This window comes from Gordionus sp. m RMFG-2023, chromosome 3 (genome assembly GCF_954871325.1).
Source record: "Gordionus sp. m RMFG-2023 chromosome 3, tfGorSpeb1-WG-v2, whole genome shotgun sequence".
Lineage (NCBI taxonomy): Eukaryota > Metazoa > Nematomorpha > Gordioida > Chordodea > Parachordodidae > Gordionus > Gordionus sp. m RMFG-2023.
The window spans coordinates 10,333,401-10,405,489 of NC_088777.1; the positions used below are offsets into that span (position 1 = coordinate 10,333,401).

The following is a 72,089-nucleotide window of genomic DNA, read 5'->3' on the forward strand; positions in this document are numbered from 1 at the left end:
TAATGTTAATGTACTCACAAGGAAAGGAAATTTTAATATTATTTATTTATAAAAAATAGGTTTTATGTTGGAAAATTGATATTCAAATATTTGTAAAATTTTGATTAGGAGGGGGGAGGGAGGGGGGTAAAATTTTTATTAGCTTAAAATGATATATATGAAAACAGTCAAATTTTACGATAGGGGGGATCCCCCCTCATTGGTTACGCACCTGATGGAATATATTTTTGGTCGAATCATATTTTATTTTAAAATCGCTATAAATATATTATTTAAATTTAAGAAACTATCCCAACATCCTAATACAACATACACTCATTTTCAACATCGCAATTTGAGGCTTAAACATATAAAATATCACAGGCGTAGCCAGAATTTTTTTAATGGAATGGGGGTGGGCACTATTATGTGTGGTTTCCTTCTATAAAATTTTATTGGAGGACTTTAGGTACTTATTGTAGGCCTTTGATGACTTTTGTTAAACGACTCGATTTTTAAAAACAGCCCTATTAAGATTTTAGCCAAAATAATATTATGTAAGCCTGGAGATTCTGCTCATATGTGGCCGGAAAGGTTGGACCTCTATTTGTATCTTGAGGCTTACCTAATATTATTTTGACTAAAATCTCAATCGATCCGTTTTTAAAAATCGACTGACGATTAAAACGCTACCCTTGGCTATGTAATATTTTTATAAAAATGGTTTTTCACTTTTTATAAAAAAAAATTTCTAAAAATTTTATATTCATTTAGTCCTTATTTAAACTTTTTTTAAAAAAAACTTTTGCTTATTTTTCTTTCAAATTCTTTTCTGGGGAGAGGGAATGGGGGGAGGAGTTTATAGGAAGAATTTTTTTTCATTAGCTAGACGATATTTACGAGCCTCTACCCTAGATGCGCTTATGTAGAATGTAGTGAAAAATGTTTTGTATAAATATTTAAATCTTTTAGATTTAAAATAAAAATTCTCTCATAGAATTTATAATATTAATAAAAATTTCAAAAGAAATATTTTTCACTTTTAGATAAAGAGTTGTTGAGAAGAAATACAATATAATTTAATTGATAATAAATATGAAATAGTAATATTTAATAATAATAAAAGAATATTTTTTAAAAAAGCTTTTATTTATCAATAAAGTTCAATTTTTGCAAAAAAAAATAAATTAAAATTATCTTTAATTTTGCGAGGCTTTCAAACACGGATTTTCCCATAAAATTTGGTGTGCACACACGCTATTTTATATTAAAAAATTTTGACCTAGAACAATTGTTATCATAATTACACAAAGGAATAAAATAATATATGGCTGGCCTGGCCTTATATAAAAATATAATTATATATTTTATTATTTATTTAATGGCAAGCACTTTAATAATACGACGCCAAACCCTTATCATTCATTATTGTACCTATATTTATAATTTAAGTTAAAAAAAATTTTATATCCAATATTTTTTATTACTGAAAATTTCTATAATATTTGAATTTTAATCACATTTTGCATAATAATTATTTTGGATTAAATACTAGAATTAATATGACTGCATTTTTCAAGCTCATATTGGTAAGTTTAAGCATTTATATGTTTACTCTTATACTTATATTTTATTTTTTTTAAAAAATCTGAGTATATAATATATAATTATCAAGACTAGAAATTTATATATAATTGGCCAATATAAGAGTGTTCTACCCTATCTTAAAATATTTCTAAATTTAATCAAATAAAACGAATATCAGTAATATGCAGGCTAAAAACCCGGCACCGAAGGATTATAAAAATTTAAATTTAAAAATTAAACAGATTTACAAACCCGGGGTAGGGTGGGCGTAATTTTCTTTTTTTTACAAAACCGAACTGAAATAAATTAAAATTTTTATCAATTTGTTGTAAAATGATAGGAGGAGTTTAATGGAATTTTTAATATTTATTTACGGCTCGTATTTTTAATTTTAAAAAATTCTTATAATAAAATACGGGATAAGTTTGACTTAATGGATTTTTTAAATCATAATTCTGATTAAGACCCCATTTAAGATATAACTCTTTTTTGATTTTGTCCCAACGATCGTTTTAAAATGTAATAAATTTTTAAATGCATTTCAAACAAAGATTTTGCATTTGTTTTACTCTCTTAACGGTTCTCCTGCACCATCCATCAAATGTATAGGCCAAGCCAACGATATAGCCCATGATATCAATAACAATTCTTCCAATATCAGAAATAAAGATCATGCAAGATTCGTCATATGTCCAACATATGCTGGAAAAGATGTATTTAATGCTACCTCGATGGCAGATGCGTTGAAGCATAAGCAAGAGATTAAATCAAATGAATCTCATTCTGCTGCACTCGTTAATGTACCAACACTTCATAGAAATTCTCCTAAATTAGACAATAAAGGCAAATTAGTTAAAAAACAAAATAAAGGGCTTATAAAATCGTCAAAAGTTAGAAGCGCGCATAAAATTAAGCAGGTAAAAGCCCCCGTGCATGCAAAAAAGGAAAAGAAAATTTTAAAACGAGTAGTCAAAAAGCCGGAACACAAACAACCCAAAGCCCAAGTAAAAGCTTCTCCAATTCGTAAGTCGGAGCCCAAACCTAAGCCCCTTGTAAAACCGTTGATAAAAAAGGAGATTCATTCGAATAAAGTAGAAGGTAATTCCAAAAATAAAGGAGTTCATAAACGACATCACGTGAAAAAGGCTGGGAGCGTTTTAGAATAAAATACATCATTCTGCGGAGGAGATCCATAATTAATCTATTTTTTTAATGATAAATTAATCATTATTATTCTTTTATAAAAAAAAATAATAATATTTGCATACATAATTACATAAATATCTAGATGTATTCGATAATTGTTAATTTAATGTCTATTATCTAATTTTTTTTTAAATTTAATTTGAATTAGTTTTAAATAGCTAGATTTTTAAGCTAACCCAATATTTACGCCGAAAAATATTATGCAAGCCTCAAGATTTCGTTAATAGATATACAAATCTTTCTGCCATCTAGAAGAATCTTCACGCTTTGAGTAATATTTTTTTGGCTAAATTGTGAGTTAACAGCACTAAATTTGATCTTAATTATTCATAATAAAATAATAATATTATTAATATATTTAGTATTAAAATTATTTACTGGAATATATACAAATCTTAGCTACTTATAAATAAAAATGAGACAATTTGCCATTAATTTTAAGAAGCTTATTCTTTGGCCTTGGCCTGATCGATAAGATAAGTTAAAACAAAATTATATGAATGAATAATAAACTACGCAATCTAATAATTATAAAATAATTTATTTGGTCAGTAAAAAAAATAGATAAATAATAAATCATTTATTTATATTACTCCTTCAAAAATCAATAGAACTATTTAACACCTGGTTTATTTATCACTAGGCTGGAAAAGATAGAGATTGTTTTTGACCTTTAATAAATTTCTAATAGTTATTATACTTTTTTCACTTAGAAAGCTCTGCAAAAATATTTATTTTTGCAATGTTAATTTAATCTAAGAACGTTGATTGAGGTAGTAAAATTAAATTATGGAGTGGGAAAAACTATAAACTTATCCCCTCCAAGCAATGTTCTGAACCTGTCCTAAATTGTGGCGAGATTGGATATTGGGTTGATAAATATTTTAAAAATTGGGTTTCAGCCAAGAGATTATTCGGTAAACCGATCTCAGGTTCTATACTCTATACCAGTTCAGAAGTTATAAACTGTTTTTCTTGACATGTTTTATTATCCTTGTTAAACTATATTTTTATTCAACTATTTTTGGTTTTTGATGAATGTAAAATATTCCAACTTATCTTCATTTTTTGAATGAGTCCAACTATCGTTATAAATATATAAGATATATCTTATCCGAAATATTGTATCTAGGAGTGTTGTAAAACGCCCGGATTTAGTCGATTTTAAATAAAGATTCTAGATAAAATAATATTACACAACCTTCAATATTTTGTTAATAAATGTTCAAACCTTTCTGTCATCTACAAGCAAAATCTTCAGCCTTGCGTAATATTTCTTGACTAAATATTGGATTAACGTTTTAGAAATTGAGCAGTTTAACAACATATCTAGGAGAAGAGCAGAGAATAAAAAATATATTACTTCACGCTAAAGATTAAAAGTATTTTGCTCTGTTTTCAGTCAGAACAAAAGCCAATGACTAATAATAGCTTTTTATTTTTAGGTCCAAGACAAGAGAGTTTTTAATTGAAAAGGCTCTTTTTTTATAATTAAAATTTGGAAGAAAAATAATTTGCAAAATTTTTCTAATAATTTTTTTTGTTGTCTTTTATTAACAATTTTGAATGAAACAAATTATACCTAGCGATATGGGTAAAAATTTTCATAATCATCATTTTCAAACTTTTTATTATTTTTTTTTGATGTAGAAGGTTATAAGGATTCAGAATGGTGAGAGAGGCTATCGTTAACTAACATTTTCGGATAACTCCTTGCTATAAGCTTTATTCCTTTCAGAGGGAGGCATCATTCCACTTTCCACTACCGCTCCTTTCTTTTGCAACCTTTTTCTGTTCAAAACTAAGCAACGAAGTACATATTCTCATGCTAAATTTTATCATATACAAGTTAGGTTACGAATGGCTAACTGTATATCAGTTTAAATCTTAGTCTTCTCAAAGTTTAGTGGTAAACTGTATAATTCCCCGCGAATTCGTGATAGTGAATGCAGGGTAAAGATTTTAATATGTAAAACATTTTTTAAAAAAGAGGATAGATAAAAATTTATAGGTAATAGAAAAATATTACAAACCTTTCAGGAATAGCTTAAATCGATAGTGCCAATCTTTTTTACTTCACCAGTGAAAAACATTATGTTTTAAACAGCTGCTTTGGCCGGGATAAAAAGTTTTGGATGGTAGAAAAGTTTGTAAAACCGTTGGAGCACGAATTTTTTTAACTTTACGAGAGGTAATAAAAAAATTTGAACAACGTTTTGGACTGCTTAAAAAGTTTGGGCACTAGATGAGTATCACAAAACTTTTGGGAGTATATAATTTTTTAATTTTTATTACTCCGGGAGGTACATCTTGTAAGACAAGCTAAATCTTAGTATCTAGTTTCAACCTTCTCTGATTAATAAATTTTGTTTTTTTTCCTCTTAAAATATGAAAATTAGCACAATCAATTTCAAGCTAATCTCCAAGGTTTTGTAATACTCATCTACTAACTAACTTTTTATCCAGTTCAAAACGGAGTTGTTTAAATTTTATTTCATTTTCCCTCTTGGAGAATAGAAAATTTGCATTATCAATTTTAATTCACCCCTAGAGGTTTTTGCAATGTTGTCCTGCTATTCAAAACTTTTTGTCCAGGCAAAAATCAAGTTGTTCAAAAAAAAAATCCCCTTTTCCATAGTAAAGAAGATATATTGATTTCGATTTTAAACCATTCCCAAAAGGTTTATAATATTGCTCTTTCTACTCCCCAATATTATTATTTAGTCAAAAATCCACTCTTTAAAAGGGTTTTACATTTCGAAAGAGCTTTTACGCCAACTTGCGTTACAAATTTTATTGCAAAATAAAATATGCAAACCAAAGATCCGGAAAGCATTTTTGCGCACATATTCCCTTCTGGCTAAAAAAATAAGTATTCCATTTCTGGCTTTGGGCGTTCCTAGAATAATATCTAGCTTAACATATTTTATAAAACAATACATTGTATTCATTAATCTTTTATTTAACCATTAATTGGAATTAATTATTATATCGATACGTTTAAGACATCTTAAATAAATACCTATTTCGGTATGGCCACTTTTGTAGATTATCTTACAAGTATACTAAATCGGTACTGTGGCAAATTTTTATTAGATAAAACCAAATATATTTTTCATCTCTTAAAAATATATATCTATTTTTTTTTCGAAACAAAAAAAAAATAAAATAAATTAATTCTTTTCGCGATAATAAAAATAATGAATATATTATTAATAATATCCAAACAAAGATACATAAACAAAATAGATGGTAAAACATAAATATGTGACCTTAAATCACGTTGCGTACAAATAATAATAAAAAGAAAAATATAATTCGTCTAAATACACCAGCCACATTTAGATGGTTTTTTTAAAATTAATGTCAAAAGTAAATTTGTCTGTTAAGATTCTAATTTTTAAGAATAAAATATTGCCGACATATTATGCCTATATATGTCCAAACCTTTATGTCGTATCTTTGCAAAATCTTCAGGCTTGCGCAATATTTTCCTGGATAAAATATTGAGTCAGTCGTTTTTAAAAATCTGGTTTAACAACGGAAGGTTAAGATTATTTTATAGAAAAAAAGGCGGTCAAATTAAATTGTTTATTATAAGATAAAATATTTTCATAAAACAAAATTAAATAATTTATTCATCATTTTTTAAAATTATTTGATTCCAAAATTCGTGTGCCATATATCATATTAATAGTCCATAATTCGTTTTATTTTTTATTTCCCTCATCTTAATTTGCCATTGGTTTGGTAGTATTACAACGTTTTTTGGTTTATATTACAAAAAAAAAATATAAAGAAAATAATTTATATAGGCGGCACCGTTTTGATGGATTGGCCATAACAATCAATATAAATTTTCAATTATTAGGTAAAACTAATTATATAAATGAAATAATTAGTTAATCTAAATGACAAAATGGATTTATTAAAATTCAGCTTTTCATTCTCTTGAGTTTGGGTAGGGTAAGTCTAAGTATTAAAAACGATGGATGATTTATTCATTTCTATATTGCAATTTCAAAAGATTTGTAGCAACCTTCTGATCTGTTCCATGAAGGTTCTGGAAAATACGTTTCAGATTCCTTTCCATAAATGTACTAAAAGTTCCACTCCCGGTCCCTGATAAAAACCATTTTATATATTATTTTTTGGCTATAAACTAAAGATGCTAATCTATGCAAATGATTTTCGAATAAAGATGATTTATAAAATATTATTAATCGTTTTAAATAACATAAGTCTATTAACAACTAGCCCAATAATCCGTTTATTTAAATAAAAAATAGAGAAAAGATAATTCTACTGAAAATCTAACTCCAAAAGGTAATATAAAATTGATTTTTACAAACAAATAGACTTAAATGCATAAATGTAGCCAAGGACAATATATCACTATAAACAATTATTTGAAAGAAAAAATATGCAAAAAGTGAATAAATTTTAAATAATGTCTACAATTCAAAATTTTTAGGGAAGATAAACATTTCATAAAAAGTGAAAAACAAAAATTATTCTTCTAAAAAAATGTAAAATAGCCATAGGCATGCAATATGTGGACTTGAAAGACGTGGAAGATGGGGAAAAACTACTAACCAATAGGAATTCCTCTCTCCCTTAAAAAATAATCTGGCAACCAAAATGATTTAGAGGTAGTGAAAAAGATTATATAAATATAGAACTTGAATTTACTTCTAAAGGAAAGCAAATTAAAAAGTGGACAATTCAATAATTTACTATAACTTAGATTGGCAAATTAATGCACACTAAAATTTGTTTAATAGTGCATATTTTATCGTCCCCTATTTATTTGACTGAAAAATTGTTTATTTTGTTGAAACATAAGAGCGAATTACCAATATGAAAATATAAACATAGCTCGTCAAAATTCATAATTCTATTATATAGCATATATAGCTCTATATATATATTCTTTAAATGTTTTTTAATCTTATTATCTGTTCACATATCAAAAATATCTTTGTAGATGAATTATTTTATAATATGCATCCCCCTAGCAAAAAATTAAGGAATACGCCTATGCTCCATCGGCAGCAATCGAGTCCTGAAGGAATTAAATATACCTTATTTACTGATATGAAAAAATAAAATAGGTAAAAATTCCTTGAAAATATTTTTAACGATCTTGGTCTATCATGAAGAAAATCAGATATATGATCAATAAGCTAAAAACCAAATTACATTTTACAACCTTAAACATGTACAAATTGTTAAAGGAGTCCGAGTTTAATGGTATGCTTAATTTTGTTTTTGAATAGGGCTCTTTCCTCAATATCTCGAGTTAGCGTTCGCGTTCAGTAAGAATCTCATTAAAACTTGTGCCCAACTGGCTTCTTAAAACTGATGCACACCCATGAAGTTACCTTATTCCGTGATCAATATCAATTCTCCTATTATTCTTTCTATTTATAAATAAAGACTAAGCTTAAGAAGCTTCGAAAACATATAGGTATATTCATTCATTATAATCTTAACTCTCACGATATTTCCTATTAAAACCCAAAAATTTATCAAAGATATCAACAGACATTTTAACTTACAAAACCGATTAACCCAAACAGGAGGAATATATTAGCATTACTTCCCTCTGACTCTGGTGATAGACATAATGAGCTTGATTATCCATTCAGCTTCCATCTCATTATTCTTGACTAAGAGCCTAATATCCATTCTATTTTTAAATATCCTTAGAATGTTTTATTTTTAAATTTTAATGAATTAAGATTATTATTTAATATTAATGTATATAATATTTTTTTTGATCATATAACACAAAATAATGTTGGAGACTTACACTAACTTAATTTTATACCTATTAATTATTAAGATTTTAATTGCTTGCGAATGAATGCTAAAAATATATATGATATTTTCACTCAATATTTGATTAAAACACTAATAAGATATAAAAGAAATATACACACACACACTGAACATAAGTTTTAGGTCATGGTTAATTCTTCTAGCCTTTAAATTTTTCAAGTTTTGATATAATTTTATTTATTTTCATTCACTCGATTAAAATTTTAAACAGCAATAGCCCAGTATATAAAATAGTGTATAACAGATTTTAGTATACCTTTTTATCATCGTGGACTATCTTTAATAAATATGTAGGTATTCTATTTATAGCTATAAGGTAAGGTAATGTATATACAAATAATATTAAAAATATATATATTCCCAAATTAGGTATTTATGTAATATTAAAATATGATATCGGTATCAGGCGATAGTCCACTAAGCGATCTGCTCATATCATCGGAATCGAATCTAATACGTGGTAATGGTTCAGAAGTGTGAGATTTTCCTCCCAATATTTTCTTGGTATTAGAATTTATATCTTTTATAAAAGGTCTAACGTTCCTGTTTACTATAGCCTTACGGGAAACCCTAAAAGCCTCCTCTTTATCTAATTCCCTGTCATTAGAGCTTTCGTGTTTATGTTTATTTCGCGTAATTTTTTCATTTATGTGATTATCATTTTTTGAAATAAGCTTCTCTTTATCGAAACGTTGGGCATGTTCGTAATTCTCATTAGAATGTTGTCTAGATTGTTCATTCCATATCATCTCGCATGCTTCTACGTCATATCCTGCGTAAACATTTAAGGGTCTCATCCCGGTTTTGGCCGATGCGAATAAATATCTGCGGCATATCTCATCCGATTTATTATGTAAACACTGGCCCTGATCCGTTGCCCTTGTAAGTTGCTTCTTGAGGAGATTAAATCGATCATTGTGCATTGATTCTAAACGCTTTTTAAAATCTCTTGTTGGACCTTCTTTTAATTTATAAGTCATCGATTTAGATTTTTTGGCTATATTATTAACTGTAATATAATCGGGACTATTAATGTACAAAGTAGAGTGATGACTATCTTCTCTTACATCAATTACATCATTCACCGTATCGTTTGGATAAAAATGAGAATTATTTTTCAACTGAAACTTGGAAGGTAAAACTTTGGCGTGACATTTAATGGGAACCGAATAAACAACTGTCCCCGAGCTATCATCGTCAAAATGATTATTATTTATAGCATTAGGATATCTGTTCTCAACTTGATGTAATGAATTATGTGGACTATTTATAGGGCTTATCTGTATGTTTTTATTATAGATATCATCGAATGTAGCATTACAGCATTTGCAATCAATTTTTTCTATAACATTTTCATTAAAAGGAGCATCGACATCAACATGATTATTTGAGTCGCTTATTTCTATGTTAGTATTTAAATGATCGATTACATCATCTGTTTGATTGGTAACATTAGTTTTTGAATCGTTATCTCCGGTCTTCTTATCGTCATATTCAATTGTTTTTTTCAAGTTAGGAGTAATTAGTTCAGCCTTTATCTCATTAAATATATCTTTAAAAATTTTGGTTCCTCTTTTCAAATTATCACTCAATCTATTTTTATTATGCGTCTCTTCCTTTGGGCTGATTATTTGATGATCATTTTCAAAATCAATTAAGTCTTTAGTTTCGACGTCAGATTTTATTATTATATTTTTCCCGCACTCTAGTTCTTCTTTCAATATTTCCAGGCTTTTTGAAGTACAATCATTGCTTTTATCCGTATATATGCAATTCCCATTTTTGTTAAAGTAGGAATGAATTTCCATTAATAAAGCTTGATGAACGCTTGTATCAACCATTTTATCAAAGCCGTCTAACTTAGCCTCCGTTTCAATAAAAAGAGAGTTGGTCAATAATGACTTTTCAGAGTTTTTAGAGACTGCTATAGATAAAGATTGAGGTTGCTGTATATCTTCGATCACATTTTTTATATTTGTAGAGTAAGTTGAATAAGAAATTTCTGTCGAAACTTTATTTTCACTCAAATCTACCAGTGAATTCTTATGTACACTTAATGGCATAATTGGTTCGTGCAAACCAGTAGGTGTATCAATAGGCGTTAAATGAGGTTTTTTACATTCTACGAGAGATTTCAAATTATCGTTGATTGCAACTTTAGGAGAAGGAGATACTAATACTTTCAATAAATTTTCTTTGATGTTAAATTTGTTTTTAAATGAGCTTATTCCTAGAGGTGAATTTTTTATCTTTTCAAGAATTTCATTATTGTTAATTTGCATCTGATCATTAATATGAGACATGATTGGTATATTATTCTTATCACTATAACTTCTACAAAAGTCATCGTTTATAGAATTACTACAAGAAGGCTTGAGAGAATCTTCTTGACTTATAATCTTTTGATTGATAAATTTGTTCTTAGCAGCGCATTCCAATTGTTTATCTATCTCTAATGATAATTCATCCTCAGTTTCTGTTAAGTCTGATAAAATCTGCTTTTTTTTATGCAAATACGCAATAATTTCATTAAAACTAGTTTAAATTTTTTTATTTTTATCTATTTATTTATTAAATATTAATCGGATAGGTTAATAAAAAATAAACTTTCCTAGTATATATTAGAGATCTGTAAAGTTAGGCCCGGCCCGAGTCCGGCCCCCGAACGGGCCGGGCTTGAGCCTAATTCTATTTAAAATAATTTGGTTCGGGCCGGGCCTAATATTTGAAAAAAAATTCAGGCCGGGTCGGACCTTGGAAATTTTTTTAAATATATCTATTATCAATTTTTTATTGAATTTTTTATGTAAAATAAAAATATTTGATTTTATTTATTGAAACTAAACGACATATAACATATGTCTTTTATTTTGAGTAATTATAAAAATTAATTTCTCTATTTAAATAAATTCGGGCCAATTTTTTTAAAAAAAAAATCAGGTAATACTTTTTTAAAAAAATTTCGGGCCGGGCCGGGCTTGAAAAATTAGGCCCGATGCAGATCACTAGTATATATATAGTTATTTCTTATTTAAAAAAAAGTTTATAACGATAAAATTAACTTGATAATTTTGAATCCGTTCCACAACTTTAGGATATTGACAATCAATATTGTTGTTATTATTGAAATTCAGCATGCCATAGGCAAAATGGTCTCTGTTATTATCGTAAACCGAAAAACGATAGTTAGGAGGTACTGGAGCATTATATGTTGGAGGTGGAGGTATTTCGCATAATACAGGTGGTACATTCTGGTAATGTTCGATTTGACTTGAATAGGCATAGTAGTCATTAAAATTCTCATTTGCTAATGTAGTGTTTAAACTATCGGTAGGAGCAAACGTTACGTTTTTGTGAGTTTCGTTAGAGGTTATCTTACTCTTCAAATTTCTTACGTCCTGACACCTCTCATTTTCGCTTTTATTGAATGATTGGTTCGGATTATTGGAGTTTCTTACGATGCTGATGTTGCTCTCATTATTTAATTTTAAACAAGGTTGAGATATGATATGTGGAGCTTGAGAAAGATTTAGATCTTTATGGTAATAGCTATTAATTCCTAAGGAAGATTGTGGTGGATTACTTAAAGGAATCGGATTAACATTTTGCTCCACATTATTAATATAATGTGGAGGCATATACATGGCTGGGGATATGACTTTAAATCTCTTTTTATATCTGTCCGGCATCTTGGAATAGGATGTAGCAGGATTAAGGAGGATATTTTTTTGATTCTGTTTTTCAAAAAGAAAAAAATTGTGAAATTTTTGTATTTCATATTTTGAATAACATAACATTATCGCCCAAATGAAGAATTATAATCCTTTATAGATAATACTATTTATTGCTCATGCTTAGATATAATTGATTTATATTGTAAAGATTAATAGTATATTCATAAAATAGAAATTTTTGCAGTAACACGTTTAAAATTTGAAACGGAACGAAGCCTTCTGGGCCAATGGGTATAAGGATATGGAACAGAACGTTCCAGAAACGAAACTTGAGAAGGAAAGCAACAGTTAAGGGAATGTTCCGAAAAATAATCTCACAAATTTAGCCCATATTTAATTAAGTATAATGGCTCATTCATAAATATTCGTCCTTCATATGCTTAATTCCAGTTTGCATCCCATAACAATATTATTACACATTATTTACTATTATTGTGATTTTATGTATTAAGATTATAAAACAAATTATTTCAAACATATTTGAAAAAATTTAACTTGTTTTTTATAAAAGTTTTAAAGTAATGGATAATATTGTTACCAAGTTAGTGTTGAGATGCGTTTTTAAACACTCAAATTAAATTAACACCCCCCCCCCCCCCGCACAGATTAAATAATTTTATAGAAAATGTCTTAATTACTGCCAGTGGAGATAAAACTGAGATATTTTTTAGAAACGTATTTCTAGAAGTTTTGAAACATAGAACTTAACATATTTTTAGCCGGAGCGGGAAGGTAAAAATGTCTTTGTTCCATGTTCCTAGTTTTAAGTAATTGTAATGTTATCACCTTTCTACTTTATTTATTAAATTAAATTTTATAAAATATTAAACTACATTAAAAAAACAAAGAATAAATTACAACAATTTGAAGGATATTTTTTATTTATAAAAGGGTCCTTACTTTATAAGCCTGAAATGTCTGGCAAAAATTTCTTCCCAAACTTAAAATATTATGGTTGTTGCATGGAGGCTGGTCGGAATAACATGAAGAAGCATCCACTAAATTTGAATGTGAGAAATTTCTAAAGTCCCTTACAAATTGTCCTTTGATGAGTCTACAAGAACCCTTATCAAAAGTATGATTTTCAGCATGCCTTGCTAAATCATTCGATAAAGCAGATAAGTGTAATAAATCATTTTCTGAAGAAGAACCGGTCATAATTTGGGCCAAATGAGGCTTAAACTTTTTAGTTAGCCTGGAATTTATAGTGCCACCACCTTTAATTCTATTGTTCATGGCTGAAGATGAATTCGATTGAAGTGATCCATATGTGGCATCTTTTATTTGAGTAATAGATATTATAAATAATAAGTTTATATTTTAAACAAATGTATCATTAATATAACGCCGAAGCAATTATTTTATAAAATAAAATTAAATATTAGATAATAGATGCATTTAAACAAATTAAGGAAATTTTTTTTAAAAAATTAATATTTTGTACTTAAATTTTTGGATCCTTCTTCAATGTCAAAAATCGTATTCAGTCTCTCTGGAATGGATAGGTAGCTTTCACCCCGAAAATATTTATTTTTCTCGAAGCGTTTTTGTACTATAAATTAATAAATATTTAAGTTGAGAAAAATATATGATTAATAAATGCCAAGTTCTTAAACTGGGAGAATATTTTAAACCCTTTATATGATAGCTTAGTGTAAAATTATTTTAGATACAGTATAAATGATCTCTATAATCAAAAATATTCAATACTTTATTTTTTACAATAGATAAAATTTTAAATATATTATTTATAGAGGCAATATAAAAAAGAGATCCGTAGGACCATACCAAATTCCTATCTTAACTGTGGAATTAATTTAAACTCCAGGCCCAAAAAATTAAAAATACTAGACCCGAGCCTAGCTGAATTTACTCGTTTCGTTTTCTAAAAATGCCTTCGATTCTTAAATTTTTGACTTCCCTTTGAATCTATCTATGTACAAAGCACAACCAAAATTATCAAAAATTAACAATTTGAACCGAAAAATATAAAATGGGGGGGGGGGGAAATATTCAAGCCTTGGGCGGGTTGTGAGAATGAATATGTCTGGGGTCTCTGATAAAAAGTATACGTATATTGTTTTTAAATCATGTTGCATACCATTATTCAATCAATGCAAAAAAAAATATAGACTGAAGATTAGCATATATCTCTTAAGTATACTATAAAAACTAACTTCTTCGTCCACTCAAAGAACTAAATCCATTGGGTATAGTCTTCTTTCCAATAAAATCCATGTTGTTGGTGAAGAATGAAGAAGCTTTACCTCGGGTGGGCAAGCTTTTGATATTATATTCTCCCCTTCCACCGTTGGACAAATTCAGGGCACTCGAAAACCGATTATTGATGAGTTTTAATTCCATTTTTGAATGGCACATGACTATGGGACCCTTCAGAGGTATGAAACCTACTCTTTTGGTTAAAACGGTCATAGTTAGTTTTACTCCTGTTTTGGATATGAGAGTAGACACTTGGGCGTGACTCAAAAACTCTATTCGTACATCGTTCACCTTATACGAGTAAAAAAATTACATTTTCATTATCATAAAGTAGAATAATATTTATAATAATGTTATTAAATTGCCAGGTCGATAAAACGGTCTTACTCATTTAGAGGGTCAATCCTTCAATTAAGTTGGAACGTTTTATTGGATCCGGTTACTTAGGAACCCTAGAGCCATCATTAAACATCCTTCCATTACTTATTTGGAGATAAAAAAGATGTGTACACGTGAAGAAAGACTATACGTTATGTATACTCTCATATTTTTTTAATACAAGTAATGATCTAGTTAGATAAGATTTTTTTATAATAATGAATTACATGTACATTATATTATTAATTCATTACATCAAGTACATGATCCCCTGGCTTTAATCCGGCTTGGGATGCTGGGCTGTACTCGTCAACCGATAAAATAACATGCTGCCAATTTTCAAATCGAGTGTTTGAACCTAATATATAAAAGAATTTTAAGTAATTCTTAATGTTTATGATGCCATTATTCATTTTTTATAAGGGATTTCATGCCAAAGATTGTTTGAACTTTAGAGATTTATACTGAAATCCATACCGTGAGAATTCTGATAGGAGATTTTTAAATTAGAAAAAATCCTAAGAAATGTATGAATAAAATCATATTTTTCATATGATTTAAAATTGAAGGATATCAAATTATTAGAAAAGGATTCTGGAGAAGCATTCCAAGAAAAACTTAACTACACATAATATATCATATATTTAGGCCAATTATTATTTTTATTTATTTTGGCTGATTAAGTTTTTTATCACTGAAAAAAATACTAAATGCACTATATCTGTAGGGAGGAACAATCCCTTATTTATGGTGTTTTTTGACTGAATTCAGATAAATCTTATCAAATTAAGTAATATCCCAAAATGTTTTATAAAATAATTATTACTTAAAATTTGTAAAAAATATTATAATTTTATTTAAAAAAAATATATATGGTAAAATATAAATGCACTCTAAAATGAGAATTTTAGTTATACATCTTTACATATATATATTTAATAGCACTAGTTAAGTAAAAAATATATATAATTTAAGAACTTTTTGGTCCGAAAGTGTTGATGCAGACATTATTTTGGGGAGGCAATTTAGGGCCACTTAGTACAAACCCATATCCAGTTTCACCTTTATGCAATATTACGAAACGATTTACCAATTCGTCCATCGTAGCGACGTCTTGAGAAGATAATGATTTATCTTGATAAATTTTTTTTAATAATATAATTTCATGCCATAGTCATTATTTTAAAATTTTCTCTTATAAAGAAACTAGCGAATCATTAAAAATGAGCAGGTCCTTCAAAAGATAATCTAGATACATTATTAATATAAACTTGTATCTTGTATAAAGAAATAAGTCTCTTAATAATATCATAAAAAATATGAGATACTTGTATCTTTTTCTGAATAAGAGTATCTTAGATGTAAGATAAAAATTATCTATTGCTTAGGCGCATTAAGCTGTTGACGAAGAGGTCAAGATAATTGCGCTATTCACAAAAAAATGGATATCATCTTTTTCCCACCGAAATTCAAAGGAATTATGTGTGACTCAAATAGAAAGTGGAAAATATATAAACCAACAAACAGGACGTCCAAAAATTTCAATTCATCTAGAATTTTTTTTTAAATTATCGAAAACACAAACTCATGATATTTCAATTAGAGATCTGCAAAAGTAGGCCCGGTCTGTACCCGGCCCGAACGGGCTTCAAGCTGGGCCGGGTCCAATTTTTTTTAAGAATTCGGGCCGGGTCAGGCCTTAGAAATTTTTTAAAATATATCTATATTTATCAATTTTATGTTGAATTATTTATGTAAAATAAAAATATGTGATTTTATTTATAGAAAGAAGATACCATATAACATATATCGTTTATTTTGAGTAATTATAAAAAATAATTTCTATATTTAAATAAATTCGGGCCGGGCAGGCAAAATTTTATAAAAAAAATTTCGGGCCCGGGCCTTGCAAAACTTTATAAAAAATTTCGGGCCGGGCCGGTCTTGAAAAATTAGGCCCGATGCAGATCACTAATTTCAACAACTATAATAAAATATTCTTACGATAATTTATATAAAAATCAAGAGATATTTTTTTAAACTAATATAAACATTCATGGTAAAGAAATTCAAAACCATCTCACCTTTTTAATTATCTAATTTAATTGTTTGTCTTTTTTCAAAAAAAATATATGTGCTATATATTTTTTCAAATGTTTTATAATCCCCCCCCCCCCCTGTTTTTTATATGTACAACATAGTTTTTAATTGGTTTTTAATATAAAAAAATTTACTTAACAAACCCAAATCATATATATTTTTATACCCAATATAGAAACAACAAATTTAAAGTAAGAAACTAAGAAGAAAAATGTTAAAAGTGAATATTGATCTTAAAAAATATCTGTATCTTAATGATTCTTTTGAAAATAGAGAATCTTAGATTTTTATTATAAATATCAAAATATACAAAATAAAAAGATGTAAAAAGTTTTTGTATCTAAGATACTAGTATTCGTTGCATTGTACACGCCTAACTCTACCAATCATTTATTAGTGTACTCATCACATATCTTTTTCTCTCTCTTATATTTCATTCATTCTTATTATATTCTAACTTCATTTGGTTACAAAACCTCCTAATCTATTTTGATCTATCATCTTAACATATATTTATCGCAATTATTGGTTTCAACTAAATATTCCTTTTATTTTATTTTCTCAAAAATAACTTTTCTATTTTACCATATCTTGCTTCTATCACTCAATTCTTCTTCCTGCGTGTTTTTTTCTCTTTCATACCATATTTAGTATACTTATTCTCAAAATTAATTCAATATTCATAATTAATAATTTAATATTAGTTTTTATTATTTTGAAGTGAAAAAAATCAATTTACCTTTTAGTTTTATAATAAATAATATGAAACATATTCAAACTTATATGAAAATTAGCAAACTTGATAATGTATTCGCATGGCATCGGGCCAATATATCTGGCGGAGGCGGAGGGTGATAAGGATTAACGTTGGTATTATTGTTCAAATGTGCATCATTATTGCTAAAATTTCTATCAAATTCACCTATGTACTGATCATTTTCATTTAAGCAAGGGTTATCTAAATCATCTTTATGGTTAAGAGAAGTACTATTCATTAAACCAACGAGTGTATTTTCCATAATGTCAATCTCCAAATTTTTTAAAGGATTGTCGACCCTAAGGGATGTATTAGGTTTAATGCTATCTTGAAGAATTTCAATCTTGTAATCATGATCCTGGACAGGACTAGGACTTTGGCATGGCAAAAACATTGAAGGGGAATTATGATCCGAAGAGGGTCCATTTATTTCTTCGCTATTTAAGCTGGAACCTTTGCCTATTATGTTTTTTAATTAATATACTCTACAATATAACGCGGGTTTAGATTGTCAACTTAAATCATCCTTGACTAATAATTTTGATATGTTTGTTTAAGGAATGCTATCTATCTACTAAATTTTGCCTATTTTCTTATAAATATTTTATATTTTCAGAATTGATAATTTTTTGAATTGTATATCAATGACTATGTATAACCTGAGGTGATAGACGAAGAATTTTTATCTTCGTTATTTAATAGGCCATGATTTAGAGGTGTGTTATTGACATAAGTATTACTTTCGCTATCATTGTAATTGCTGATGGAACCCCCACCATTGTATTTATGATCTACTTCTTTCTCAATATTTAAGTCTTGTTGGAAAAATATTGTTTCCTCTGATGTCGGATTATTGTGGGGCGTATTTGATAGTCCTAACATCGTTTCTTCGCTATTATTTTGAGACGAAGGGCCATCTCTAATACTTGAAAGAGGGTAAGTAAAATGATTCGATCCCATTATATTTTTCTCATTTGTGTTCTGATAAGTGTTAATGTAGGTCTGATTTTCGTGATGTCCTTTTACATAACCACCATTCATGCTTTCTTGGTAATGTGTGCTATTGTTTATATTTAGCCAATTATTATTATAATTGTCTGTCTGATCGTTTTTAGGATGAATATTAGGCGTAGGGTAGATATAACACTCAGAATTATTCGTATTTGGGTATTTGACTGTACCATAAATTTTATTCATTGGCATAGTTCGGTAAACGTCTAATATAAATGTTTTATCAAAGTATGTTTAGTAAAGTGAATATAAAATTTATATATAAAAAATTTATTACCAAAATAAATAGAATTATGCTTATTAGCTTTCTTAAGACCACTAATTGAAGTGCATAAAAAATGGAAGAACTTATATTGTTAAGAAGTGATTACCAAATTGTAAATATATTTTTGAAGAAAAATATTTGTAAACTTACCATTATTATTTATCGAAGGGGAAGAAATATGAGAGGAAAGATTAGTTTTTTCCTTAATCATTGTTAGATAAGATGCAAGACTGTGATTACTAGCTATAACCGCTACATCAGCAGGGTTTTGATTGGCTAAGTTAAGAGAGTTTAATTTGGCACCATACCTTAGAAGCAAATTCGCGCATTCAACCTATTGCAGATATATAGATATAAAATAAGATGCTATTTTTTTAAACTTTATATCAGTTGTTAATGTTAATGAAATAATATAATGGTTAAAATTACAAACTATAATTAAAAAATTATATTATCTAAAATTGAATCAATTACTTGATTATGAATACCGCAAATGTGCAAAGGTGTGTTGCCAGATGCATTTCTGGCATTGGCATCAACGTTCCTACTCAATAATATTTCCAATATTTTATAATGTCCTAATCGGCAAACCTATTTTTTTTAAATAAGTACTTGATAACGTAAAATATATAGATTAATAATAATTATAAACTAGATATTACACTTATTTTTAACATTTTAACCAGTTATGTTTCTAATCTAAAAATTTAACTATACATCAAACTAAATAATCTTTCTAAGTTTTATAATAAGAATTATAACTAAAGAAGTTTAGGATCAAAGATCAAAACGTTTTCCCCAAAAAATGAAATTCCTTATTTTTTAAAAATTTATTTTATGACCTGATGGATTTCTTGCCATTCTTGATTGTCGCAAATTCCTAGCGGTGAATTTCCATCGTATATTAAGAGTCTAGTACATAAAGGATCTCCTCCTTGAATCATATTGGAGTTGAATTGAGAATTAACCACGAAATAATAAAAAGGAGTCAGATTATTGCTATCCCGAACGCAAGTGGAAGCTCCTAACTCCAATAGTTTCTGATTGTATAGTAGCAGATAGATAAATATTATGGGTATTATAGAATTTTAAAATCAGCATATAGTATATATATTATATTGATATTTATTTATTACAATAAAAACAACGCAATTATATATAAAAAATATTTTAAATTTAATTTAAAAGATTTTTGATGAAAAGGAATTTAAGTTTTTTCATAACCTATTAGAGTGATTAATGAATTACTTATTAATTTTTATCTTATAAATCTAAAAAATATTTTAAAAGAAAATTTGAAGAATACCTGTTAAAATATTAAGTAAGGCGTAACCCTTTCCTATTGAAGTAAGTAGCGGTTGAACTATTTTAAAAAATGGTTATTCTCTCTCGCTACTCACTTACCTACCCTACCCTGATTAGATAAATATAATCTCAAGCATGTTCATATTTAAAAATCTCGGAAATTAATAAAACTTCATCGATTTAATTGCAGATTGTGTAGAAAAATACAATAGTTGAACAAATTACATCACATTAGGATTTGTTACTGTTATATTTGAATCATTACGAACTATTTTGTAATTTATTCATATTTTTTTGTAGATATATAATTGGTTCCATCTTTTTGGGATGTTTATAATTATTTTTATATTATTTGATGATGTTTTATGTTGTTAATAAAATTTTTATGTGTGGGGAATTTAAATTTTTAAGATCTTATAAGTACATTCTAAATCTATCTCAATTAGTATAAATGTTAGGATATGGTATATTAATTTTTAATAGATATTTTTTTTTACATTAGAATAAAATTAAATGATTTATAACCTTTATTGATATAGCCTTGCCCAAGCCTGCAGCTACATGTAATGCTGTTAGACCGCCATCCAATTTGTTCCTGAAATCGATATGAGAACCACCCTTGACTAATGTTTCCAATAAATCGGATGGATCTAAAATCTTGGTGGCAATTGACAACGGTGTTTCTTATTTATTAAAAATTTTTTTTTACAGAAATATTGTTTTTAAAAAAATTAATCTATTAAAAAAAGATAAATTAAGTTTAAAAAGTGAGAAAAAAAAAATTAATTTTTACAATTCGAATTGCTCTGTCTTCCGTGAAAGCTAATTAAGTTAAAATCCCAAATGTTTAATAATTTCTCTATTTTTAAAAAATTAATAATAAATATAATTGTATTTTATTATTTTTTTGTTTAACTTTACTATTTAACCGATTCTAAAAATATAAAACAAATTTATAAATCCTTAATTAGTTAAAGATTTAGATAATGTAAGTAAGTTAGATTATATATATTTTATAATATATTTAAAAACTGCATAAAATATGGCTCATTTCATTTCCCTTAAAAAAAATTACAATTTAAAATAGTTAAGGAAATACGAAGAAGCGAAATATAAAATTCGTTGAATGGAACTAAAAAAAATATATGAAAATTCTGTTCTGCTTTTCATTTCATAATATATAAAATTGAATAAAATCTACTATCAGTCGGTATCACTATAAATATAGTATTGATATCATTTTAATGTGTTGCAAGTTTAAAAGGTTATAATGTATGTATAATAAAAGCTGACAAAAGTTTTCTTTTAAATTTATTTATATATTATTTATTTTTTTTAAAAAAATAATTCAAATCTAGGACATTTGATGCAAATTTTTATAATTTGGTTTTTAAATTGAATTTTCATTAACAATATTTTTTTTTATACTTTATAATCTGAATAAGGTTGGGCAAAAAGTTACAAATCGAAGAGCTTCTGTAACAACTTATTAAATGGCTCGATATGAGGATTTTAAAACGCTCAACTCAATATTTTATTTGATATCGCTCAAGCCTGAAGATTTTGGTCATAGATGGCACAAAAGTTTGTACATCTATTCGTGAAATCTAGAAGTTTCGGTATATTTTTTTGGCTAAAATATTGAGTTAGGTTTTTTTTAATGGGCTCAAATCAGTCGTTTAATAACACTTATTTAACACAATGCATGTTTTCTTTACCTTTTTAAACATTTTTTTTGAAATAAAATGAATTAAAAATTTTAAAAAATGTAATGTTTTAGTATTTGTTAACGGAAAACAAGAAATTTAATAGAAAGGAATAGGACTTTTTCATTTGTAAACCTCTTAGTTATGATTTGTTGTATTTCCTTTTCTATTTTCTTAAATCGTGGTAGCAATTGGAAAAGTTATTGCCTCAATAAATGAAGACTACCGTAATATTGTCGAAGAGGATAAATTTAATGCTATAGATTGTAATATTATAGATTCCTTAAAGTTTTATTTAAAAAACATTATTACTTTCACTTTTATTATAATATTACACATTACATTAGCTTATAAAATTCAACCAGTAAAAATAATTTTTTAAAATATAATTCCCACAGTTGGAGTCTACAAAGAGATATCTAATAACATCGAAATTGAAGTAATTCTATGTCTATTTGAAATCAATATATATCATAAATATACAATAATCAAATAAGATATTCATTAAAATACAAATTTTACATCCTCCGCCCGTAGAGCCCTTATTTGCGTAAATTAATTGAAAGATGAAACAGGAGACAAAAATGTTATTTTATTTGAAAAATTTAGTCTGTTGGCTGGCCAGTGCAGAATTTCGATATATAATAAATCATTTGTTATCAATCACAAATAATGTAACAATTTATTTATGAGATGATTAATTAAAAATACACAGATACTAACAGGGTTGATTTATAAAGTGATTTTGGTAGAAATCGATAACAGGAGAGATATAAAAGCCTTAATTGACATTGAAAAAAAAATAATTAGGAATATAGCTATTAAAAATGTGATGGCCATAAAATTCATACCATAAAATTATAACGAGCCTGATTTTTCGAAAGATTTTTATAAGCAAATTTTTTTTTAAATTATAAGGAGTGGGCCTGGGAAAAAAATTTTCGGGTCAGAGTGGGCTGGGCAAATTGTGCAAAAATTTTTACAGAACCGGAGCAAACAGGATTTCGCATCCTCTAATATGCGCCATATATTATAAGTATCCACATTTTCCTATTTTTCTTTTATTATAAAATTATAATAAGGCCCCCTTATGCTTTATGTTGAATACAAACTACATAAATTGTTTATGGGAGACCCAGGTACATCGAAATTAATTTTGTAAAAAATTCAATAAAACTTATAAACTTTAACTAAAATAATAGACTAACTCATCTGCCTAATCTTCGTAATATAATAAAGTTTTTTTTTCTTCATTTTTAAGTTCTTTTTAATGTTTTTCTTTATAAAATATAGATATTTTTTTATATATATTATTGATATATGAGTGGTGTTTTTTAAATTTTCGTAACCTAGAAAAAAGGGAGAGTGGGGGCATGTATTAAAATGCCAGGGGTCTAGTTTGGGAAAATTTAAAATGAATAATTTTAATTTAACATAAAAATAAATGATTTCAACTAAAAATTAATTATTTCAGTAACAAATAATATAAGATCCTTCTCGGGAACCCATCTAAAAAAATAGCAGACCCTTATGTTTTGTTTTGTTTATAAAATAAAATCCTTATAGATTGTATATAGATAAACTTAAGAATATCTGGATTCATATATTTAAAATAAATAAATACAAGACAGCTCTTACAAAGAAATAAGCATAAAATTTATTTTCATAGCATTAATAAAAATATTAGCTTGAAATAATTTTAAGTCCTAAATTGTTGACAGGCCCGGGCTTTCGGAGGAGTCTGCCTCGCAGATCTGTATAAATTTTCTGCCAAAATCAGATAGGTTATTTTATTTCTAATTTTTACGGGAAAGTTATAACTTTGGAATATTTATTATATAAAGAATATAAATTTTTTAAATAGTTTCATATTTTAATATAAAATGTGTTTCCATAAAATATTTACGATAGGTAGACACTTCAAGAAAATGTCAAGCTAATGAGGAATAAATAAATTTAAAAAAAAAATAAAATATATTTGTTTAACCTTAAGGGGGCGAACTGGGGAAATTTACTTTTTTTTTCTCAAACATCGTACAATAATATTTTCTTATTAAATATTAGCCTATCGTATTATATTTAAATCAAGAATTGTTCTTGTCGTGGCAATAAAAAAAAGTTTTTTTTATAGGAAAAAGTATAATAATATTTTATATTTTACTGTATCCCTTCCCTGCCTTCCTCCTACCCTATAAATAATATATTATATAACTATATCGATTGTTGTTGAGAATGATTATATTTTTGTGTTTGTTTGTTTTTTAAAATAAATTCAATTTACATATAGAATCAAAACTTAAAAAAATATATTTATTAATGACAATTTAATTAAAACGAAATAAACAATAGACTGGTATACCTACAAAAGTACAAATCACAATCAGATATATTCATATTCGTAAGAATAATAAAAATATTATTCATAAGTCAAACGGGATTTGTTTTTATATTTTTTTCATTGAATTTTTGATGCCGTCATCGAAAAAAATTGTTGTTTTCTAGGAGCGTCTGTGGCCTAACGGTGAATGAGCTATTTCACCAATCACATAGAACTGGGTTCAAAGCAAGGCAAGACCTAATTTTTTCTGAAGCTAATTAGGTGGTTCTGTGCTAAGCGGTATGATATACAGAATATCGGAAGTAACCGTGTAATTCCGCCTTATTATTTTAAAAATAAATATTATTGCATCTCAAAATATTTTGAGCAAACATTTGGTCGTTGTTTATAATATTATTAAAAAATTGGTTATTGTTTATGATTTGACAAAATTTATCACAGGAAAATTTAAATTTGCCAAAATATAAAAAAAGAAGAAGTCAGAGACATATTAAATATTTATTTTCACCGATATCAAAGCCCAATAAATTTTTGTCCAAATCCAGCACGAATGAAGATGTTCAAATCGAGGTCGAAATTTGGCTAAACTAAAACAAATGCGATTTTTTAAATTGTAATTTTTACAAATAAAACAATTACATTTTTATGGACTTGTAGTAAAAAAAAAATTCGAACAATAAAATGGTTTAGACTGGCATGAATCTCCATTTACGCCTAATTTTTATATTATACCCTTTTAATAAATTGGCTGTCTTATATATAAATTTGGCTTGGTTTAAGGCATTATGACTAAAATTTTTTAAAGTATTTAAATTATATCTAAAAAAAATTTTTCAAACCCACTGGTATATTCAAAAAAAAATTAAAATTTGGCCCGGTCGCCCCTGAAATTTTTTAAAAAAAAAATACCTAAGGCTGGGCCATATATTTTAAAAACAAATATTTTATACGTCATTATTAGCAATAAAAATTGAAAAAATATATAATATATTTTTAAAAAATCCGGGTCTGGCCTGAAAATATAAAGCCCGGCTGGACCGAAAATTTTTTTTAAAAAAAATCCAGGCCGGCTGTGCAAATTGCCTCTGCAAGTCTGATATTATCAGAATATAAATGCAAAATGCAAATTTTATAAGAGCATCGTTTAAATTGAATATTACCTTTATATTGTAAGAGGTATATGGGATAGGGTATAAGGTTTCATTCATTGTTTAAAACAAAAAAAAAGGAAAAATTTAATAATTCAAAAATAATAATAATTAGTGATTTTATTATATATAAGTCGCAAAAAGAATATTTGCGTGTTTGGGTGTAATTATATATCACAAAAAAAGGTACAAAAAAATGCTTTATTATGGTAAATTATATGTTATAATTTTTTATATTTTGCGTTTTTTTATTTATAAATACTTTTTATTACCTGTTATAGTTTACTAAGTATTATAATATATTTAACGTTTATATTTTAAATAATATCATATATAATTTATAAAGTTGTGTGTTTTTTAAAATATTCTATCAATAAAACTTTCACCGTAATTAAGGAAAAAGATAGAATTATACTTATTTGCGTAAATTTTGACACCTTAAATTTTTTTTAGTATATAATATAATGTAAATCTTAAATTGACAAAAAATAATATGTATAATATTATTTTATTCTCAAAGAATAAAAAAAACAATTAAGATTAATGTATCATTATGAGAGTTCGTCGTCTTGAAAATGTGTATTAAATTATCAATATCAAATTTTTAATAAAAATATGAAAAAATTTAGAAAACAATTTATCTAATTATATCCCTTAACCGCATATTTATTTCTATTTCTATTTGACTTTATTATAAATATAAAAAAGAATTTGCTTGAAATGGGTAGGAGATGGTTATTAGCTTAAATATGACTAAATAACAGCTGTTAATATCGTAATCTTAGAATAATCCACTAAACCCTTTTAATTCGTCGGGCATATTGCTATTATTAACAATAGATGCTAGAGAAAGGCATGGCCTGTGAGATCCGATAGAACTCGTAAAAATTTCCTATATATTCCATAAGGTCTAACTTGGATTTTAACATTTTTATTCCTACCGGTGTAGTGTTGCGCTAGTAATAAGAAGTAATCTAGTGACTGTATTTTTAAAAGTTTTGATCATTTAGGCATATTTTTTTTTTCAAAAAAGCATATGAATGTAACAATGCTAAATGGATAATTACGATATTTTAATAATCATTTTTTAGGTACAAATCAATGTTGGAAAATATTAATAAAAATTATCAGCTGACAAGTGTTACCTATCCAGGTGACGTGCAAATTAATTATAAGTTGACATAAGTATAATGCTTAATTAAAGCTCCAGCTAATGATAATGCACGTCGTTGGATAGAATATATACATTTATTAAACAATGACCAGATTTGATTAATCTATGTTTTAATTATAAATTAGCAAAAAAAAAATCCAGATCGTTAAGGTAAATGATATATTTTTGGGTCGGGCTAACTTGAAAAAATAAATTGGATAATAAATTTTGCCAAAATTAATCTAATAAACTTCATCGAAATCAACTAATTTCTAAAATTCTTATAATTTTACAGGCCCAGCCCTGATTTTTTAAAAATTTTATTATGTTAAATAATTTTGTGTATACTATAAATTTTTACAAAGGGAAATTGAAATTGCAGTAAATCAATCCATCATTATATAATAAAAAAATTTATTTTTCAAAAATCGTTCCGGCCGTACCTTGGTTCATCTTAATTCTAAACAGTAGGTGTTTAACCGTCTATATAGCTCCCTCATAATGGCTTAAAAAAAAAATACTATTTAGATTCAAGTAGGTAAAGTGCCTTTGCGATTCTTTCCAATCCATCATCATATTTATTTATTGTGCACACTTAAAACAAATCAAAATTATCCTAGTTCAATGGGCTAAACAGAAAATAGTTTCAAAAATAAGATAACTCTAACGCCGCCTCCAAGGTTTATACTTTTTCCTCAGGGATTTTTATACTATTTTACGACCCACTCCGGACAATTTTGGGCCTGCAGATCTATGATAAGTGAGGTATGTGACTTTTTTAAAATTATATTTATATTTTCCCATATTAGGCATTTTATTTCGAGTCTCCGGCAGAATTATTAGGGAAATACAATTTTCTTGGTTGCGGATTTCCGATATTTGTGCGTTTAAATATAGATAAACGCAAATCACGATATTTAACCGACTATATACTTATCTTATTTAAAAAATTTTCGAGTATAAATATTTAATGAGTTATATACAAGAAAATATACAGTATAATATTATTTATAATCTTATTCGAGGAAATATCATATATCATTATCGTTCTAAAAATTATATAGATAAACTATATTTATTAAAAACATATTTAAATTATTTTTAAGCCCGTTCTAACCTAAACGAGTAAAATGTATAATATTATTCATAGCAAATTTATTACAATAATCTAATGAATTCAAAATTGAAATTTATAATAAAAAAAATTTAAAATATCTTAGACGAGAAACCTGTAACAGGAAAGCTAACTTAAATAAATTTCTCAAATTAATTTAGTTCCCAAGTTTGTAAGGAAGTCTTAGACCAAATACTAGTTTTGTTTAAAAGAATTTTTAAGATCTATTGGTCCTAAATTATAATTATTGAATCTCATTTCACTGCTTTATATTGATTTAACAATTCACAAAAATAAGATTGATTATCCTTCCATTCCTTATCACCTAATTACAAAAAAAAATTAACATAAAATTGTATCTTATCTCTCATAAAAAGAAAACGGTGTACGTTTTAAAAATGTATAATGATTTTAACCCTTATTGATAAATGATAACTTTATAAGTTTTTTTTACCATGTTTTATTTTAATAATATATTCAATTCGATGCGTTATATATTTGAAAGAAAAAAAAAAAATTATATATAGGACAAATTGATATGAGATAAGAGTCAGAGAAATATAATTTTGCATAAATTTTATAATAATAAATGTAAAAATATAGATTAGATATATTATATCTTTTAAAAATATACAAATTAATCCAAATTATTCAATATACACTTTTATAACAAAATTAGAGATATAGTTTATAAATGTTATTACATTATTTAAAAATTTTTTTTCCTAAATTTACCTCCAGTAATGGAATCGTGAAAATTAGGATCTAATCCTTTATCGCACATTCGCTTGACTTTAGCTAAGGTTCCTTTTTTGACGTAACTCATAAATCTCTTTTGTTTTGGCATCGAATTGATTTCCTTCAGTAATTTTACGTTGGTTTTAGGATCCCTGTACACTCTCCTTTTATACCTTAACTAAAAAAAAAATATATATATATATATAATTAATCATATTTATATATTGAAATTTTTGATTATTTTAGATTTTAAAGATATTTGATTTATTTCGGGATATAAAAATAATGTTATATAAGCCGCATTTTTTATTCTAAACTTTTATGTTTTTAAATGCGATTTCTTAAACACATTTTTGTGAAATTTTAAGAAAACCAAAATAATAAGATATAATTGTGAAACCGCCAAAAGGTGAACCATCCCTCTATGGTTATCACCTCCTTATCTTGGTCCCTATTTAGATTAGTCCCTTTCTGACAAAATCCTACTAAAAATTCTCTGAATAAAATATTGACTACCTATTTATGTTGATCCAAAAACAACCTTATAATAGTCACCTTATGAAGGTTTCACATATATTTCAATTAAATACCTTTTTGTAAATCGTTAAAGTTCGATGCAATAAAATCACGAATAAAATAATTTAAAGTTTAAATATATTTTAAAATCAAAAATAAAATAAAATATATTTTACAACTCTTTATATATGTGTAATTTTAAAAGTTAATATTCATTTTTAAAAATCGAATAAATGTATTTAAAAAAAAAATAGTAATTAACTTCTAAATATGGAGTGGAATCAGAGAAATTACATTTGGAGACAAGAATTTGCTCATTAAGAAAACCTCCGATATAGCCATTTCCGGGGGGTAAATATAACCCGTAATTTAGTTCGTCTTCTAAAGGCTTTAAAATATAAAATAAATATATAACTTTTTTTTAAACTTCACATTTTAAACAATTTTGAAATATATATAACTGTTAGGTCTTTTTATAAGAAATCAATGTCTATGTATTTTCTTTTCTTTTTGAATTGACATGGTTTTAAGAAACATTAATTTAACGGTAATTATTAAATACAGCATACACAGACTTTTTAATTTTGGGATGCCCAATTATCATATGTAAAAAAAAGACTAATATAATTAATATTTATTTCAAAAATTTGTGTCTCATGTGTAAGATTCAAAGTTTTAACTCAGGATTAAATGATTTTTGGAAAAAGAACTTCCACTCCATTACCATATAATCCATTTTCATAAATAAAAAGGCTACGTATAACATAATTTAAAAGATAATCAATTAGCTAAAAGTCTTGTATACTGAACTGCAATTTTAGATGTTGGTTATATACTTTGTAAATAATTATAATAGCTTCAGGTGCTATATTTGTTGATAAATTTTTTAATTTTAAGGTTTGCATATTGTTTTTGTCCTTAGGTGTCCGAGTATAGTTATGCCACTAGCTCACACACACATATTCCATAAAATTAAGACTTGTGAAAAATATCTAAACTTTTGGTTAGTTAAACATATTCAGGTTAGATAGTTATCTCAACTTTTGTGTTTCCATTATTAATATTCTTTATATTATATATTATATTTCAAAAGAAAACTTAAATGAAAACTTATCCATTATAAAGTATTTAAAATTTCATTTGCTCAAGTTACTTTAAAAAAAAATTATAATTAATTTTTCTATTTACATACAAGAATTTGAAAAGAAAATACTTCCTTTTTTTTATTTTTACGAAATACATAGCATATTATTTGCATTATGAGTATTTTACTTGGTGCAAACTGGATATGTATCTCTTTTTGATGGTGTATATAGTGTCCCCTTCAGAATATGTCAAACATTTTTGAATTTTATGAGCCGGGATACAGATACGAATGTAAGCTAAATTTTCGGAATGCTCCCCATCTCCCTTGAACTTAAAAATGTCCACGTGATTTTGAACACTGTACATTTTTATCTAGGCATCGGACCTTCACAACTTTCGTTTTTCTTTCATATGCAATTTTTATATTTCCGATTCGAATAAAAATTTCGATTATCTTTATTTAAAAATAATATGATAATCTATTTTTCAGAAAATTTAAGTTAATATTTCTTTAAAAAAAAGGAAGATAAAAGTCCCTCTGGATATTAAAGTAATTTTGTTTATAACGATTTGAGTCAGATCAAGTCTATTAAAAATTCGAATGTAATTTTTTGTTTCATTTTTTCAAAATTAAATAAGTCAATATTGAACTGTTGAGCGTTTATTGGAACGGTGTATAGCTTCATCATACTGAACCTTTCTTTTATTTGATAAATAAAAAAAATATAAGTAATAATATATAACATTTATAACTACTAGTATGCATTGCATTAATTAAACAAACTTTATGATAGATTTGAGAATAGACCAGAATGATAGATCACAAAGTTTTTATAGATTTTTATAAAATACTCTTTTTTTAAAAAAAACTTATAAATATCGAATATTACATAATTTATAAGAATTGATTTGATTTAATTAAAAATGATATTTAAGTAACTATTTTTTAATTGTAAATAAACATTTTTTTTAAAAAAGATAAAAGAAAATGTCAATATATCTGTGTATATCAATAATATATTTCATGGAGCTGTCGATATTACTCAAAAAATTAAGGTCGTTACATTTCGCCTTACTCTATAGAAATAGTTCATTAGGTTGAAATTACTTTTTATAAATGGTAAAGCCAAGTTACTTTTCGCCGTTACTTTACTTTTCATATGCTGGAATCGTTATTATAAAATGAGATTTCATATTACACCAATCCCAAAAATTAAATAATTGCACAAAATTTTATTATTTTTTATTCTATAAATATATCGATAATTTCTATTTTTAACAATTTTTTAAAAATTAATTTTTAATTGGTAATTGTTTTTATAAGTTTTTATTCGATAAACAAGAATGGTTACGTCTCAGCTCCCTTGATGTATTGAACACCCCTTCAATCGGTGCTGAGGATGGCAGGGCAGGTGTATTATATTTTCTAAGCAAGTTTTTAATGTCTGAAAATAGTTTAAGGTCTTACAAAATTTAAATACAAAACATTAAACGATATATTTAAACAATAATGATAATAAAATATAAAGTAAACGAGTAAGAGTAAGTTAAAAAAAAATTATACTTTACTTTAATTCGTTACTTTTTCAAAATAGTGACGGTATTACCTGAATGTTTTGTAAATTATATGTCACTAACATTATTTCTACTAAAATATTTTATAATGTCCGTAACCTTACCGATAACAATTTTAAGATTTTTTTTCTAAAATGATTGTTGATATATTTTCATCAAGTTTAGAAAAATTTGATATATCTCTATTATATATAAAGTTAGGTCCTTAATTAGAATTCTTTATTGGGGATGTGCGGGGGGGGGGGTGAGTTTTTAAAGTAAGTATACAATTTTATTAGGTAAAAAAAATACAATTATGCATCTTATAAGACTAATAGTTTATTAACTTAAATATCATGTCAATTTTATAATATGAAATGAATTAACGATTTAAGGAATATTGATTTAGAAAGATAATTGGTCGAAAGTTTTCATAGTTTTATGATCATAGGCTTAGCCAAGGGGAGAAATATTGAAATTCCCTTTCCCTTGGAAAATTTTCAGGATTCTGCATATATTAGCTTAACAAAAATTATCTTCCTAGACTTCACCCGCTCTGCTCCCTTCACCCTAAAAATAATTAAAGCAAGAATCTCTAATAAGATTATAGGTGTAAGCACATAGGGAGCATCCAAAAATACCTTACTTCTTATAAAAATCTTGACTAGACCCTAAATATGTAATATTAGCTCATTTTTTACTTTTACATAGATATACAAAAAACAAGTTATTTAAAATTCTATAAACAATTTAAATTCCGACAGCGCCGATTTAAAAAATAAGACTAGGTAGACCTTTAAGTGTATTTTAACGATATCATCCTCCTTATGTTTATGTATAATTTTTTTTTAAAGTTCTAAAGTTATTGTCCAGCCCAATGACATATAATAATACCTAGACTGACAATTCATTCATTAAAAGTGTACATCAATACAAATCAGCTAGAGACGCCATCTTGGTTACTGTAATAAATATTAAAATTTTAAACGAGAGCCTAATTTTATATTATATCTGATGCAAACTTTATTAAAGAATTGCCTGATCATCGAGATAATAAGAAAGTAAGTTATCAATTTAATATTAGTTTTTAACATGAAAATAATTATTATAAAGGTTACCAAAATGGCGGGTCCAGCTGATTTGCTTTTAACGACGCTTAAAAATGCATTTTAATGAATGAATCGTCAGTCTAGGTATTATTATATGTCATTGGTCCAGCCTATTCAAAATTAAAAACAAAAATTAGGTAAAGCTAGAACCCTACCTTATAGCTACTTTTCTTTTAGTGCTGGTTCTACTATGTCTTAATTATTTATATCCTCATTTTTAAATAGTGCTTGTTTTTTTTAAAAAAAAACTAGCTATTTAACAATAAATAAAAAAATATACCCCTTGTCTTTATTACCAACTCTTGAATAATTTTAGGATCAATTAAGAATTATTTTATATCATTTTTTTATAATTCTAATCCATTTTATAATACCTGTATCAAAAAAAACGATGACAGATGTCCGAAATATATTTTAACATGAATTTCTTGAGCTTCAATTAGAACGGTTTGAAAATTGGTTATAAAAACGGTACTCACTTGCTATTGCAAAATATATGCAAGATTTGGTTACCGACATGGTAAAAAACATTAAATTTAGCTAACAGAAACTAAATATTTAAATTAACCATTATTTAAAAAATATTATATATGTATAATACTCATTAAGATTATCATGTTTTGTTGTTAAATTAACCATTTAATTTAATATATAAGGTAAAAAAAATTGTACATAGTATATTTTTGCGTAAGGGAGGTTTCAATAAAAAAATTTTGTCATGGAGTCTTCTCGATAAGTTTGGGTGTGGGGAGGGGTTAGAAATCCCTATGTTTTTAAATAATAGAAAAATTTATTATTAATATAGTCAATATTTAGATTTCCTGAAAAAAAGCATTAATTTTCTTTTTCAAATAATCAAAATTGTTACAAATTTGGAGCAAAATTTCAATTCAATATGGATTTCCTCTGTGTCTATGCTAGTATTGTTTTACAATTTTGCAGAAAAATAACTATAACTAGTTATCCTTTTAAGGGTGTAACTAAATACTTTTAAAAATTAATTGTTAACAATCTTATCAATCTATGGCATCAAGTTGTAAAGTAGAACATAAAATTATTTTCAAATCATTAATCGAATTCATTACTACATTTCTTGGCCTTGATAATTAAGAAAATTTAATTAAACCACCCCCTTCTAAATTTTTTATGTCACCTTTATCTATTTCTTATAGATAAGATTGCAGGGTATAATTGTGTATTCGAATAAAAATTCTTTAAAACTTCAAAAATAAGATTGAAGGGCTTAAAAATATGACAGAAAAAAATATATAAATATGTTCAAAAATCAATCCCCCTTATTTCTTCACGCAATCAAAATGTAAACAAATTTATGGTATCCTTTGTTGAAAGATATAATTTTACAGGTAAATTCTTGATAAATATATTTTTTAAACATAATTTAATTATCATCCTTCCCTTTACTGGTGCTCATTCATATTTGATCTTTATTTTTTTTAAAAAAAATCATTTTAAATCATATTGACAACTTTTATAAACTATTATTTTTAACAATATTATAAAATTATTATGTAATTATATATATATTTTTTTTAAGTAAATGAAAATAAATCAAGGTCTTTTCTAAGTTTGAATCTATTTGTTTAGTGGTGAAAAAAAAGGAGAAAATTTAATCTGTATAACAAGCTATAAATATTTTTTAAAAAAGTCTTATAAAATACAAAAAAAAGATAATCGTTATCGTGATTTTTGACATTCGATACAAAGGCTAAAGATAATTATTTTGACACCTATCCCTATATTTCATATATAATATTCTTGTCATCTTTCCATTTTTTTTCTTATCTCTTCACTAACTTCTCAAGCTTAATTAAAGAAAAATAAGGTCATTTTTTCATAAAAAAATATATATATCGTTTTCAGTGTTGAATATTGACACTATAAATATATCGAATATCCTAACACTTTTGTGATCTTAAATTTTCTGGATAGTTCTAATTTCTGAATCTTATTTAAACGTTTTGGTTCTATAAATAGTTTCTAGATTTTAATCCATGATCTATTTAAAAATGATATGAGTGAAAACATATTTATTTAATTTTATTGAAATTATAGTTAAAGAAATTAAGTATACCTTTTTTTTTTAAATTTTAAATACAATAATTTTTTTAAATTATTTTGCAAACATTAAAATGTAAAATTTGATTTATTTTTTACGATCAGATGCTGTTCCTAATATTACTCCCTTTTAAGTCGCAATATTTGTTCTTTTAGATATTTCAGCCTGAGAAATGGCTGTGTCCTGAACAATATTATCCATATAAAAATTGTAAAGATGATATTTTTTTAATATATTTAATCTTATAAAATATTATTTAAAGTTAATATAGTTCTAAACCATGATAAAATGTAAAATAAACCCTAATTTTTTTTAGCTTCTATCCTGCTTTGGTTCCAAACTTTTGTCAAAAATTTTCTTAGAATGCCATTTGATTTTTCCTACAACTTTGGTTTAGGCATATTATAAAATCAGAGTTTAAAATGATCTTCAAAATAAAAAATCATCAGAGATCATTTTAAAAGAAGATTTTTTTGAAAATGCTCCATCAGAATTCTTGATCAAATTTTATAGAAAATTCCAAATATTTGTAAAAAAAAAATCTTTTATAAGTATAAATCTTTTGTGCCTTTTTATACAAAAATCTTTCTTTTAGTTTTTTTATTAATTTTTTCTTTTACTTTTTTGGCTATTTAACCGATACTTAAAAGATGGCTAAATAGCCGGCTATTATTAAGCCCCGACCTAGGACACGGCCTAAATCCTTTTATTTAATTCTATTTATCACTTTACATTCTATCTATTTCATTTTATATTTCTTTCTTACTTATATTCAAAAATGCTTGACAATATAACATAATCATCGAGATATCGAAGATCTATCTTTTTTATATATACTCGATAATTTTTAATCATTTTCTAATATATTTATAATTGTTATCTTTTTATGAAATGTTATATAATAATATAAATTGAAAATAATGTTATACTATATATAAAAGGTTACGCATTGCTTGCTTACCAACATTAAAAAAGAACTTAATTTGTCATCGTAGAAAAAAAAAATGAATACATAAATATTTAAATATCAAATACCAATCTAATAGTTTGGTTTTTATATACTAATAGTATTTTTTTTTAAATATTAATAATTTACTATTTATTAACCAATTATATTGAACAGTTATATAAAATAAAATATTGAATTCAATTTTATATCTCATAGAATAAATTGATACCGTATAATTAAATTATGAGAAGACATAAAAGTATGTTTAATTTTTTTTCTTCTAGATATTAATATTTTATGATAATAATAAAATTTTTATATTTTTAAAAATTTATAAGAACTTAAAAGAATAATAAAATAATATTAATTTTTTTTTCAACCCAAACCCTCGTCCAATTTTTTAAAATAAATTTTTAAGTCCATTCTCAAATTTTTATCTTTATTTTTAGATCCAAGCACGCCCCGGACCCGGAAATTTTTTTTAATTGAAAGACAAAAAAAATATAAATAATAACTCGTCTCGGCAATATGCCAACTAGTTAATTAAACGCATTTTACGAGGTGGAATTTACAAAAAAAATCGTTAATTGCTTTGTTCCTTATAACATAGAAATTTTAATTATAATTCTTGTTTTGATTAATGAAGGATAAAACATCGTTTTCCATGTTATTTTTAATTCACCCGCTAGTCGAATTTTGGGCCACAAGGGTATCAATTTCGGACATAGCCTTGAGGACATAAAGTATCTGCTTACAAAAGAATCGATTTCAAGTCTTAATATTTTGGCTGCACATTTTTGGTATTTGAAAATTAAAAAATAATGAATGTTCAAAATTTTCATTATGCGATTTTATGTAATTTCAAAAATTAAACACGACCCGGGTGCTTCTGTCATATTTTTAAAATCAAATCAACTTTTATCCAAAAAAAATATATATAAAATGCTGAATTAATAAAAAAAAAATATTATGTAAATTAATCTAAATATTACCTTTATTTTTATTTATTTTTTTTTTAAAAAAAATAATCTTATTATCATAGCTTTTGAAAAATTCTAAATTATCTTATATACAAACATATATAAATATGTCAAAGTACTGACGAGAGAATTATAGATAAATCGAAGATCACTTCAATTATTTTATGCGTTATGAATAGGGGGGATTAGTAGTAATGAGACTGATATCAATATTTTCCAATATATTTAGGAAACAATAATTGATAAAGTAAATCGATTTTTATATTCTCTATTTGGAGGGATAATCCAAATAAAAAAGTAGGCATGATCCATTGATCTTTATTTAATTATAGAGAAGCATCGTTAGTAATAAATCTCATAATAATGGATTCCAATCCGGGTAAAAAAAATATTTTTCAGAGCAAAACTAATTTTTGAAAGAATAGAATGATCGAAAATAGTGGCCTAGGTAGGGTCTGGCGTTTAATGTAATTTTTTTAAATTTTTCTTTAAGCATCCCTTTAATATATTACATTTATCAAAATGTTATTTCAATTTGTAAATATTTTTTTTAATTTTTTTTGGGTAATGATATATTATAACTTCGGATCGAAGTTTAGCTTAAATTAAATGGGTACTACCCGAGGTGGGTGGATTCTTTTTATTTTTGAAGCTAACCGAATTATTTTAATTCAATTTGTAAGCCCGAGCCCAATATTTTTAAACATGAGTCCGGTCCATTAAAAATTCTAAGCTCTACCCCAAATATTTTAAAATTTAAAGAGACCGAGTTTATGATCCTTTTTACTATCTAAATTTGAATTGAACAATTATAACGCCGACATTTTGGCACTAAAAATATATAACTTCCTATTTTTTAGTAAAAAAAAAAAATTAAGAAACAGATAAAATTTTACGGGTAAATTTTAATTTTTTTAATTAACAGATTATATTTCCAAATAACAAGTTCTATATATGAGAACAGAATAGTTTATAAGTACTACAATTGAATATCTTTTTAATAATATAGGGGCAGGGGGGGGGGGTTGCCATGTATGTTAAAGGAACTAAGAGGGATAAACACTTATAATTCCCTTTTACGATTTCAATTTGAGTTTTTTTATTTGTGGGTGTGGGACTCCTTTTTAACCCCCTTCCTTATTGCTAAATTAAAAGTGAATAAAAATTAATCGTTACTTTTCCAAACTTCGCGCCCAACGATAATATTAAAAGTTGACATATTAATAATACTATTGATTACTTAATTATTAAGATGTTTAAAAAAGAGGTATTTTAATTAATAAAAACATTTATTTGAAAGAGCTAATTATAAATTAATTATATATTTAATTTTATTAGTTAAAATTGTTATTTTATTTATGATTATCTTTGAAAGAAGTACAAAAAAATTTCTTGGGGGTGACAAAAGAATATGAAAGGTGTTTTAACAATTTGAAAAAATAAAAAATAGGCGCAAATAAATATTTTGATTTGTCATTGCCTTATAAAATAAATATTTTTTCAATATATCGAAATAACTTTAGGAAGAACATAAATTTATAATTTTAAGATTCATCGCATGAAAGAAATAAGTAAAAGGAAGATTAGGTTGAAGATTTTTTTTTACTTTTTCATAACTCAAAGAATGATTCAGAACATAAATCGTTGGAAAAAGCCACATTTTTCTTCATCTTACTTTTAGGATAGATAATATTTGCATAAATTTTTGAACTATTTTAAAATCATGATTAATATAAAATATTATTTTTTTAACCAAAATTTTGCTATAAACATTTTTTTTATCAATAAAAAATTTTTTTTTTAAATAGCAATTTATACACAATTTTAATAAAAAAAATAAAATAATAAATTAATATAATATAATAGAAAATGCAGTTTCTCTATTTATTTTACCTGTAAAGGTAAATGCATTAAATAAATTATTTAAAAAATATAAACGTAAATAAATGATGTAAATATATAATATATTTTTTTGAAAGTAATAAATTAATATTCATTCAATTTATGTCTAAAAATTTTTTTCTTCATATTATTTAACAGGTGAAAAGAAAATAAATGATTTTACAAAAATTTTATTGGTCAAGTTCATTATTTTTTGGACAAAAAAATATATATAATACATATTTTATGGGAAAAAAAATTAAAATTCTAACTCGATGAAGTATGAAAAAAATTGTATATTTATATTTAAATTATGCTCAAAAAATAATATAATAATAATACTATATATCCAAATTCGTAATAAAATCGCGTGACAGCGATTTCTGCGAGATTTCGCGTTGCCCTTAAATTATTTGGGATTAATAATCGCTTAAAAATAAATACTATACCCAGAAACTAAAAGATTCAATAGAAAAATTGATAAAGCAGGGGCCCAGAAAAAATTATTAAACGCTTATAATCTCAATAAATAAATAAATGTTCTATAAAATTTAAGAATGCTAAACAGAATTATTAAATATATCAGTTTATAATGGTAATGGAGATATTATGAATTATAGGATTTGGAACATCATTTAATCTGTTTTCTAAAGTGGAATAGGTAGAAATTATTTTTGGATAGATTTGCTAAAATATGTAGTAAAGTTCTTATATTTGGGAGAGAGGACCTAAAATGTAATTAACTAGTGATGTCAATATGCTTTTGAAAAGTAATTTTTTTTTACAATTAAGAATTATATAATTAAAAAGGTAATTAGTTGCATTATTTCAAAAGTAGCTAATTACAAATTTCACCAAATATTTTATATAACTTATCCTTTTTAATATAAATTTATATTCATAATCACTATTTATTAAAAAATATGAATAATAAAAGGCTATAAATATATAAAATACAATATGGTAATAGGTTACAAAGAGCGGTAACATAGAATGGCAAATTTCTAAACTTATATTCTGAGTAAAGTATTCTTTAATCGCAAGTGAATTGCATAATTTATTTTTCTATCTCCTTCAGGAAGGAAAGTGTCTCTTAGTCGAAGTTTAAAGTTGATGTAACGACAGGAACGAATTTAACTTTATTTAAACTGTGAAATTTTTTTGTTGATTACAGCCACCGAAAGAAGATTTTCGTGGGTGTCCGATTTTGTGAATAAGAGCTCCATAGAATAAAGGTTAAACAGCTGGCCTCTTGCCATTTGAAATAAGACCAATTCATATTTTTCATTGGTCAAAAGCTAGATGAAGACTGAGATTTTTAACTGAAAATTTATACTAAAATTGAGCATGTATATAAAAGATTTTGATTGGTTTAAATTAAAAAAATATTGAATTATCATAATAATATAGAAATATAATTTTAAATAATTTGTTATGAGGGATAGTCGAGGTTTTATCAAAATGAAAAAAATTAAAATTTACGACAAAATTAATTTTTAATTCAACTAATAATAATTCTTAAATCCTTTTTTTACGCTTAATATATCTTTATATAAATCTTATATCACAAAAAGAAAATGCTTTAAAATTATAATTAAATTAAATTGTAATTTAAACAATGAAAATATTTTAAAAAATTTAATCTTGTATTGCTGCCTTTACAATCTCAAGGGGCTGAAAATAAATATTTTCAAAATTACCTTTTTTTTAGTTAACATTCTCTAAATCTTTTTTTTTTAGTTAACTTACTGTTTTTTTAGTGGTATATAAAAAAATAATTTCAAAATTTTGAGGGGGCTTTTTAAATTTTTTCAAGGGCTCAAGCCCATGCGCCCCTCCCTAGTGACGCTACTGAAGAATAGAATACATATATTTTTCTTTAATTCTTCTTTGATTTATAAAATTTGTTAAATTTTGTTAAAACATCTAATTTGATATAAAAAAAAGCAATGAGCTTATTTATTTCTCTGATTAATTAAGGAAAAACAAATTAAATATAGGATTCGAAGAAACTTCAAAGTAGAATTAAATAAATGCGTGTGATGACATCTAGCAACTAAGAGTTATATAATTGTAACAAGTATACATTTAGACCAGAGTTGTTAAAGTAGCGCGCTACTATTTTTGCCGCGATAGCGATAGCTTGGGAAAATATCTATTGCAGCAGCGCACTACTTTCTAATTTTAAATATTTCGTACAAAAATTAATTTATAATTTCATTAATTAGATTTAAAAATAGGATTTCCGCATTCATTTAATTTCTAAAATATTTAAAAATATAAATTTATTTTTATGTATAAACATTTTTAATCAATCTATTTTTTTCACGTTTCAACTGGAAGGAAAAAAAATATTACTAATAAAAGATAAATAAATTTATAATCCCTCGTGCGAAACTATCGATTAGTTGAATTTATTATTAAAAGGATTGAATATTTATTTCTTTATTCTCAAAGAAGAAATTATCTTGAATCAATCTACGTTAAATAAATTTATAACTTAAATAACGTCACCAAATTAAACGTTTAATTTTTGATAATATTAGTAGAAGGAAATTTAATTATTATAATTGACATGATTAATTATCCGACTTTAAAAACTTCAACACGACTAGAGGTCTCTATTGGCTGTCCGAAGTCCGACCCGTCCCCTGCCTCGGACTCAGACATTGAAGACTTTTTTCTCGGTTTATGGCTCGCGTCTAGCTATAAGAGACAAGAAGTCCGTTCCGATATATAAATATTAAAAAAAGAGAGGACTTGCTTGAAACCTGACAAACTTGACTCATAATTATTTATATATCATAATTATTTCACTATGTGATTCTGTGGATAATGATTTCATTGATATGTTTTTTTAATATGTTAATTATATTTTTTTAGAAATATTTTTTTTATGTCAGAGAGACCTGCAGAGGTACCATTTGCATTGACCGGATTTTTTAAAAATATATTTATTTTTAATTTTTATAGCTAGTAATAGCGATTTAAAATATTCGGTTTTTAAATATACGACCCGGCCTGGATATTTAAAAAAAAAATTTTAGGCCTGGCCCGATATTTAAAAAATAATAAAAATACATCCCAACCCATGTACCCGGGCCGGGCTTAGGACCGAGTCTGCGGGTCTCTGCTTTATTGAAACAATTATATCATCTTTTTTCACAATATCAAGCCAATTATTTTTATATAATCACAATAATTATTAAATTTGATTGTAATTTTTTAACTATTTACATGAATATTGACTAGATTACGGAGGTTAAATATATTTTAATTTAAGGTGACAATGTGGGAATAAATACACATAATTTTTATATGTTCTTAGAAGTTTTTGATATTTAAACTATAAAAAAAAATTGTCGGGCTCGGGTTGGGTCTAAAAATGTGTTCTCAAATTTTTTTTAATTTGGACTCGGGTCGTCAGGCCACAAATCACTTTGCAGTCCCTTAAATACGACTCATTTATTTTAGTTAGAAAGAATCTTGCAAGTTGATTTTAATTAATTTATTAATTTAAAAATATTTAAATCAAATTCAAAATGGAATTTAAGGAAACAAGGTGACCTTCAATTGTCGAAAGAGGAAGGAACACGTCTAATCAAAAAAAATCTAGCTTTTTGATAATATAATTTTGTGAATTTATGAATCGGTTTTATTCTAAAGAAGAAGAAGAAAGAGAATATATTTATTCACTAATGTAAAAATTTATAAAATTGTGAAATTCTTATCTCGGAGAAATGTAGGAATCATAAAACATTCATTTTCGTTTAAAAAATAAAATTAATTTTTTGGAAGATTAATATCAGTAAAAAAAAGTAAGAAAGAATACTAATATACCTACAAAATATTTTTTTTAATCCTACTGAAATATGATTACACTCAAACCAAAATTAACATCAAGAAATATTTTGCATCTTTAAATATTATTAAGAAACTAATTCCTAAACTTGCATAAATTGGATATTCCAATATGAAAGAGAGAAAATTACAAAAAAAAAATGGAGAAAATGAATGCAAAATATATTTCTAAACATATTAAAATGTGACGTGAAAACTTAAACTATTCTAATTTTCTTCGAAATTTTTACTATAAATCCAGTCTAGTACTAATGCTGATCTAAAATGTAAAATATCTCTGAAACATAAATGGATGAGAATGATGATATAAGCGAAATTACACTGGAAGAAAATGTTCCTAATATTATAAATCTCTTTAATTTTCTGTATATTCAGATTTTAGGAAACCCCTATTTTGTTTTGTTTTAAGTGTGCACACTAAATCTAAATAGCGTCTTTCTTTTTATTCTGTGCTATATAGATGGCGAAGCAGATCTTTGTTTAGAAATGAGACGAATTAGAAGTTATAAATCTAACACCCCATCATGAAAACTCTCTTTCGGTATCCAAAATATTTTAAAAAACAAATATTCAGAATTAAACAATCTTAAATTGGTCCCTGTTGTCACATGAACCCTCAATAACTTCGGTTACGATCCGCCTGTAGGAGATGGGAAGAAAAATAATCTATCTCATCGGGCAATCCTAATGAATGCATATATATTCGCCAGAACATTGGTTTAAAGATTTTCCGTTCAAATTCCTTATCCATTCACGGCTCCATTAAGCCTATTATCAATCGTTTATATTATTTTTTTTTAACTTTTAAAATTTATCTTTAATTTATTTATAATATTATAATAGTATTTTAAGTCTTTTTTAAAATATATATATTTTTTTTGTTTTAACATATTTTTAATCCATATATATATTGTTATGTTTATATAAGCTTAAATATAATATGTTTTCTAATTAAATAACTTAAATTCTTCAGTAAAAAGACGAATATTCTTTAAAAGATAAGTCGTAACCGGCAGAAGTTGCCAAAGGAATGTAATGTATTTACTTATATTTTTTGTTAAAGACAATTCATAAGGCAGTAATATGTTTGATGTATTGACTGAGATTCTTAACATGACTTGGAGATTTGAAGTATAAATTTAGTTGACATATATTTGGCAGAAAATAATTTACGAAAAAAATAGCAGATCATATTCAGCGTAGTTAGCAAATCTTCAGAATTAGCTATAACATAATTTTATGAGTTAATTTTAATGAATGCATAATATAACAATAAATTAAAAATTCTTTAGTGGTTTTTACCAAACATTTCAAATTATTGTAATATATTTCGTTCAAATTAATATTCGTAACAAAATGAATGAGTTATATTCGTTACGTAATAAATTTTATTCAAATAATCAAAGAAATACTCACGAAGAAAATTTGAATATATATTTCGATACGGGTCAACCCTGCTCCCATTATCCTATTCTTTATTAATCCTTGGGAACTCGTGAGTCAGGAAACTTTGTATAATAAACTAAACATAATATGATGACAAAATTTAAAAGGAATTAAAATAGTATAAATGAATGGAGTGCATTGCCGTTTTTCTCGATTATTGTCAATTAATAAATCCAAATCGGGTCGTTTAAACACACTACTTTCTGATAAATATATGATATAACAACTCTCAGGCGTGTACGCAGCGGGGGGGGGGCAGGGGGACAACCCCCTCACCCCCCCCCCCCTTCAGCCAAAAAATGCAGATGCTGGATATATTTTTCAAAAATATTATTGTTTATATTAATTTATATTTGTTAATATTTATTCCTATTTCATATTTTTAAATATATATTTAATTACATTCATTATCACATTCATCTACTAAGTTATTTTATCAATTAATTTCGATTTCAAGTTTTCCGGCAAAATATCTATTTATTATTTTCAAATTTTTAGTGGCGTAATATTTAACTACCATTTTCAAATTTCTAGTCAAATAATAATTATTTCTGAGACTCCTTGTCCAACAGGGAGAAAGAAATTGCAAGCTTGTCCAACGAGATAGAGTCTCCGCCATCAAGGAGTAACAGCTTTTATGGAGTTAGAAGAGCGATAATTTGCTATTACTGAAATGTCACAATGACCTGAAAGAAATATTTCCTCAGAAGCAAGAAAATTATTGGATTCAATGCTTATTCCAAATTTTTTTTCTCATTAGAATGTATTATTTAATTATACAACTATTTTATGCAAAACTTTTCAAAAACATGACAGACTTGATTAAGAAGATGAGAATAGCGGAGAGCATTTTATTAGAACTCAAGGATATTAGGGTTAATTTTTTATATGTTACTTGAGTCAAAAGCAGAGCTATACGTGTTTAATATTTGTCTCTTTTGAATTGCAGCAAGGCAAGCTCATCGTTAAAACATTAATATAGGATCAGTAGAAGAGTATTATAAAACAAACCCCTCTCTTAGATACATTTATAACCCAAATAAATGAATGGTTTTTAATTCATCATGCAGCACTTATCAATCTACAAATATTACTTCCACAAAAGACTTCTCAACCTTTTCAAATGGTGATAGAAAAAAGAATATTTTTTAGATTTTTATCATGATGTTAAAGTATCTTATGATGCCTTATTAGTTGAATAACTATGTTTATAAGATTAACTATGGATGATATAGTCCCAAAAAATGCTATGGATGCTTAGCATTATTTCAAACACATTTTAGATTATATTCCCAAAGTATTAAAAGTTAAGGGGTTATATTATATTAGCAACTCTTCCCATTAGTAAACTATTGAGAGAACACTTTTATAAGAAGAATAAAAGGGCCCTGCAGAGACCATTTACAAAACACGGCCCGGATTTTTTTTTTAAAAAAAATTTCAGGACCGACCTGAGTGTTTTTTTAAAAAAAATTTCGGACCCGGCCCGGGTATATTTAAAAAATTAAAATACGGTCCGGCCCGGTGGCTGGGCCTGCAGGTCTCTGAAAAACATACCAAGAAGTACAACTTCTGAAAGTAGATTGAAAGGTTTGGATCTTTTGAATATTCATAGGCATTTGAAATAAGCGAGGATGAGATAATTGAAAAATTAGCTCATTCCCAACGAAGATTGGATTTTAATTGTAAATATATAACATACAAAATACAATTATTCCTAAGAAACTTTTTGTGTATTAATTTATATTTCGAACATTTAATTTTTTTATACTTTATATATAAATTTTAAAGGCTCAAAAAATTCAAATTTCTATTTTGGGTCATTTAAGTGATTCATAGAGTGGTTATATTCACCTTTATTATAGTTTTTCATATACCACCAGTTATATCCGTTTAATATTTTTAATTCACATTTATTTTATAGTTTTTTATATGCCGGTGTAACGTTTTAGATGAACTCCCGATTTAAATAGATTCTAATTTAGTGATATTGGCATTTATGACTGTTATTTTTTTTAGTGATATTGACATATTTGATTGAAGTGGGAGTACGTATAAATCAGATTTTGTTCATATAATTTTTTTATAATTCACATTAATTTAAAATTGTCTATTAGAAATAGTTATTAGTCCTAATAAATTTATGCTAGATATTTTTAAAAAACAATAATATTTCTTAAAAAAATTTATTATCCCCCCCCCCCTCCCTAGACCAAATTCCTGCTTACACGCCTCACAACTCTAAATTATTTTGCATCATAAATATATTACCAATAAATTTTTTTTCTAGAGCAAGAGGGAATTTTAAATTTGTTATTTTATGAATTATAAAAAATTATTTTACTTTATAAAAGAAATCGGTATTTCAAACTATTGTATTTTTCTATAGTTAAGATTTTTATAAAAATATACTTTTGGGGGATTTCTTAATATTATACTAGTACTAGAACTACTCAAAGCAGTGATATATGGTTTAATTTTTTTGGTTTAAAGATATTTCTTTTTCCATTTAACAATTATTTTTCTTATATTGTCCAACTTCTTTCTATCATTTATTTTTATGTTTTTTTAATATGCTTATTATATAGTATTACATAATAAAAAATTTTACATATATGAAAGGGGAAAAAATATCAAATCGTCATTTGAAAAGGTATGAAATTAATGTGCTTCAGATATTTTCATTATAATCAATGTAAATTTATGATAATATGTATTATATAATAGCGGCAAGTTCTTTTAAAGAATAGCAATACATTTATGTGATTATTTAATATAATTTTTCAAGGTGCGATATTATATATTTTACTATATTTATTACCTAGTTTTTTTTAGAAACTATATAAATATTTAAAGAAATCTGAGTAAAGCCTAAAGCTCCTCGGAAATCGAGATGACATTAAACATTTATGGGACGGTTTTAAACATTCTGCGTTTAATGATGATAGTGATGCATCTTTCCCAGAAAAGATTTTTGGATTTATTCCAAAGCAAAAATAACCCCGTTTTTTTCAGCTAAGCCTAAGGCTATGATAGAAAAAAGCAACAATGAGACATTGATTTTTCTAGCCTTCAATCAAATAAGCATATCCTCTTTAATTATCTTAAGAATGGATTCGAGTTTGAGTACATCGGTGGTATTCCACTCAAAAACCTTGGCTTTGATTTACTGGAGGAGATTAGTTTTTAATGTGATAGCACCTTCTCAAAAGCCAGACCCTACCGCGTTTATATAGCCAAGACCATATTCTTCGCTCATTGTTACAAGATACTCTTCAAAAGTAGCTATTGAGTTATAGTTACATAGCCTAAAGATATCTTAATACAGTTATAATCTTACGTAATTAGATAGATATAATATTTTCCAAGGTATAGATTAAAACTATAAAAATCTTTCAAGGTGAATTTTAAAATATATTTTTCAATAATAAAATTAATGGTATTAAGATTCGAACAATTGAGGTTTTAAAAACAACAAACATAGCTTTATGTGTAAAAGATAAATTAAAATATCTTAAAAATAAATACCACTGATGGTAAACATTGAAATTTGAAAAAAGGGAAATAGCGAAATAATAATCAATTTCAATTTTTTAATTTTAAAATTTAAACACGTTTTATTTCTTAAACGATTTTTTTTTGAAACGAGGTTGTTCAGAACATTAAAATAAATTTGTCAGATATATCCAATCTTTAGAATAATTAAGTTATTCCGCAAAAAGTATTGCAATTTGTTTTGTACCGTGAACAATCAATCGCCTCTATTATGTCTGAATTCACAATTTATATTTTATTTTTGTATCCTGTAAAAAAAATATACATAAATTTTCATGATTTTTACATCTCTATTTGGACCTTGACTGAATGAACTACCAAATATTAAAAATATTGATATTTATTTTAAAAATTATTTCAAAATTAGTATTTTGACTTGTAATTTGCGAGTTAATATTATATTTTTATTATGTATAAATTTATTAGTAATCTAATAATGTAAATAGAATTAACAAAATTAAATATAAAAGACCTTCGCTTCTCTTCCCCTATCCCTTTTTAAATTTTAAAATCATTATTTAATCTTTACTATATTTGATTTTTTTTTATATAAATAAATGCTTAAAATGTGACAAATAAATATTTCCTTACTTTGGGATCCATACAAATGGAATAATAAATAATCAGAGAACATATTTGAGGTTTGTAATATAACTATTTCGCGCATATCTATTCAATTTTTTACCTTTAAAATTAAAAGTTGTAATAATTTTTGAATAACACGGTTAGAATCAAGGCGAAAAAACTAATGTATAATTCTCGATTTTTGGATTATAATTTAAGTAATCTGTTGTAGATTAATATTATATAATTTAGGTGGTGTCTAAAAATTTTGCTTTGTTTTCAGGATAGAAAAAAATTTATTATTGTATCTTCATCAATCTTATTTTGGATTGTTATTTTTTTTTTAAAGTATTCCTCTCCTTAATCTAATCGCATTAGATTTAAATTTGCCTTTGTTTCTTCGTATTATTTAGATAATTTGATTTTAAAAAGGTACTATTGCGAAAATTTAATTTTGTATCTTATACATAAATTCATACTCCCTACTCCCTAGTCTACAAAGGAAGAAAAATATATTATTATTATTACTTGCAATGAGGAACAAAGAACTCATTCTTTATTTTATTTTTATGAAATATTTAAATATTATATTAGTGTAGATAAGATAAGATATAAGTTGAATAAATAAAAATAATTATACAATTAAGAGAAATAAATGGTATATACTGATAGGTAAACGGTCATGATTACTCGTCGCATATTTAAGGTTGTACGTCAATGCTGGCCCTACATCACACTGGCGGTGCTAGCTTTTCAACTTAAGGGGGTAGGAACCATTTAAAAAAAATTAGGCAATAATTCTATTTAAACTGAGCAAAAAATAAATAGATTCTATCTAAAATTAGCATTAAAAAATGATTCTAATCTAAAATTTGCAATAAAAAGGCCAATATACAAAAAATTTAATATTCTTCAAGGGTATCTCCACGAAGTTTTTAGGGAGCTTTAGTCCCTATGCATGCCCTCCCAAAGATGCTATTATCCCATTTGAGGTTTACCTGTATATAAAAATTAGAGTGATTTTCAGGGAATTTATTTGAATTTTGACTGATTAATAAAATGCAGAATAAGGTCCTAACTTTAGGCAATTAATTTTTTACTCAAACTATTGGGTAAAATACGACAGGTGCTATTTTTTCATTCTTGCCGAATGTCGACGAAACCATCCTTTTCATAAATTGGTAGAGAAAACCGGGGTACAGCGGAGCATATTAGTTTCAATTTAATTCATTTAAAACAAATAATCTAAAGGTTTGAAATGTGAGTTCAATGTCATTTATGAGTATTTTTATATCATATTTTATGGCAACCGAGGACTGGGGTACGTTGAATAGGGGTGCGTTAGATTGGGCGACATATGGCAAACATAGCATTTTATACAAATAATTGATAGTTTTTTATATTTGAGCATAAAATTTAAAGATCTTTAATATTTCTAGTTACTTTTAATAATAAAAACATATTTTATTATTAAAATATATACTTTTTTATATGATACAAAGTGTGAACCTCGTACCCCGCTACTTGATCTAACGTGCCCTTTATTTAATTTAAAAAATAAATTAGAAAATTGAATTTATCAAAAAAATTAATTCTATACAATAGTTACATCATTTAGTCATCTACCATTTGAGGTAAAAGTAACTGGCAAAAAATTTTCTTTATATCTTTTCCTGCCCATTGTTGTCTGGTATCCCCTTTAAAACTACAAATATAAATGTAGCTGGATTTAATGCGATTATGGTAGATTAAGATAATAAGACCAATGATATATTCTCATATGAATAAAAAAAATTTAAGATTTAATATTAAATATAGATTTTACGAGGATTTTTTTTAAAGTGTGTGGAAAATAAAGCAAAATTGCTTTAAATACACTTATATATTTGATATTATTTAATAAAAAACACTATTTTAAAACATACAATATATTAAAATATGAGGATAAACTTATTTTATAAATAATAATATCTTTTTTTTTAAATTACAAGAATTAATATGCATCTTTACCTATAATATCTTACAAAATCATTCCATAAAAATGCATTTTGCCTTTTGCAGGAATAATAGGACTACTAATAACTAGGTCAAAATTTTGGTAAGATTTTTGTGGTAACAAGTTATAATCTCTGGGGTGTTTCTATGCTCAATATATCCTACTAGTGCCATACATTTAAACTGTCGAATACATTTCATTTTGACAGTTAAAACAACACTCCCTACAAATTATATTTGGAAGATTATGTCAATCAATGGAGATGTTGTTATACAAGAATTAAAAATATAGATTAGATAATGTTAATAAGAAAAAAATGAAGCACCTATTTTTTCTAATTTTTTTCAAAGATTTTTACCTTTATAAAAAATTAATAATCATTCTTTTATGTTAATTTCAATTTTTTTTTAAAAAAATGTTTGTATAGACAAAATATTCATAAATGTCATAAAAAGACTCAACTTTTCAACGTTTGGTACATCAATTTATGATTATTGTTAAGGGAACACAGTTCGGTAAATAGTCATATAAAGTGATACTTAAAATTGGTTAAAATAAAAGGAATCTTCATAAAGTCCAATGCTTGATATAGAATAGTGGGGATGGTATATATATATATTAAATATAGGCAAAGGCCTGATTTTAGCTAGGGTTTTGTTTTAAAAGTAATCGGTTACATTTCATAATTTTCCAAATTTGTTTTAAGATATATATTATTATTCATCTCATCTGCTTGATTTCTATATAACAAATATATGGATAGGGATAGCTTCAAAAAAAAAGAGGTATATATGTATGTATATGGGGTTTAAACTATCTTTTAGCATGTGACTATTTACAGACACATTACGTTCCGTAACAATAGCCGCAATTTATTATCATAATCATACTACAAAAATGGGGGTGGGGGGGGGGGGTGTTAAAATATAATGGTATAAATATATACTCTATTTTTTTAAACCCATCTAATATTTAAAAATTATTTGATTGGTTAGTTTGGCTATTTATTTACTTACTGTAGTAATATATTTTTACTTGAACTTATAAAGTATGCAATAAGAAAAATACAATTTTTAATAAATATAAATCCTAATGTTGTTAAAAGCTACTTTTAAAAGTTATGAAAATTAGATTTACAATGTAGATTTTAAAATATAAATTCAAAATTAAATTAATTAAAAATATTATAATAATTAATTAAAAATATATTTTAATAATTTTTATCTGTATTTGTTATATAAAATTGAAAGTAGCGAAGTAGTGCGTTAACTTATAGAGTGTTACTTTAACAACACTGATACTCATTATGAAAATATATTTAAAATTCCGCCCATTGTCTTAAAAAATTTATAGTCTCTATGTTTAAAATTTTAACCCGCGTGTTTTTAACTAGAGATCTGCAATTTCGGCCCGGTCCGTACCCGGCGCGAGACCAGCCCGACCCGAACGGGCTTCGGGCCGGGCTGGGGCCTAATTCTATTTAAAATAATCGGGTTCGGGCCGGCCCAATATTTTAAAAAAAACTTTGGGCCCGGTCGGATTGGTCTTTGAAAATTTTTCTAAATCTATCTAAATTTATCAATTTTATATTGAATTTTTTATGTAAAATAAAAAATTTTGATTTAATCTATTGAAACTAAACTTCATATAACATATGTCTTTTATTTTGAGTAATTATAAAAACTAATTTCTATATTTAAATAAATTCAGGCCGGGGCGGCAAAACTTTTTTAAATATAATTTCGGGCCGGGCCGGGCTTGAAAAATTAGACTCGATGCAGATCACTATTTTAAACCTCTACTCTGCAATGGATGAGTACCTGAGAGTTTTTACAATTTTCAAGATCGTTACACAATTAAAAACAACGGTGTGGCATAAATATTAGACATAGTCAAGCGTATCGTGATTAAATGAAAAAAGGTTAAGAGACTTCCATCTTTCAAGAAAAAATCTAAGGCTGATCATAGAGTATGAGCTGGAGTTAATTTAAAAGAGTTAAATTAATTAAAAGATTGAAATAATCTTAAAGACCACTATAAGAAAATAATGATAAGGAATATGTATCAGCGATGATATTAATAAATTGGGCGTCGCAAAACGAAAAGTGAATAATATAAAAGTATTAATGACATGAAGTAGGGATAATAAATAGATCAAAGATTAGAAAACAAATAGAGAGGATCAGGAGAGACTTTATGGGGAATGTTATATTAAGATGAAGTCTCAAAACAATGAAAAAACGATTAAAAATTTTATTTTTCAAAAAATAACCAAATTTAAAATACGAAATAAATAAATAATTACTAGAGATTCCTTTTTTTAAGTAAAAATTGAACTATTTGAGATGTGACGCATTTCTTAACGAGAATTTATAAAATATTCACAACATTTAAAAAAAAATGAAAATGATTTCAGCTTAGCTTATAATATAAATGATACGCCGAGTATCTACATTTCTCATAAACAAGGGCACTTAGATCAAATCAATACTCAGATCACGGATTCGGATCGAACATTGCCTTTTATTTGTATATATTAACATATTTGAATATTGCATCAAAATTCAGATTCTCAAGTGTGTTAATTATTCGGTTTATATCTTCGAGTTCTACCTACCCTGAATATTAGTAATATAGCCATTAAAGTATATCAGGAGAACAGATAAGCCAAGAAAATTTTTTTTGAGAGTGGGGGGAGGGGGGTGGGTGGGGGTTATTTGGAATACAATACAATAAATTTAAAATACTAGCAATTATGCTCATTGGCCAGATTTGCGAGGAAATCTTGAAGAGGATATTTTGGTTACATGTTATGATTGTTCGATTAAATAAAATATTTAAAATCAAAATGTAAATTTTTTGCTAATAAATTATGTTTATATGAACTATGGAGTAACATAAAAATTAAATGAACCCTTTATAAATTCTTATTGAGCCCAGATAGAACTTTTTATGGGGGGATCACTTCCCTATTGTAGAATAATAATCATTCATATAGAATTGAAATCCTAAAATTTATTTTCCCCAAATATTCTTTGATAAAATTGGCATTCAATATATCTTCAAACTGATTGCGAGTTCATAATATTTGTAAATTGGACAGAGTCTTGAAAAATCGCAATAATCATTCTTGATTTGGGTATCTAAAAATGGTGTAAAAAAGTTATCTTGTACTAATCTTTAATCGAAGCAATCCTAAACTAATATTGGAATGAACGATATGGTTGCTTCTTTGCAAATCGAGGCTTTGCGAATTTATTTATATAACCTTGAATTTCGCTTCAAAAATACATATATATTTAGTTAAAATCTTGGTAAATATTCTTACTTTTCTAAGTTCTAATGCCAAATACAATCATAGCGATTCTCGTGGGTTTATGGCAAATCAATATATATCTTTTCTTTTGAAAAAAGGAACATTTTGTAATTCATAAAAACCTATTAATTTATAAACGCTTATATACTTTTTAAAAAATTTAAATAATTTGCATTTTTTAGCTATGGATTGAGATTTGTCTCCTCTGCATATCTGCATGAGAAAAGGAGAAAAGCTATTACTAATAGGAGATATTTTTGATAAACTCAAGACTTTGAAAGGGGATTTTTTTTCCCAAATACCACAACTTAAATTAAAAATGAGGAAATGATATAAATATTTAATATTTATTATATTACACAATATCTATTAACCTTTTTCTAATGGATTATACAATTTTACAATATAAACCGCATTATGCAAAAAACGCGTGAAATAATTAATTTTATAACAGATATGTTTTAAAAACAAAGAATGATTTAAAAATCTCTATTCATTCCCGTTTTTTTTGTGTGATGAATTTTTATTTTTAAAAGTATAATCATCCATTATGAAATAATTTATTTTTTTAAATTTAAAAAAAAAACTAAATATTTTAGATGATTTTTTGCGTTACTTTGTAATAATTTATTATATCTTTAAGTTATACAAGATTATGTATTTAATATAAAAAAAATTGAATCCTCTTTTAACCTTTTGGAATTAAAAACTTTATAAAATAAAACTAAATTTAAATGTTAGGGCAAATATAGTCGATTAATTTAAACTTTTCTAAACAAAATATTAAAAATAATTATAATCATTCATTGTAAACAAATATTGAATGCATTGTAGATTAATTTTTTATAAAAAAATTTAAAAATTAACATGAAATTGATTAAATAATGTGGAACATTTTCCTCCACACATCCAAATGTGTTCATTTTGAAATCATTTTTTTATAATAAAAAATCTCATAATTAGCTGTTTTTAAAAATTAACTTCCCTGATAATAGGGAACAATTTATCTCTATTCATTAGAGGTAGACTCTTAAGCCCATGCATAAGTTTAGCTAGGATAGAATTTCCCCCTCAAATTTGCAAGTTTTCATTCTAGGATTTTAAGCAAACAAAAATTACACCCTATAATCAATATTAAAATTTTAATGAAAAGAAGTATAGCACTAAAAAAAATTAACATACAACCCGGCCCGTGTACTCGAGTCGGGCTTAGGGTCAGGCCTGCAGGTCTCTGATATTTACCCAATTGCCTCCAAATGATATTTCTTTTACTACCACAATCCTCATACCACCTCAGAGAAAGAGATAAAGAGTAAAATTAATCAAGGGTGGTTAAAGTGGAGATCTTTATCTGTGGTGCTCTTTGATAAAAAAATCCCACACAAAGGGAAAATTTACAGTTCCATAGTACAACCAACTATTCTGTTCAGAAACATGGCCAACCAAAGAATCAGACGAGAGAAGTCTACAAACTATGGAGATCAGAATGCTGAGGATGATTGCTGGGGTATCAAGAAATGATAAAGTGCGAAGTGCAAGAATACTAGGAAGTTTAAGGTAGTACCTATTAAGACTAAGATAATGGTGAAAAGACATAAGTGGTATAGGCACACAATGAGAACGCCTATGGACTACATAGGAGATAAGGTTGCGAGTTTGGAAGTGATGGGTAAACGTAAAAGAAAAAGGCCAAAACTTCAATGGGGCCATAAAGTTAGAGCCAATATGAAGAAGTATAAATTAGATAAAAGAGATAGTATGAAAAACATAAAGTGGAGAGAGATATTGAAGGAACTTATCACCAGAAAAGGTAGAGAGAGAAAAAAATTTGATGGCCACCATTCACCTATGTTAGATATCGACCACATTACAGAAATATACGCAGGGGCGGAGCCATAAGACCCAGTGGGCATTTTGCCCACGAGGCCGCGAGAAAATGTCGATTTTGAGGCCGATGAGAGAAAAATATCAAAAAAGAGGCCGGTAGGAAAAAAAAATATTATTTTGTTCACATTATTTTCTCTTATCATTTATTTATTTTTAATGATATCTATTATTTGAATATAACATTCCCTGAGAAGAATTATCATGTCGTTTACTATATTTGAATGCATAAAATATCAATTACGTCGCTTGACGCTATATATCATTTACCACGTGATTTTCGTTTTTTTTCCAAAGGAAGTGAAAACGCTTATGTTTGAGTTCGAGTAGAGTGAAAGCTAAGTTTTGATTAATTTATTATATTAATTTTTATACATTAATTTATTGTATATAGGAAACTATAGTGATTGATTGTATTTCTTCTTCTTAATTCATTGATCCTTTTGAGCTTGGGCTTGCGTAGAGTAAAAGCTAGGTTTTCATTAATTTATATTATATTTTTATACATTAATTTATTGTATATAGGAAACTATTGTGATTGATTATATTTCTTGTTCTTAATTGATCCTTTCAAGGTGAAAGCTAAGTTTTCATTAATTTATTATATTAATTTTTATACATTAATTTATTGTATAATATAGGAAACTATTGTGATTGATTGTATTTCTTGTTCTTAATTCATTGATCCTTTTGAGCTTGGGCTTGAGTAGAGTGAAAGCTAAGTTTTCATTAATTTATATTATATTTTTATACATTAATTTATTGTAATATAGGAAACTATCTTGTTCTTAATTCATTGATCCTTTTGAGCTTGGGCTTGAGTAGAGTGAAAGCTAAGTTTTCATTAATTTATTATATTATATTTTTATACATTAATTTATGGAAACTTTTGTACGCCTAATATTTGTGTTACAACAATTTACTGATCATTAGCAAACAAACATAATATAAGAAAAGAATCAACTTTATATACTATTTTTACACGTAAATTGAGATGTTGTAAATAGTCAAAAGTAAAAAACTTATTTATATTTTATAATCCAAAGATAGTAATGTTTTTTTATTATTATTACTGGCTGGTAACATAACAGATTACTTTATGCTTTATACTAAAATACAATTCTTTAAAAAAAATTATAATAAATTTTATTTTAGTTGAATTGATATATTTTTAAAAAACTTATTTATATTTCATAACCCAAAGATAGTAATGTTTTTTTTATATTATTACTGGCCGGTAACATAACAGATTACTTTATGCTTTATTATATTAAAATACAATTCTTTAAAAAAAATTATAATAAATTTTATTTTAGTTGAATTGATATATTTTCATATATGCATAGAAATGCCAAAAGGAAATTTAAAGGTGGAGCTGAAAAATTAAGAAAAAAAAATGCTGCTGGTCTCAAAGCAGCTGGTGCTGATCCAAAACAACTTAAATTATCTTTTTTTGATAAATCAATACCAAGTATTTCAAATACTATTACTTCATGTAAATAAACTATTTTTTTAGTGATATCAACAACTGCCTCCCATTCATCACTACCTGAAACAACTACCTTATCTGCAACATCTTCCTGTATTTGGCATCAGTTCAATTATTGCCACTATCCTCACACTTGTCAGAAGCAACTACATCAATAATGCCTTCAGATATTTCTCAAAGTGGATTATCAGAATTGGATATGCATACATATGAGTTGCAATTAACAGCCACTATACCTCAAAAACTTAGATTTTTAATGCAACATCCTATACAACCAATAAACATTAAATATAATAAATTATATTATCGAATGGTAATGAGTTAAAAAATACCTAGAAAATGGATTACCATAAAAATTATATGCAATAAAGCCCAAGCTGTGTACTGCTCAATCTGCCTGGCATTTGCAGTATGCGAAAACACTTTCACAACAGGCTCTACAAATTTTCGCCACATGCACTCAGTTATTAAAATACATGAAAATTCAAGTGCATATTAGTGCTGTCGAGGCCTACCTCAGAGCTTCAAAAAACCAGTCATTTAATAATTCAATTAGCGTTAAAATATTAAATGAAAAAAATCGACAAATTCATAACAATATCCACATAATAAAACAAATATTTGAGATAATAAAGTTTTTAGGTAAACAAAACTTACCATACAGAGGATCAAATGCTACCGAAACACTTAGCCTCTTTGATAATGAAAATTTAAATCATGGCAATTTCCTGGAAATGATCCGTATTATATCAAAGAATGATCAAATACTTAGAGATCATTTAGAGAAGGCTATTTTAAAAAGCAAACGTAGAAAAGATACGCTTAAACTGTCTAACAAATCAAAATCGAAGGGAAGAGGTTCTCTCATAACCTTGTTATCAAAAACAACTGTCAACAAAGTTATTGATGCTGTTCTTGATCAAATCAGGAATTTAATAAAAAAGGAGATTGGTAACAAACGGTTTAGTTTGCAAATGGATAGTACTCAAGACATTTGCGTTTATGATCAAGCAACCATTTGCCTACGATACATATATAATGGTATAATAACAGAAAAGCTTTTTGCACTTACAAAAGTTACGAACAAAAGGATTTTTTGATATCTTGAGTGAATGCTTTTTAAAACATGGAATTCAAATGAGAAATATAATTGGAGAATCATTTGATGGTGCTGCAAATATGCGGGGGGATGTTGGGTTGCAAGCTCTTATTAGACAAGAGGCTCCAGGTAGCTTGTATATTTGGTGTTATAGTCACATATTATATCTCTGTATATGTGATTCATGCGATAATATTGAAGGCAAAATTTTATTTGGATTATTGAACAGACTAGCAACTTTCTTTGGTGAATCATATAAAAGGATGGACGCTTGGGTGAAACAGAATAACTCAACTGGCCAAAATAAACTGAGAAGGCTGCAAAAAATAGGTGAGACAAGGTGGTGGGCACGTGAATATTAAATGGATATATGGCCAAGAGAGCTTACTTCCAATAACGATAAGTGCACTTCGATTCATAATAGATAATAAATCATTTGAGGCAAAAACCTCATCAGAAGCGCAGTCGTTGATAGATAATTCATGTAAATTTAAGACTCTTAGTACAGTTGTAATATATTTAGAAATTTTTGAAATAATGGGGCCATTGTCATTGTATCTTCAAACCAAAAATTTAGATATTTTGTAGGCATGGAAGATGATAGAAGATGCTAAGTCTGTGTCATCGATAACTATTACATCAATTCAAAATAAAGCAATAAAAATGGCTTCTGATTTAAATGAAACACTTTCATATTTAAAGCTTCCGGAGAGTATCTGTGTACAGACTGCTCTGCCAAAAATTCGAATAGGATGAGCAAAGAGAATATATAGTGATGAAGGCCAGGATGAACGTCCTCAAGAATCGATTGACCTTTATAGGGTTGAAGTATTTCGTCCTATAATTGATCAAATTATAAACAGTTTATCGGAACGCTTTTCTGCGAATAGAGAGCTTATTTTGAATGTGCGATATTTGCATCCAAGGCATTTTGATGACATAAATAGTAAAGGTATTTCTGAAATGGCCTTGGAAAAACTGGCGCAATTTGCAAATATATCGAGTGATAAATTACATAACGAATTGTGTTCATTTTCTAGTGTATTCAAAGATTTAATAGCAGAATTAAATGAAACGGACGATGATATCTTATGTACAAGTGAGGAGTCGAATGAAGAAGATGGACTACTACAATATGATAATAACTCGAAGTGATAAATGTAACAATTGTTTAATATGCGTGTATGAAATTCTTAAGAGGTACAATATGCATACAAGTGCATACACTAATATATTTTTGGCGTATGAATACATTTTAACTTTATCATTTACGCAGGTTAATTGCGAGAGAACATATAGCAAATTGAAAATTATAAAAAATAGGCTGAGAGCTAATATAGGCCAAGAAAAATTAGAAGCGTTTTTAATGATGTCAGTTGAACGAGAACTATTGATTGAAATAGAAGATATTCTTATTTATTTACGCAAAGGTTCAAAGTTAATGAGAGATTTATTAACATAAAAATTATATATTATTAATTCATTTATTTAAATCTTATTTATATCTATTACAATATGATCTCTAATTTTATAAGTGCAACAATTTTATTCTCTGTGCAATATTGTATAATTGTTGTAATTTTATATGTGTAATTAATTGATTTTATATATTGAGTATGTATTATATTATATTTAACATGTGATGTATGATTTGATTTTATAGTGCAATATCCTTGTAAATCTAATATAAAATATATATGTGCAATGGATATTTTTTTATATGTGCAATGAATATTTTTTAATATGTGCAATGAATATTTTTTAATATGTGCAATGAATATTTTTTAATATGTGCAATGAATATTTTTTTATATGTGCAATGAATATTTTTTTATATGTGCAATGAATATTTTTTTATGTGTTCAATGAATATAATTTTGGATGTGCAATTTTTTAAAATAAAATATATGATTATCGTGTCATTATTCTTTTCTTTTTTTAAAATGTAAATTGTTTGAACCTATAAAAAATAACAAGTAATAAAAATATATAATTTAAGGAAGCCATTTAAGGGAACCCGGCAGAAGGCCGGGCAAAAGCGGGCCGAAGGCCCGGAAAATAGGGGGTATGGGGGCAAAGGCCCATAAAAATGAGGCCGCTATAAAAAAAATGCCCACGAGGCCGTAACGTCGCCAGTCCGCCCCTGAATATACGCCTTCTACAATGCTAAAATGTAGATTGATGAAAAACATATATAATACTTTATCCAATTCTCGCTCTGGTAATTATATATTTCAAATCAATAGATAGGTTCAGCATCGCATCTAACAATATTCCCTTTCATTCCTGCTGATTATTTTGAATAACTCACTAAAAAAATGATATGTGGTTAGCTAATTTTTTAATTTAAATATGATTTTATATTTATACCAAAACAACGATTTTTATGATTTAAAAAATAGGATTTTATATCTATACCAAAAAGACAATTTTTATTATTTAAATAAAAATTTCTATTTCACAACGAACAACCCTTCTAATAATGTTGATTATTTTGTAAAACTCTTTAAAAAATGAAACATGATATACTATTTTTATTACTGAAATAAGATTTATATCTACTCTTAAGATACATAATTTTACTATCAGAGTTTATTTTTATAATTAAAGTTTAGAACAGTTTTTTTCTAATTATTTTATTTTTTAACTTCATATATATAAATACAAAGAATAATTCAACATCGATTTTTATATTAAAAAGTACCGATAATATCATGATAAATATTTTACAAAAATAAAATAATGACATTATAAACATAACACATCACCTCCCCCTCCCAATTCCATATATCATATTACGGTGTTCATAATTATTCTTCGACTTCGTAAGTAAAAGTCATCGTGTTGCCATCTTTATACTAATTATTAGTAAGTCATAGTATTGTTGATGTTCAATTTTGATAATTGATAATTTTTAGTATTAAATGTTAGTAAATTTGACATCGATCGTATATGTTTGAATTTTTCTTTGTTGTTGCTGCTGGTTTCGTCCGTTTAAGTTTGGGTTTTTTTTGTTGTGTATCATTACTTTTGTTGCATAATGAAGAAATGTTTTTCACTATTTTTTAATTTATTATCATGTATATTCTCAAATACCGCATCACATTTTAATATACATTTACAACCAACAACACTGCTAACATTTAACACGGAAAATGATCAATTATCAAACATATTTTTTTTAAATGAATTTTTTTAAATTTTAATATTTTTATTTTAAATAATTTTCTTAAATTTTAATAACTTTATTTTAGTGAATAAATGTATAAAATATTTATTTGAAAATAATAATTTTTTTGTGGACCCGGTTAATAGAAGCATAAATACCCAGTCCATAGAGCGTCTTTGGCGCGAAATAAAAACATATGTCAAATCTAGGAAGTTATGGAAGATTACATAGCAATATATTTATTTAAAAAAGAGAGAAAATATATAGAATAAAAAATTTTAGAAGATATTATTGCATTGTTATAAATATATATTTTGTTATACATTTTTTATATTTTAAATTTGAAAAATAAATATTTTAAATGAAGAGTCAAGTATTTAATTATATGCTCAGATAATATGTAATTGGAAAAAAAACTTATAAGGAATGATATAAGTGACCATTGAAAAAGAATTATCTGTAAATAAATATATAATTCGTAAAAGTATACACTTTAAATAGGAAAAATAATTGGTAAAGGTAACTAAATTATAAATCTGCAAAAGTCTTTATAATCCATAAAGATTTTTATCCCAATTTATCCTGCCCTTTATTTAAACTTTATCCTGTCCATCTCATTTTTATTTAGCTTTTTACAAAAAATGGCTAAATAATTTTTATAACTAAAAATATCATTCAACAAAAATATATTTATATAAATATAAATATAAAAATAAAGATAAATAAAATTCAGCCAATAATATGACAGTTAAATAAATAAAATATAACAAATGGTAATTATGACTCCCAAACCATAATCTTACCAAAAAAATACTAATATCATAAAAATTATTTCACCACTCATATTATTTCATAAAAAGAAATAAAAATAAAATAATGACATATTAATATTATAATATAAGACATTATGAATTATACTTTTTTGAAGCTTTCCAACATCCCCGCTTATTACTCACATCTATTTTATTTTGCACAAATCACTAAAAAAAACAATACATGGTATGATATATTTATTATTTAAATAATATTCTAATTCGTATTTATTCGCGATATACCTACTATTTTGATTGGGCATAAATATGTATTTTTAACATGTTAAATTAGAATTTCAATTTATTGTACTATATATAAGTGACAATTTGCCATAATCGTTATTTTTAAAGAGTTTTTTGAATTTTTTTGAATTAAATGGGGAAAAATAATATTGCTAACTTTTAAAAATTTAGTGAAGATGCACCATAGATAAGTGACAATTATCATAATCGTTATTTTTAAAGTTTTTTTGAATTTTTTTGATTCAAATGTGCAAAAATAAGTATTGCTAACATGTTAAATTAAGAATATAGTGAAAATATACCATAGATAAGTGACAATTGTCATAATCGTTATTTTTAAAGTTTTTTTAATTTTTTTAATGAAAATGGGCTATAATAAGTATTACCAACATGTTTAAATAAAACTTAAGTGAAGATGTACCCTAGATAAGTAACAATTGTCATAATCGTTATTTTTATAGTTTACTGATTTTTTTTGGCACAAATGGGTAGATTCAAATGTGCAAAAATAAGTATTGCTAACATGTTAAATTAAGAATATAGTGAAAATATACCATAGATAAGTGACAATTGTCATAATCGTTATTTTTAAAGTTTTTTTAATTTTTTTGATGAAAATGGGCTATAATAAGTATTGCCAACATGTTTAAATAAAACTTAAGTGAAGATGTACCCTAGATAAGTAACAATTGTCATAATCGTTATTTTTATAGTTTACTGACTTTTTTTTGGCACAAATGGGTAAAAATATAGGTTGTAGATATGTTAAATTAAAAATTCATGAAGATTTAGCATAGAAAAGTACAATTGTCAATTCGATATTTTTAAAGTTTTTGAGACAAGTGGGTTAAAATATATATTTAAACATGTTAAATTAAAATTTCATGAAGATGTACCAAGGAAAAGTGGCAATTGCCATAATCGTTATTTTTAAAGTCTTTTGACGCAAATGAGCTAAAATATGTATTGCTATGTTAAAATAAAACTTCAATGATGATGTCCATAAGTGAAAATTGTCATAATCGTTATTTCTAAAGTTTTTTGAATTTTTTTGACCAAATAGGTTAAAATATAATAGATTGTAAAAATCTCAAATTAAAATTTCATGAAGATGTAACATAGAAAAGTGACAACTCTCATGATCGTTATTTTTAAAGTTTTATAGATATAGAATTAATTTTAATTAAAGGAATAAGATTTTGAATCCATATCTTAAAAGTTTACAATTTAGCGTGAGTTACAATCCTCTTTAGCAAACACTTTGCATATTTTTATCAAATTTTAAGCAGGAAAAAGGAACAACGATTATGAGCAAGAAAATTGCCATTTGTTTTTTTGTTTGCTAAATGGTACCAATAAATTTCTCAAAAATAAAATAAGAAAGTTAAAAATCGAAGATTGTGATAATTGGCACTTTTCTGAATTATTTCAATAAAATTCAAACAAAATATCTTTTTTTGAATTTCTTAAAAAAATATTGGGAAAAATCTTTTAAAATTTTGGGCGTGAAAATCAGTAATAAATTGTAAGAAAAATAATATTACAATACAGATTACAATACAGCATATCAATTTTTTTTTTATTAAAAATCATCAAATAATCCATTTTCATAAACCATAAATCACTTAATGGCCATTTATTATTAAGTGGCATTACTCAATTTTTAAATCCTTAAACCCACCATTCCATCTTTGGGGCTCAGTTAATTCCTATAAATAAAATAAGGTAATGGGGTGTGACTCATTGCCGATGGATCAATATATCGCCGTATTGTATCTAAAATCATAGTCAAGCTTTTAAAATTAGAATATCATGCCTTTATAATCAAGCGAGGTTGGGCAACAAAGGAGTAGTGTTGTTAATCGGCTTAGCCGAGTCGGCTCGAACAGAGCTCACCCAAATTTTGGGTCGTTTTTTTCGACTCTAACTCAAAGTTTTGGTCGTTTTTTACGACTTCGACCCGAGTTCAAGCCGAAAAAAACGACTTCGACCCAAAATATGGGTCGTTTTTTTCGACTCCGACCCAAGTCCAAGCCGAAAAAAACGACCTCGACCCAAAATATGGGTCGTTTTTTACGACTCCGACTAAAAATTTGGGTCGTTTTTTTCGACTTCGACCCAAAATATGGGTCGTTTTTTACGACTCCGACTAAAAATTTGGGTCGTTTTTTTCGACTTCGACCCAAAATATGGGTCGTTTTTTACGACTCCGACTAAAAATTTGGGTCGTTTTTTTCGACTTCGACCCAAAATATGGGTCGTTTTTTACGACTCAAACTTGAAGTTTGGGTCATATTTTTCGACTCAAACTTGAAGTTTGGGTCGTATTTTTCGACTCCAACTCAAAGTTTGGGTCGTTTTTCTGACTCAGACTCAAACATCGGGTCGTTTTATTCAATCCGACCCAAAATATGGATCTTTTTTTTTAAAGTCGACTTAAAGTTAGGGTTGCTTTTTTTCACCCTTAACCCAATATCTAGATCATTTTTTTTGACCAAAAGTCAAATAACATTTAGTATATATTAATATTATAGGCGGGAAAGTTACTTAAAGCTTCTTTAAATTATAATACTCTGGATTAACTATTCATCATAGTTATTTTTTTAAATTTTTAAGTGAAAATGCACCATAGAAAAGAGCCATTTGTTATGATGGTTATTTTAGAACTTTTTTAAATGAAATAGATAAAAATATATATTGTAGACATGTTAAATCAAAATTTCAGTGAAGATGTACCATAGATAAGTGACAATTGTCATAATCGCCATTTTTGAGCCTTTTTGAGTTTTTTTAAAGGAAATAGCTAAAAATATATATTCTAAACATGTTAAATTAAAAATTCAGTGAGGATGTATCATAGATAGGTGACAATTGTCATAATCGCTATTTTTGAACTTTTTCAATTTTTTTAAAGGAAATAGCTAAAATTATATATTCAAAACATGTTAAATTAAAAATTCAATGAGGATGTATCATAGATAGGTGACAATTGTCATAATCGTTATTTTTGAACTTTTTTCAATTTTTTTAAAGGAAATAGCTAAAAATATATATTCTAAACATGTTAAATTAAAAATTCAGTGAGGATGTATCATAGATAGGTGACAATTGTCATAATCGCTATTTTTGAACTTTTTCAAATTTTTTTAAAGGAAATAGCTAAAAATATATATTCTAAACATGTTAAATTAAAAATTCAGTGAGGATGTATCATAGGTAGGTGACAATTGTCATAATCGTTATTTTTGAACTTTTTTCAATTTTTTTAAAGGAAATATCTAAAAATATATATTCTAAACATGTTAAATTAAAAATTCAGTGAGGAAGTATCATATATAGGTGACAATTGTCATAATCGCTATTTTTGAACTTTTTCAAATTTTTTTAAAGGAAATATCTAAAAATATATATTCTAAACATGTTAAATTAAAAATTCAGTGATGATGTACCATAGATAAGTGACAATTGTCATAATCGCCATTTTTGAGCCTTTTTGAGTTTTTTTAAAGGAAATAGCTAAAAATATATATTCTAAACATGTTAAATTAAAAATTCAGTGAAAATGTATCATAGATAGGTGACAATTGTATCGTTATTTTTGAACTTTTTCAATTTTTAGCTAAAATTATATATTCAAAACATGTTAAATTAAAAATTCAGTGAGGATGTATCATATATAGGTGACAATTGTCATAATCGCTATTTTTGAACTTTTTCAAATTTTTTTAAAGGAAATAGCTAAAAATATATATTCTAAACATGTTAAATTAAAAATTTAAGAGGATGTATCATAGATAGGTGACAATTTTCATAATCGCTATTTTTATCATTTTTTAAAGAAAATAGCTAAAAATATATATTCTAAACATGTTAAATTAAAAATTCAGTGAGGATGTATCATAGATAGGTGACAATTGTCATAATCGTTATTTTTAAACTTTTTCCAATTTTTTTAAAGCAAATAGCTAAAGATATATATCCTAAACATGTTAAATTAAAATATCAGTGAGGATGTATCATAGATAAGGGACAAAAAATGTTATTATATATACGAGTAGTAAGGTACATAATAATTTTTAAGTGATAAAATGAGATGCTAATATATTTCTTGTAATTTTAATTTATAAAAAAATTCTTAAATATGTTATTGTCATAGACTGGGTCAGAAAATCAACTATCACATAAACTCATCTATGTTTTATTCATATTATATTAAGTTTGAGGATATTAAAATATTTCCTCTTTGAAGTTTCTAGTTAGGATAAAATTTACTTGGCACATCTTACAATGATATTTATACCTTGTTTTTTTTTCGAGAATAAATTTTATGCGATATTTCATGAAGGAAATTACATATCATTGTACAGAGAAATAACTTTGTATATATTATCTGCACCAATATCTTTTATATCAATCTCTATCGATGACATTTTAAATTATATTGGAAAACTAGATTGTGTAGATTTATAATTATTAATTTAAAGGATTAAGATTTTAGAATTAATTATAAATATATCTTAATAATTTTTATATGCATTTAATATTTAAAATCTCTCGTTATAAGCCTATTTAGCAAGAAAAATATTGACTAATCCTGAAATTACAATAATAGATATCTATACCTTTATATAATCTATGAGAAAAATTGCTCTCATAATATTCTTTTTAATAAAATAGTGAATAATTAACGCCTGAAAAAAAGTATAGCGCTTTATAACATGGTTCAAAGTTAATCCCAGTATCAATTTTAATGTGTAAAACATTTAAGAAATGATTTAAATTGGACAACTTTTATTAATAAAATTTATGTTAATAATATTAAATTATAATTTTAAAAACAAAAAATGAATAAAATAAAAAAATTTAGATTTATACCCCTAAAAATAATAAAAAAAAATTTGGAAAGTTAAAAAAAATGATTATTAATCATATCCCTATCCCTAACAATGAAGAAAAGAAAAAATCTCAACAAATTTGCCGTCTAGCTGGCACCACTAAAAGTAAAATAAAATATCTTTTATAATTTTAGAATTTAAATAGTCACTTCACTTCCATATGGAATTTTTAAACTAATAAAACAATAAATTTTTTAAATAAGTATTTGCGATTCCGGATGCATTTTTTCAATTAAAATATGAATTTTTTTAAATATAATTTAATAATTTAGGCGAGCCATATTTTTCATAAATGTAGTGTTAAGTCGAGTTTTTTTAAGTCGTACTGTAATTCTGAGCGTTTTCCGTACCTTTGCATGTTGGCTAAAGATTTTTTGTCGCAGCAAAGTACATCCGTTGAGAGCGAGCGTGTCTTCTCAAGAGGGGTGGACACCGTAACAAAGAAAAGAAATCGCATGGCCTCCGAAACACTTAAACAGTGTTTATGTTTAAATTCATGGGATATCAATATCATGAATAATAAATTTTATACATAATTTTTATATCTATATATATTGTTAAATTAAATTTTTTGTACATTAATAAATATATATAATTTAAATAAAAATATTTAAACTATAAATGTATCAAATATTTAAGATGTTTTGAGCTTAGTATTCTTGTTTCAGGCTGTTGTTTTTTATGAATACTGGAGAATATTAGTGTTTTAATATTATTTGACTAAATTGATAACTAAAATAGTTTTTGATATTAAGATTTAGAATTTTGAACACTTGAGAAAAATTACAAATTAAAATTGATACTGGGATTAACTTTGAACCATGTTATAAAGCGCTATACTTTTTTTCAGGCGTTAATTATTCACTATTTTATTAAGAAGAATATTATGAGAGCAATTTTTCTCATAGATTATATAAAGGTATAGATATCTATTATCGTAATTTCAGGATTAGTCAATATTTTTCTTGCTAAATAGGCTTAAAACGAGAGATTTTAAATAATAAATGCATATAAAAATTATTAAGATATTTTTATAATTAATTCTAAAATCTTAATCCTTTAAATTAATATTTAGAAATCTACACAATCTAGTTTTCCAATATAATTTAAAATGTCATCGATAGAGATTGATATAAAAGATATTGGTGCAGATAATATATACAAAGTTATTTCTCTGTACAATGGTATGTAATTTCCTTCATTAGATATCGCATAAAATTTATTCTCGAAAAAAAAACAAGGTATAAATATCATTGTATGATGTGCCAAGTAACTTTTATCCTAACTAGTAACTTCAAAGATTTAAGAATTTTATTATAAATTAAAATTACAAGAAATATATTAGCATCTCATTTTATCACTTAAAAATTATTATGTACCTTACTACTCGTATATATAATAACCATTTTTTGTCCCTTATCTATGATACATCCTCACTGATGTTTTAATTTAACATGTTTAGGATATATATTTTTAGCTATTTCCTTTAAAATAATTGAAAAAAATTCAAAAATAACGATTATGACAATTGTCACCTATATATGATACATCCTCACTGAATTTTTAATTTAACATGTTTAGAATATATATTTTTAGCTATTTCCTTTAAAAAAATTTGAAAAAGTTCAAAAATAGCGATTATGACAATTGTCACCTATATATGATACTTCCTCACTGAATTTTTAATTTAACATGTTTAGAATATATATTTTTAGCTATTTCCTTTAAAAAAATTGAAAAAAGTTCAAAAATAACGATTATGACAATTGTCACCTACCTATGATACATCCTCACTGAATTTTTAATTTAACATGTTTAGAATATATATTTTTAGCTATTTCCTTTAAAAAAATTTGAAAAAGTTCAAAAATAGCGATTATGACAATTGTCACCTATCTATGATACATCCTCACTGAATTTTTAATTTAACATGTTTAGAATATATTTTTTTAGATATTTCCTTTAAAAAAATTTGAAAAAGTTCAAAAATAGCGATTATGACAATTGTCACCTATATATGATACTTCCTCACTGAATTTTTAATTTAACATGTTTAGAATATATATTTTTAGATATTTCCTTTAAAAAAATTGAAAAAAGTTCAAAAATAACGATTATGACAATTGTCACCTATCTATGATACATCCTCACTGAATTTTTAATTTAACATGTTTAGAATATATATTTTTAGCTATTTCCTTTAAAAAAATTTGAAAAAGTTCAAAAATAGCGATTATGACAATTGTCACCTATCTATGATACATCCTCACTGAATTTTTAATTTAACATGTTTAGAATATATATTTTTAGCTATTTCCTTTAAAAAAATTGAAAAAAGTTCAAAAATAACGATTATGACAATTGTCACCTATCTATGATACATCCTCATTGAATTTTTAATTTAACATGTTTTGAATATATAATTTTAGCTATTTCCTTTAAAAAAATTGAAAAAGTTCAAAAATAGCGATTATGACAATTGTCACCTATCTATGATACATCCTCACTGAATTTTTAATTTAACATGTTTAGAATATATATTTTTAGCTATTTCCTTTAAAAAAACTCAAAAAGGCTCAAAAATGGCGATTATGACAATTGTCACTTATCTATGGTACATCTTCACTGAAATTTTGATTTAACATGTCTACAATATATATTTTTATCTATTTCATTTAAAAAAGTTCAAAAATAACCATCATAACAAATGGCTCTTTTCTATGGTGCATTTTCACTTAAAAATTTAAAAAAATAACTATGATGAATAGTTAATCCAGAGTATTATAATTTAAAGAAGCTTTAAGTAACTTTCCCGCCTATAATATTAATATATACTAAATGTTATTTGACTTTTGGTCAAAAAAAATGATCTAGATATTGGGTTAAGGGTGAAAAAAAGCAACCCTAACTTTAAGTCGACTTTAAAAAAAAAGATCCATATTTTGGGTCGGATTGAATAAAACGACCCGATGTTTGAGTCTGAGTCAGAAAAACGACCCAAACTTTGAGTTGGAGTCGAAAAATACGACCCAAACTTCAAGTTTGAGTCGAAAAATACGACCCAAACTTCAAGTTTGAGTCGAAAAATACGACCCAAACTTCAAGTTTGAGTCGAAAAATACGACCCAAACTTCAAGTTTGAGTCGAAAAATATGACCCAAACTTCAAGTTTGAGTCGTAAAAAACGACCCATATTTTGGGTCGAAGTCGAAAAAAACGACCCAAATTTTTAGTCGGAGTCGTAAAAAACGACCCATATTTTGGGTCGAAGTCGAAAAAAACGACCCAAATTTTTAGTCGGAGTCGTAAAAAACGACCCATATTTTGGGTCGAGGTCGTTTTTTTCGGCTTGGACTTGGGTCGGAGTCGAAAAAAACGACCCATATTTTGGGTCGAAGTCGAAAAAAACGACCCAAACATTGAGTCGGAGTCGAATAAAACGACCCGAGCTTTGGGTCGGGGTCGCGACTCGCGGCGTTTTAACAACACTACAAAGGAGGAACAAAAACTACAGCGATCACGGCCAGAATGTCATTAGCCAATGCAGATCCAAATTTAATTTTCTTTAAAATTTATCTTAATAATTCCTTAATTCTATTAAAATCATTTTATTCTGCAATAACCATTCAAAATATACCAATTTTTATTTTGTATAGCTACTCTGAGTCCACCTATTTAAAAATCTATGACTTAATTATTATTTCTGTGTAACTATCGTTTTTTGTAATCAAACCTATTTTTTATACATTGTTTTTAAAAAAAAATTTATTTTCAAAATTTTTCCTAAAAGACTGTTTTCAAAATTATTTTTAGAAACAAATATCATTATCTCCTAGTGTTCAGAATATATTTAATTTAAAATAACATTGTGATATTTGAATTTTTATTATAAAACTATTATTTTATTTTATTTTTATCTAAATAAGGGCTAATGCAAAAATATTTATTTACTAAATCTTGCACCCCATCCATTTTTAGTACTGGCTTAAATCAAATTTTATAATAAATTGTGATAAACATGAATAAGCTTTATTAATATATATTTTATAAATATGAGCAAAATATATAATTTATATAAACATTACAATAAACGACAAAAAATTTTTCGTGGTTTTTTTATAATATTTTGGCAACAGAAATCGTGCCAATTTAAGTACATATCGCGTATTATAGATAAATCATTTTTCAAAATTTCACTTTTTGACAAAGCAATGGTTCCGCTAAAATACGATTGTTTAAATCATTTAGTTTTATCCATGCTTCCATTGTAACGTATGATACAATGAGACTAATATCGACATCGACATAATCATTTTTGAGGCATCGCATGTCTCTCAAAATAGTTATAAAGTTATCATCATTGACAATTATTAGCTGTTTTTCTATTTTGTCTTTAGCATTAATTTTTGATAATCTTGCTAAAATCCAAACTGCCTTTTCTATATTTGTAAGTTTTGAGTAGGCCATGGGTTTATTACTTTCTCCTATCTTAATATTTTCTATGATTACGGAGATTATTTATTAGATATATTTCGGTAATTGGATATAAAAAACATTTTAATATTATTTCAACAAGAAAACAAATTATAAATCTATTTTTAAGTTTTTTCTAATTTAATCGTTCCTCTCCATCTCCAATCGAAATTTTATTTATAAACGAAATGATTGTATCCATTACAGATTAATCTAAGTTTAAGTTGTAATGTTATGGAAATCTCGCTTGACAAATTATGATAGTGTAAAATTTTTTTTAAAGTATCTGAAATACGCCATATAGTGCTCTGAATAAAGTTTCTGTCATATAAATACTTTTAGATCCCTCCCAAGTCTTATATATAAATTATTATATTTTAGAAAATTTTCCCCTAATACTTGTCTTAATGAATCATAAAGATTATAACTAGGAAGGGTGGAAACTGATTAAATATGATGGACCTTGGAAATATTAAAACGCCTTCTCCATACATATCTTTTTTTTCCTCGGACAACTCCGTGATCATTTGTTAATGTTTGAAGCATTTTTTT

The 72,089-nt window shown here is 25.9% G+C and overlaps 1 protein-coding gene across 4 annotated transcripts; it reads right to left on the bottom strand.

The window, feature by feature from the left end:
* Positions 1 to 8,812: 8,812 nt before the first annotated feature.
* LOC135926317 (uncharacterized) lies at positions 8,813 to 48,300 on the bottom strand. Of its 4 annotated transcripts, none has more exons than XM_065462146.1 (17): positions 48,189 to 48,300; positions 30,372 to 30,885; positions 29,362 to 29,487; positions 28,581 to 28,761; positions 20,912 to 21,069; positions 19,924 to 20,121; positions 19,556 to 19,672; positions 19,232 to 19,415; positions 18,465 to 19,022; positions 17,848 to 18,264; positions 15,927 to 16,082; positions 15,203 to 15,306; positions 14,528 to 14,861; positions 13,795 to 13,902; positions 13,251 to 13,627; positions 11,679 to 12,350; positions 8,813 to 11,114 (listed from the first exon to the last, which is right to left on the bottom strand). In XM_065462146.1, the coding sequence occupies exons 2-17, from the start codon at positions 30,549 to 30,551 to the stop codon at positions 9,000 to 9,002; spliced, it is 5,985 nt and encodes a 1,994-aa protein (XP_065318218.1). In that variant the 5' UTR covers positions 30,552 to 30,885; positions 48,189 to 48,300; the 3' UTR covers positions 8,813 to 8,999. The 4 variants fall into 4 exon arrangements, with proteins under 4 accessions (XP_065318218.1, XP_065318220.1, XP_065318217.1 ...); XM_065462148.1 differs by lacking the exon at positions 48,189 to 48,300 and adding an exon at positions 38,461 to 38,586 and having other exon boundaries at positions 8,813 to 11,111; XM_065462145.1 differs by lacking the exon at positions 48,189 to 48,300 and adding an exon at positions 38,461 to 38,586.
* Between the last annotated feature and the right edge of the window lie 23,789 nt (positions 48,301 to 72,089).

Bases quoted from the DNA above. Each gene is read 5' to 3' on its own strand.
- LOC135926317 (XM_065462146.1), bottom strand. From the start codon at position 30,551: ATGTACAGTGTTCAAAATCACGTGGACATTTTTAAGTTCAAGGGAGAT. The intron at 18,265-18,464 runs GTTATACATAGT...AAAACATAATAG, and splicing joins TTCTTCGTCTATCACCTCAG to GCAAAGGTTCCAGCTTAAAT. The intron at 12,351-13,250 runs GTAAGGACCCTT...TTTGAAAAACAG, and splicing joins AGACATTTCAGGCTTATAAA to AATCAAAAAAATATCCTCCT.